Source organism: Mirounga angustirostris, unplaced genomic scaffold, assembly GCF_029215605.1.
Source record: "Mirounga angustirostris isolate CCGP_5_RB_7025 unplaced genomic scaffold, mMirAng1.0.hap1 SCAF_1, whole genome shotgun sequence".
NCBI lineage: Eukaryota > Metazoa > Chordata > Mammalia > Carnivora > Phocidae > Mirounga > Mirounga angustirostris.
In genome coordinates this window covers 1,935,552-1,987,467 of record NW_026991709.1, presented here as the reverse complement: position 1 = coordinate 1,987,467, position 51,916 = coordinate 1,935,552, and the positions used below count along the sequence as shown (strand labels likewise).

The 51,916-nt window shown below is 46.0% G+C and overlaps 5 protein-coding genes across 5 annotated transcripts; 4 read left to right on the top strand and 1 right to left on the bottom strand.

Annotated features, from left to right (window-relative positions):
* The first annotated feature begins 4,011 nt into the window (after window positions 1-4,011).
* Window positions 4,012-4,818, top strand: LOC123841079 (keratin-associated protein 10-12-like). The gene has a single exon (XM_045870760.1). It carries the CDS (start codon window positions 4,012-4,014, stop codon window positions 4,816-4,818), a length of 807 nt encoding a protein of 268 aa, XP_045726716.1.
* A 14,292-nt stretch (window positions 4,819-19,110) lies between these two features.
* On the top strand, window positions 19,111-29,350 carry LOC123842433 (keratin-associated protein 10-2-like). Its single transcript, XM_064577253.1, has 3 exons — window positions 19,111-19,803; window positions 19,882-20,298; window positions 29,261-29,350. Exons 1-3 carry the CDS (start codon window positions 19,111-19,113, stop codon window positions 29,348-29,350), a joined length of 1,200 nt encoding a protein of 399 aa, XP_064433323.1.
* A 197-nt stretch (window positions 29,351-29,547) lies between these two features.
* LOC123842751 (keratin-associated protein 10-8-like) lies at window positions 29,548-30,336 on the top strand. Its single transcript, XM_045871973.2, has one exon. It carries the CDS (start codon window positions 29,548-29,550, stop codon window positions 30,334-30,336), a length of 789 nt encoding a protein of 262 aa, XP_045727929.2.
* A 3,912-nt stretch (window positions 30,337-34,248) lies between these two features.
* Window positions 34,249-34,629, bottom strand: LOC135362405 (keratin-associated protein 12-1-like). The gene has a single exon (XM_064577241.1). The coding sequence runs from the start codon at window positions 34,627-34,629 to the stop codon at window positions 34,249-34,251; it is 381 nt and encodes a 126-aa protein (XP_064433311.1).
* Window positions 34,630-37,079: 2,450 nt separating this feature from the next.
* Window positions 37,080-37,400, top strand: LOC123842966 (keratin-associated protein 12-1-like). The gene has a single exon (XM_045872115.2). It carries the CDS (start codon window positions 37,080-37,082, stop codon window positions 37,398-37,400), a length of 321 nt encoding a protein of 106 aa, XP_045728071.2.
* Window positions 37,401-51,916: the final 14,516 nt, after the last annotated feature.

Sequence of the window (51,916 nt, the reverse complement as noted above, 5' to 3'; positions counted from 1 at the left end):
GTATCATATTCTACCCCCTCTGTTTTTTTGTAACTTAATATAGCATGGAGCTCCTTTCCTATGAATACATAAAGATTTCTCTTTCTTGGTTGCAGCTGCATAGAATCTCACATTGTCCTGTGCATTTGTTTGTATCTTTCCCATCTTTGTGCTTCCAAACTTCCTGTGCCCTTATATTTAGGATCTAGTTCTTAGAATTTGCATGTAGGTTTTCCATTTTTGTGCAGAATCACAATCTTTATTTGTAAATTGAAATATTTAATACTTTACATTTAATTTCATTATTGATAATTGGGTTTATATCTGAGATCTGATTGTATGTTTTCTATTTGTCACAAATGTTTTATGTTCCTTTTACAAACTATTTCCTGACTGCTTTGGGGTATTTTTGTTATTTATCTCCCCTCTCCCATTCATTTCTCGTTGTCTGTGGTTTCGTGACTGTCTCAGAGGTCAGCCCAGAGGCTACAGTGCGCCTTCCTGGGATGGTCAAGTCTGATGGGCACGGGTGCATGGGCCGCTTCTGGAGCAACCCTGAGACCCCAGCACACCTCAGCTCCTCACCCTGCTCGAGCTGCACTGTTCATCTCTAGTACAGTGTAGAGCCCACGGGAAACTGTAAATATACAACATATTATAACATTGTGAATGGAAATGTGGGCCAGTTTCCTGTTGTTTGTCCTGTTGTTTATCCTTGCAGGTTCTCCATTTTCCTGCACTTTTCCCCTCCAGCCATCCTACCTAAAAGCTTCCCGTGATAGTGACTTCAAAGTTCATCTTCTGGTGTGGAATCCACTCTGTGTCTGCTGGTCTGGAGATGTTTTGTAGCACCTTCACCTCCAAATGGCATTCTTGGGGAGCTCTGTTCCAGTTCTGCAGTCATTTCTTTTGGCCCCTTAAAGACGCCATCCCATTGCTCCATTCCCGTTGTCCATCCCCTGTCCGCCACACACCCACAACCAAAACATCCATCGGTCAATTCATAAATGCCAGTCCTGTGTTCTCTTCAGTCTAGAATTTCTACTGGTTTCTTTGTCTATGTTTCAGTTTTACAATAAAGATCTCCCTCATCACACCTATTTCCCTGAACACTTTCACCACAACTATCTTGAAAGTCTGTGTCTGATTAACTCCAACACTGTCATCTCAGGCTTGTTTCTATCATCTGTTTGTCTCTCAGCATGACTGTAATTCTTGATTGAATGTTTGATATTGTCTGTGAAAAATTCTAGCAGCTATGGATGAATTTCCCTCCTTCTGAAGAGTTTCAGCTCTCGCTCTGGCTGGCGGCCTGAGTGGGGCAGAGGACTCGTGCCAACATGAGGCTGCTCTACGTCTGGCTTCCCCACTCCTGGGACTGAGCTGTCCAGGGGTCCCACCTGAGAGCCACTCCTCCTTGGCCAGTCGTCGGGGTTATGAGTCCCCATGGCAATGAGGCTGCAGAAGCTCTGCTTGGGTTTTAATGGTTTTCCATTGGCTTTCTTAGTATCTTTCCTGCATAGCATAAAAATTGGGCAAATGCGTTGAGATTCTGCCTGCAGCTCTAGAGCTCTTCTCGGGGACTGCCATCTCCCTAGGGTCTTGTCCCCTTGGGTCCATGCTGCCTCTGCTGGCCTTTCTACAAGCTGGTTACTTCCCCTCACACCCCTCACCAAGATTCATCCACTGCACCTCATGAAAAGCCACTCGGAGATGCCAGATCGCCTCTCTGAAGTCGCCCCGTCTCCACATGTTGGCCCTCAATGCTCAGGCTCATCAGTAACCTTCAGAAGCTTTGCACAGACATTTTTGTATTTTATCCAGCTTTTCGAGCCATCCTCAGTCGGCATACATACGTCTTGGCAGAGGCTGCCGCATCATAGACGGCAAACATTGCCCTCGCCCTACCCTGCCACGCACTTCCAGCTTACAGACCAGTTCCTGTATCTCCGGAAGGGCCAGAAGCTGAGCACAGAGGGCCAGGCTCAGATCTACACCAGTTTTATAACCCAAGACATAAAGAAAGACAACTCAGCCATAGTTTAGTTGAATTCCTAGAACCCCTTTCTTCCCCAGCATGAACATCCTCATAGGTGAGAGGCCTGGGGTGAGAACCACTGCTGGAAATGGAATGTCCAGGAAGGGTGAGAATCAGAGCCCATGAACGCTGCAGGGGCAGCACACACTGCCTAGCGCCCCCAGAGCCCTCCCACTGGGGTGTGGCACCACTCCTCTGGGCCCAATGTTGCTGAACCTGTTCTTCACTGCCACCACGGGGCACCAGGTGCCTGCCTCCCCTGGCCAGCAGGCCTCCATGGGGCCATGACCCATGCACCCATGCATTCTCCAGCTTGCCACCGTTTCCAGCACGTGGGGGGATTGGCTCCAGAGTGAATGAATTCATGCTTAGAAGGTAAAAGGACCAGAAAGGATGGAATTTATTTAGCTCAGGGAAGCAAAACCACTTGGTGGCCACTTGGATATTATTTGCAGAAGAAAGAAAGGGGTTTGGATAACTTGGGATGACTTTTAGGTTTCTGGCTGGGCTGACCCAAGGAATGCAAGTTGGTACAGCCACTTTGGAAAACAGTGTGGAAGTTCCTCAAAAAATTAAAAATAGAGCTACCCTATGACCCAGCAATTGCACTCCTGGGTATTTACCCCAAAGACACAGATGTAGTGAAAAGAAGGGGCACCTGAACCCCAATGTTCATAGCAGCAATGTCCACAATAGCCAAACTGTGGAAGGAGCAAGATGTCCTTCAACAGATGAATGGATAAAGAAGATGTGGTCCATATGTACAATGGAATATTACTCAGCCATCAGAAAAGATGAATACCCAACTTTTACATCAACGTGGATGGGACTGGAGGAGATTATGCTAAGTGAAATAAGTCAAGCAGAGTAAGTCAATTATCATATGGTTTCACTTATTTGTGGAACATAAGGAATAGCATGGAGGACATTAAGAGAAGGAAGGGAAAAATGAAGGGAGGGAAATAGGATGGAGAGATGAACCATGAGAGATTATGGACTCTGAGAAACAAACAGGGTTTTAGAGGGGAGGGTGGTGGGGGGATGGGTTAGCCCGGTGATGGGTATTAAAGAGGGCACGTACTGCATGGAGCATTGGGTGTTACACGCAAACAACGAATCATGGATCACTATATCAAAACTAATGAGGTATTGTATGGTGACTAACATAACATAATAAAATAAAATTATATTTAAAAAAATCAAGAAAATCAACAGGAAACACAAAAGCAACCATTGTTTTTCCTATGGAGGCTTTTTGGGAGCTGCACTTCCTGTAGGGGAGAAAATAGGGCGCTCCAGTTTGTACTCAAGGTTTGCAGGGTTTGGGGTGTAGGAAGGCCGTGGACAGATGCAGAATCCATGGGCTTAGTGAGTGGTCAGGCAGAAGTGGCCCACATGGCCACCCAAGGACATGGAAAGTGTGGCCACCTGATTGTCCCACCTTCACCTGCTCGCCACCTGCACGTGCCCTCAGGAGAACTCGCCGCACCAGAGAGAGGACCAGGGAGTCACAACCAGAACATGTCTGGCTCCACACCCTCTCTTTCTCCGGCAGCTGCGCCACCCTGACAAGCAGAGGCCCCCTTGTGCACAAGACCCACCCAGGTGTCCACAAAGGGGCGGTTAGGATTCGAATAGATGGATTTCTTATGCAGCCAGTCCGGCCCCAGGACATGCTATTTACAGACTCATACCTTCTAGCTCAATGTATGTTCTGGACCAGAGGTAGCTTAGGATAAGTCAACAGACCCCAAAATATACTAGGAGTTTTATAGCTAAGCAAACGTCTCATGGACCCAAACATAGAGCTGGTGCTAATGAGTCCCCTGGGCTCCAAACACCAACAAGGAAGGGAGGGGAGCGGGGTCTGCTGCTGGAACAACACACACACCTGATATAAAAGCCAACAGACAGCTCAAGCACCTCACACTCACACTCACACTCACACACTCCCACTCACACGCGCACCCTCCTCCAGCCCCACCGCCCCCACCATGGCCGCGTCTACCCTGTCCGTCTGCTCCAACGATCTGAGCTACGGCAGCCGCGTCTGCCTGCCCGGGTCCTGGGACTCCTGCCCCGACTCCTCCTGGCAGGTGGACAATTGCCAAGAGAGCTGCTGCGAGCCCCCCTGCTGCACCCCCAGCTGTTGCCAGTCCAGCGGCTGCACCCCGGCCTCCTGCCTGACCCTCATCTGCACCCCCGTGAGCTGCGGGTCCAGCCCCTGCCAATCAGCCTGCACCAGCTCCTGCCGGCCCTCCTGCTGCAGCTCCTCCCCCTGCCAGGAGGCCTGCGGCGCGTCCGTCTGCTGCAAGCCCGTCGGCTGCACCCCTGTCTGCTGCAAGCCCGTCTGCTGCACCCCTGTCTGCTGCAAGCCCGTCTGCTGCACCCCTGTCTGCTGCCAGGCCTCCCCCTGCTTGGCCACCTCATGCTGCCAACAGTCTAGCTGCCAGCCCTCCTGCTGCAGCTCCTCCCCCTGCCAGGAAGGCTGCAGTGCGTCCATCTGTTGCACCCCTGTCTGCTGCAAGCCCGTCGGCTGCACCCCTGTCTGCTGTGAGACCTCCCCCTGCTCAGCCCCCTCCTGCTGCCGGCCCAGCCCCTGCTCCTCGTCCTGCTGCAGACCCTCCTCCTGCGTGTCCCTGCTCTGCTGGCCCGTGTGCAGCCCCGCCTGCTGCGTGCCCAGCTCCTTCTGCCAGCCCAGCTGCTGCCGCCAGGCCTCCTGTGTGTCCCTGCTCTGCCGACCCGTGGGCCCCCACCAAGCCTGCTGTGTGCCCACCTCGGCCCAGAAGTCCTGCTGCTGAGTGATCTTCTTAAGGGAACTCCAAAGCTCAAGAGCTCATTTGCACAGCCTGGATTTTTTATTAAGCACCAAAACAAGTGTCTAGTCCCCTTCCCTGGGCCCTGCGGTGGACACTGGTCACCCGTTCCCCACTGTGCATTTGTCCCACTGACTTTCCTCAAGTACTAACTTTTCCCAAGTCAACATGCCCTGCCTCCCCCCCGGGTTGGCAGTGACCCCAGCAAGGCCAGCTGGGCTCCCCCAAGCCTTTGAACCATATGTGCAGTGAAGGGAGAGAAGATCAGATATCTCCTCCAGAGCTGTGTCTCGTCATTGCCACTGGACCCGGTGTAGCCCTGGCCCCTGCACTGACACCTGAACTGGTTTCTCCATCACCCTTCACTCTGTGAGCTGTCAATCCCTCCAATAAATTCATATTTTGATTGGTTTAACCAGATTTCATGTCTGTGGTTTCCAACAAAGACCCCTCCCTGACACCCCCCACGTAAGGGCGGTCTGTGGTTATCCCCCAGCCACCACGTTCCTGCCCTTCAGTAGAGTCCAGGAGGTGCCTCCAGTGACATGTATGTCTGGCATGTGGACACACATTCAAGGACATACACGCTGAATAGTCTGATGGCAGCGCCTGGGGAAGAGCCACGCTTCAGACGTGACTTCCCTGAACCCGGACTGTCTCCAGCCCCCGCACTCCAGAAGGATGGACTCCACAGGCCCGTGTAGTTAAGAGCCAGCACGACAGGCCAGGGACAGCTGTCCTTAGTCCTGTTCACAAGGTGGGCCCTTGGGTGGTGTCTGGGAATGTGGATTTGGGGAGGGTTTCCACCCATATGATAGGAGGGCCTCACTGGGCATAAACTGTACAAATACTATGGCTTGTGCTAAATACCCACTCTTCCTGGGGATCTGGAATTTTCATACAAGCCAGGCAGAGGGTGCCCACATAACACGGCCCTGATAAAAACCCTAGGTACTGACCTCTGACAAGCTCCCTGGGGGTGACACATCCTACATGTTGTCACAGCTCCCGGCTTTGGGGTTAGGCATGGCCTGTGTGAATGGACAGAGCTCTGGAAATGTGTGCCCAGTATCCCCCGGCTTCTCCCCATGCACCTTTGCCTGGGGCTGATTTTGCTCTGTGTGCTGAGTCCTGGGAGGTCCCCTAGCAAATCACCAAATCCTGGGGACTCCTAGACCCATCAGCCTAGCAGAAATGTTTGAGTCTGATGACAGCAAGCATGTCCGGGAGGGTAGAAACAAGGTCTGCTCTGTGCTGCAGGTGAGAGTCTTCATGTTTCAGAGCAAGTTGGTACATCCAGAAAAGCTGAAAAGGTGCACATCCTACACCCCAGAGCGGCTCTCCTGGAGAAGACCTCACGTGTGTGCACAAAATTAATGTTTGGAGGGCAAGAATATTAGAGCTTAATGCAGAAGGTAAAATAGTGGAGATCCAAAAGGATACACAGGAGAATATCTTCACAACGTGTGGTAGGCAAAGATGTCAAAAACACTAAACATAAAAGGAAAGAGTCAGGGGCACCTGGGTGGCTCAGTCAGTTCAGTGTCCAACTCTTGGTTTTGACTCAGATCGTGATCTCATGGGTGGTGGGACTGAGCCCCATGTTGGGCTCCTTGCTCAGTGGGGAGTCTGCTTGAAGTTTCTATCCCTCTACCCCTCCCCCCACTCACACACTCTCACACTCTCTCTCTCTCTCAAACATAAATAAATAAGTCTTAAAAAAAAAAAAAAAGAAAGAGTCATTACACTGGACTTCATTAAAATTAGAAATTACTATTCATCAAAGGACACAATGAATATCACAACACATCCATTAGGATGCCTCAAGTTAGCAAGTCTAACTACCCTGAGTGCCAGCGAGGATGTGGAGAAACTGAAACATACACATTTGCTAGAGGGAATGTAAATGGGTATGGTCACTTTGGAACTGGTTTGGCAGTCTCTCAATCACACACCAATCATGTGGCCCAGACATCCCACTCCTGGCTTTTTACCCAAGAGAAGTAGCCACACAAGTCCACACAAAGAATTGTTCATGAATGTTCATACCAGCCGTATGTGCATCAACAGCTGAGCGGATAAACAAATTGTGTTATATACACACAATGGAATACTACTCAGCACAAAAAGAAGGCAACCATATACATATTTATATATCTCAATACACTCGGGGAAGACACCAAACCCTGAGAGTTCATACTATATAATTTAATTTATGTGAAACTGTAGAGAACACAAATCTGACCTAGATGGGAAGGAATTCGGTAGTTTCCTGGGGCCAGGGTCCAACGGGGTGGGATTAAGAACACATGGGAAATTTTCGGGATGATGGAGAAGTTCTGTATCTTGCTTGTGGCAGTGGTCACACAGGTACATATTTTCCCAAAACTAAGCAAATAGAAACTTTAGATAGGTACATGTTAGGGTGTGTAAATCATACTTTAATAAAGTTGACTTTTTAAAAAGGACACCATCAAGAGGATGAGAAAAACAAGTCCCTGACTTGGAAGAGTTGTGTGTAACACTCATACTAATGGAGTGCTGAAGAACTTGTATCAGTTCTTCCCAGTTCTGTGTTCAGAACATCACAATGAGAGCTGTGGTGTAACTATACCATAAGAACTGGCTCATGGAACAAATCAGAGCTTTTTTTGTTTTGTTTTATAAAGAGCCAGTTATTAAACATTTATCACACACCACTGTATATATACAACAATTAACTCACATTGGGATATATAATAAATTTTTATAAGTCAATGAGAAATACAAATAATCTTACTTTTAAAAAACCAAGCAAATGACTTGAACATGCACCTCAGAAGAAAAGATCCAGGGCGCCTGGGTGGCTCAGTTGGTTAAGCAACTGCCTTCGGCTCGGGTCATGATCCTGGAGTCCCTGGATCGAGTCCCGCATCAGGCTCCCTGCTCAGTGGGGAGTCTGCTTCTCCCTCTGACCCTCCCCCCTCTCATGCTCTCTCTCTCTATCTCATTCTCTCTCTCAAATAAATAAATAAAATCTTAAAAAAAAAAAAAGATATCCAAATATTCAGTGAGCAGCTTTAGTCATCAGGGAATGTAAATTAATGCAATGGTGTGGTATCACTACACCATTTCCAAAATGGGTAAAATTTTAAAAGACTGACAATACCTCATTTTATAAAGGACATAGAGTGACTACAAGTCATAAGATTGGCCAGTGGGAATGTAAATATCTTTAGAAAACCGTTGGACAAAACATAAGCTAAACTGCCCATGTGCCTATCATTCGATCCAGAAATTCCACTTGTGGGTGCACACTGAAGAAAGATTGGCAAATATGTCCACCCAAACAAAATGCACAAGAATTTTTATAGCAGCATCATTAATATTAGCCAAATTCTGAAAATAATCTAAATCTTTATTATTGGGAAAGAGAATGAATCAATAATGCATAGCAAGGTTTAATGTAGCAACTTGTAGCACAGCAAAAAAAAATGAATGAACTACTGAATCTGTGGCCACATGGGTCTTATCACAGACATTCTGTTGAGCAAAAGGAGCCATAAAATAAGGAGTAGATAGAACAGTCAAAAACAATCCATGGGGAAAGAAGGTGGAGTAGTGACTCCTTGGGGGAGGTGGGTTAACTGAGAAACAGCACAAGGGAACATTTGAAATTCTGGAAATATTCTATGTCTTCAACAAAATATTCTAAGGAATAACTCTTCTAATCCAGAAAATTATACCCAGCTAAATTATCAATCAAGAATAAGGGCAGAATAAGGTCATTTTTAGTTATGCTATGCTCAAAAATTTATCTCCCATGGACCCATTTTCAGAAAGCTACCAGAGGGTGTGCTCCACCCAAATAAAGACATAAACCCAGAAAGGAAAGGACACCACATTCAGGAAATAAGAAGCCCATGGTAGGAGAGAGATGGAGGAAAATCCAAAGACAATGGTGAGAGGACATCCCTGGATGACACCTATGTATGCACCTGTGCAGCCAAGGGAATAGACAGCAGACATCAGCCCACAAATAGAGGGAGCTCTTGGAGAGACATTTCCACCAAATAAAGGAAGCTGGTAGATGACCTGACATGTTCAACCCTCTTGAGTGGAGCTTGGGGATAAATTAGTCAGAGGATTTGGAGAAGATTTAATGACAGGTACACAGAGAAAGAAGCAAATAAACATAGGAAGCAATTGTTAACTCTAAAAAAGGAAAAACACAAGCAAAAACAAAACATGTACAAGTGAGGAAATTAAATCTGGCCCCACTACACAGAACTGGCTATGAACAACATGTCCTGGTTAAAATGATACAGGTTTGACAATGACTTAACCAAATATTGGGATATTACTGCCTTCTGAGGCTGGGAAGAGGAACTTTTCATGGGGACTGGGGGAAACAAGAGAAAGTGACTTCCTCCACAACAGAAAACCACATCATATCTAAAACTGAAAACTCAAGGGGGGGTGGGAGTGGGGAAGATGGCAGTGGAGTAGGAGGGCCCTAGGTTCACCTCATCCCATGAATATAATTAGATAATTCATCCTAAATACCCCAGAAATTGATCTGAAGACTGGCAGAACAAACTCCACAACTAATGAGAGAGAAGAAGCCACATCAAAGAAGGTAGAAGTGCAGAGATGTGGCTTGGGAGAGAAACAGATCATGGCCACTGCAGTGGGGAAGGAGCTGTGGTTATGGAGAGGGGCAACAGACAGACTAGCACACAGGGGAGCACCCAGGGAAAATGAATCCCCATGGCAATTGGCATGGAAAGCAAGAGGGTCAGAATTTCATGAGTTCTTACAACCAGCAGGGCTTAGAGCCTGGAGTTTTAAAGGTCAGTGTGCTTGGCTCTGGGAGAGCCTGGAGGACATTGGGGCTGCTCTTGGAGAAAATGCAAGGCAAACAACCCTCAGACATACAGCATGGAAACAGTGATCTGAAGAACACCTAAGGCACACAGTGGGGAGGTTATTTGCTCATCTAGGAGCACATCCCAGAGAAGCAGGATTTAATGGAGAGACCCCTCTGTGAATAAAGGAACTGGCAGGTGCCATTTCCCTCCCATATCCCTCAGTATAAGCACAGGGCCACCTGCAAAAACCAGCCCAGTGATGACACTGGTTACCTATCTTGCTTACACCAAACCCCACATCCCCTGTGATCCAGAAGAACCACCATTCCCAGTCATCCTCACCTAGGTTCCAGTGCAGTGGGCCCCCTCATCCAGAAGACCAGCCTAAATGTCTACTCACACTGCATCTCCCAATACAGGAGTCTCGTGGAGTCTCACTTCTGGTAGTGGTGGTGACAGGTCTCATTTCACAAGCAGACCAGAACACAGCTAATTAAAATATGCCACATTCAGGACAGGGACCAAACACTGACCACAACAGATAAAGAAAGCCTAGTGATGACTGGCCTGAAGGATAAAGTGGCCAGGACACAACAGCAGAGCATATGCAGCACACACAAGAGAGAGTCCCTGAAGCACCAAGCCCTGGGGAACAGGGGACACTATATGGCAGGGCACTACAGGACCTCTTCTTCATAAAGTCATTACCTTCAAAAACAAGAGACACAGCTAACTTTCCTAACACAGAGAAGGTACAGAAAGCTAGACAAAATGAGGAGACAGAGGACTTTGTCCCAAATGAAAGAACAGGACAAGGCCACAGCCAGAGATCTAAGTGAAACAGATATAATGGAAAAAATTTTAAGATTTATTTATTTATTTTTAGAAAGGGAGAGAGAGAGCATGAGTGGGGGAAGGAGCAGAGGGAGAGGGACAAGCAGACTCCATGCTGAGCCCAGAGTCTGACATGGGGCTTGATCCCATGACCCTGAGATCATGACATGAGCCAAAATCAAGAGCCAGACACTTAACTGACTGAGCCACACTGGCGCCCTGCCTGATGGAAAATTTAAAGCAATGATCGTAAGGATACTTACTGGACTTGAGAAAAGATTGGAGGACATCAGTGAGACAATTAACACAGAGATAAGGAGTAACAGCGAGATAAAGAGCTTGATAAACAAAATGAGAAACAGGCTTGATGGAATGAACAGCAGGCTGGAAGAAGTAGAAGAATGAATTAATGACCTAGAAGACAGAGTACTGGAAAGTAATGAAGCTGAACAAAAGAGAGAAAAAAGGATTATGGAACACAAAAATAGACCTAAGAAATCAGTGACTCCATAAAATGTAATAACATTTGTATTATAGAAGAAGAAGAGAGTGAAAAGGGGGCAGAGAATTTATTTGAAGATATAATAGCTGAGGGGTGCCTGGGTGGCTCAGTTGGTTAAACATCTGCCTTCAGCTCAAGTCATGATCCCAGGGTCCTAAGATTGAGTCCCGCATCAGGTTCCCTGCTCAGCGAGGACCCTGCTTCTCCTTCTCCCCTCTGCCTGCTCTTCTCACTTTCTCTCATAAATAAATAAATAAATAAATAAATAAATAAATAAATAAATAAATGAATCTTTTTTAAAAAAGATATAATAGCTGAAAACTTCTTTCATTAAGGAAGGAAACAGGAATTCAGATCCAAGGAGTACAGAGAACTCCCACCAAAATCAAGAAAAGCAGATCCACACTAAGAAATATTGTAATTAAAATGACAAACATAGTGATAAAGATAAATATATTAAAAGCAGCAAGACAAAAGAAGACAGTAAATTACAAGGGAAAACACATAAGGCTAGTGGGGGACTTTTCAGCAGAAACTTTACAAGCCAGAAGGGAGGGGCATGATGTATTCGAAATGCTGAATGGGAAAAATCTGCAGCCAAGAATACTCTGTCCAGCAAGGCTATCATTCAGAATAGGAGCAAAGATAGTTTCCTAGGCAAACAAAACCTAAGCCAGCCCTTCAAGAAATATTAAAGTGGACTCTTTGAGTGGGAAGGAAAGACCAAAGAGACAGAATGAAGGCAGGAAGCACAAAAGCAGTAAAAATGAATATTTCTATAAAAAATCAGTCAAGGGGGCGCCTGGATGGCTCAGTTGTTAAGCCTCTACCTTCGGCTCAGGTCAGGATCCCAGGATCCTGGGATCAAGCCCCGCATCAGGCTCTCTGCTCGGCAGGAAGCCTGCGTCTCCCTTCCCCACTCTTCCTGTTTGTGTTCCTGCTCTCGCTGTCTCTCTGTCAAATAAATAAATAATCTTATAAATAAATAAATAATCAGCCAAAGAATGTACAAAATAAAAGGATGTAAAATATAACAACATATACCTAAAATGTGGTGATGACAGGAGTAAAGAATGGGTTCAAACTTGTGACCATCAATTTAATATAGACTGTTATTTGCAGAAGAGGATATATACAACCTAAACCATATATCAAAACCACTAACAAATATGCAAAGAATAAAGGGAAAGAAATCCAAGTATATCACTAAAGAAAACCAGCAAACCATGAGAGAGAAAGACAAAGAAAGGATCAGAGAAAATATTCAGAAACAACCACAAAACATTAAAAAGTCACTAAGTATGTATCTGTCAATAATTACTCTGAATGTAAATGGACTAAACACTCCAATCAAAAGACACATGATGTCAGAATGTATTAAAAAAAAAAAAAAGACCCATCCATATGCTGCCTACAAGAGACTCATTTTAGATGTAAAGATACCTGCAGACTGAAAGTGAGGAGATGGAGAAACATCTATCATGTAAATGGATGTCAAAAGAAAGCCAGTGTAGCCATACTTAGACAAACTAGATTTGAAGCCAAAGACTGTAATAAGAGATGAAGAAGGGCACTACATCATAATAAAGGGGACAATCCAACAAGAAGATCAGGAGATCTAACAACAGTAAATATTTATGCCCCTAACTTGGGAGCACCCAAATATATACAACAGTTAATAACAAACATAAAGGAACTCATTGATAATAATACAATAGTAGTAAGGGACTTTAACACACCACTAATAGCAATGGACAGATCATCTAAGCAGAAAATCAAGAAGGAAACAATGGCTTTGAATGACATGCTGCGCCAGATGGACCTCATAGATATATTCAGAACGTTTCATCCTAAAGCAGCAGAATACACATTCTTCTCGAGTGCACATGGAACATTCTCCAGAATAGATCACATACTGGGACACAAATCAGCCTTCAACAAGTACAAAAAGAGTGAGATAACCACATCAAAAACTAATGATGTATTGTTTGGTGACTAACATAACATAATAAAATTTAAAAAAGAAAAGAAAAGAAAAAGAGTGAGATACCATGCATATTCTCAACCACAACACTGTGAAATTTGAAGTCAAACACAAGAAAAAATTTGGAAAGACACAAATACATGGAGGTTAAAGAACACCCTACTAAAGAATGAATGGGTTAACCAGGAAATTAAAGAAGAAATAAGAAAATACATGGAAGCAAATGAAAATGAAAACATGACAGTCCAAAATCTTTGGGCTGCAGCAAAGGTGGTCTTAAGAGAAAAGTATATTGCAATACAGGCTTACTTCAAGAAGCAAAAAAAATCTCAAATACACAACCTAACCTTACACCCAAAGGAGCTAGAAAAGGAACAACAAATGAATCTTAAAGCTGGCAGAGGGAGGGAAATAATAAAGATTAGAGCAGAAATAAACGATACAGAAACTAAAAAAACAGAGAACAGATCAATGCAACCAGGAGCTGTTTCTTTGAAAAAAAAAATCAATAAAATTAATAAATCCCTAGGCAGACACATCAAAAAAAAAAAGAGAGAGAGAGAGAGAAAGATAGAAAGGAACCCAAAAAATAAAAGCACAAATGAGAGAGGAGAAATAATAACAAACCCCACAGGCATACAAACAATTATAAGAGAATATCATGAAAAACTATATGCCGACAAAGTAACACCCTAGAAGAAATGGATAAATTCCTAGAAACATACAAACTACCAAAACTGAAATAGGAAGAAATAGAAAACCTGAACAGACCCATAACCAGCAAAGAAATTGAATCAATAATTTAAAAACCCCCAACAAACAAAAGTCCAGGACCAGATGGCTTCCCAGGGGAATTCTCCCAGACATTTGAAGAGTTAATAGCCATTCTTCTCAAACTATTTCAAAAGATAGAAAAGGAAGGAAAACTTCCAAATTCATTCTATGAGCCCAGCATTACCCTGATACCAAAACCAGATAAAGACACTGATAAAAAATAGAACTACAGGCCAATATCCCTGATGAACACGGATGTAAACATTCTCAATAAGATACTAGCAAACTGAATCCAACACTATGTTAGCCCAGTGATGGGTATTAAGGAGGGGATGAATTGCATGGAGCACTGGGTGTTATATGCAAACTATGAATCATGGAACACTACATCAAAAACTAATGATGTCCTGTATGGTGACTAACATAACATAATAAAAAATTTTTTAAAAATCACTCATCACGATCGAGTGGGATTTATTCAATATAAAGGATGGTTCAATATTTGCAAATCAATCAACATGATACAGCACATCAATAAGAGAAAGGATAAGAACCATGTGATCATTTCAAAAGACACGGAAAAAGCATTTGACAAAGTACAACATCCATTCATGATAAAATCCTCAATAAAGTAGGGATAGAGGGAACATACCTCAACATAATAAAGGCCATATAAGAAAATCCACAGTGAACATCATCTTCAACAGGGGAAAATACAACAGGGATGTCCACTCTCAACACTGTTATTCAATATAGTGCTAAAGTCCTAGCCTCAGTAATCAGGCAACAAAAAGAAATAAAAAGCATCCAAATCAGCAAGAAAGAAGTCAAACTTTCACTATTTGTAGACAACAGATACTCTATATAGAAAACCCAAAAGATGCCACCAAAAAACTGCTAAAACTGATTCACGAATTTGGTAAAGTGGCAGGATACAAAATCAATGTACAGAAATCTGTTGTATTTCTACACATCAGTAATGAAACAGTAGAAAGAGAAATTAAGGAATCAATCACACTTACAACTGCATCAAAAATAATAAGATACTGGGGTACCTGGGTGGCTCTGTCAGTTAAGCATCCAACTCTTGATTTTGGCTCAGATCATGATCTCAGGGTGGTGAGATCAAGCCGTGAGTCAGCATCCCCACTCAGCAGGGAGTCTGCTTAAGATTCCCTCTCTGTCTCTTCTATCCTTCCCCACTGCTCATGAGCTCTCTCTCTCACTCTCTTTCTCAAATAAATAAATAAATCTTAAAAAAAAAAATAAGACTGTCTCTTTTGCTGTGCAGAAGATTTTTATCTTAAGTCCCAAAAGTTCATTTTCATTTTTGTTTCCCTTGCCTTTGGGGACATGTCTTGAAAGAAGTTGCTGCAGCCAATGTCGAAGAGGTTACTGCCTATGTTCTCCTCTAGGATTTTGATGGATTCCTGTCTCACATTGAGGTCTTTCATCCATTTTGTGTATATCCATTTTGTGTATGGTGTAAGAGAATGGTCAAATTTCATTCTTCTGTATATAGCTGTCCAATTTTCAGCACTATTTATTGAAGAGATTGTCTTTTTTCCATTGCATATTTTTTCCTGCATTGTGAAAGATTATTTGACCATAGAGTTGAGGGTCCAAATCTGGGCTCTCTATTCTGTTCCATTGGTCCATGTGTCTGTTTTTGTGCCAGTATGATAAAAAGTCAATAAAACAAAGAGGCAACCCACGGAATGGGAGAAAATTTTTGCAAATCACACTACAGATAAAGGGCTGGTATCCAAGATCTATAAAGAACTTCTCAAACTCAACACCCAAAAAACAAATAATCAAGTCAATAAATGGGCAAAAGACATGAACAGACACTTCTCAAAAGAAGACATACAAATGGCTAAGAGACACATGAAAAAATTTTCATCATCATTAGCCATCAGGGAAATTCAAATCAAGACCACATTGAGAAACCACCTTACACCAGTTAGAATGGCAAAAATTGACAAGGCAAGAAACAACAAATGTTGGAGAGGTTGTGGAGAAAGGGGAACCCTCTTACACTGTTGGCAGGAATGCAAGTTGGTACAGCCACTTTGGAAAACAGTGTGGAGGTTCCTCAAAAAATTAAAAATAGAGTTAACCTATGACCCAGCAATTGCACTCCTGGGTATTTACACCAAAGACACAAATGTAGTGAAAAGAAGGGCCATATGCACCCCAATGTTCATAGCAGTAATGTCCACAATAACCAAACTGTGGAAAGAGCTGAGATGCCTTTCAACAGACGAATGGATAAAGAAGATGTGGTTCATATATACAATGGAATATTACTCAGCCATCAGAAAAGATGAATACCCATCTTTTACATCAACATGGATGGGACTGGAGGAGATAATGCTAAGTGAAATAAGTCAAGCAGAGAAAAACAATTATCATATGGTTTCACTTATTTGTGGAACATAAGGAATAGCATGGAGGACATTAGGAAAAGGAAGGGAAAAATGAAGGGGGGGAGAATCAGAGGGGGAGATGAACCATGAGAGACTATGGACTCTGAGAAACAAACTGAGGGTTTTAGTGGGGAGGGTGGTGGGGGGATGGGTTAGCCCGGTGATGGGTATTAAGGAGGGCATGTATTGCCTGGAGCACTGAGTGTTATACACAAACAATGAATCATGGAACACTACATCAAAAGAAAGAAAGAAGAAAGAAAGAAAGAAAGAAAGAAAGAAAGAAAGAAAGAAAGAAAGAAAGAAAGAAAGAAAGAAAGAAAGAAAGAAAGAAAGAAAGAAAGAAAGAAAGAAAGAAAGAAAGAAAGAAAGAAAGAAAGAAAGAAAGAAGGAAAGAAAGAAAGAGAAAGAAAGAAAGGAAGGAAGGAAGGAAGGAAGGAAGGAAGGAAGGAAGAAAGAAAGAAAGAAAAAGAAAGAAAGAAAGAAAGAAAGAAAGAAAGAAAGAAAGAAAGAAAGAAAGAAAGAAAGAAAGAAAGAAAGAAAGAAAAAGAAAGGAAAAAAAATAATAAGATACTTGGGAATAAACCTAGCCAAAGAGTTGAAAGACCTGTATTCTGAAAACTATAAAATGCTGAGGAAAGAAATTAAAGATGACACAAAGAAATGGAAAAACATTCCATGGTCATGGACTGGAAAAACAAATGTCATTAAAATGTCTGTACTCCCCAAAGCAATCTACACATTCAAAGCAATGCCTATCAAAGTACCACCAGCTTTTTTCACAGAGCTAGAACAAACAATCCTAACATTTGTATGGAACCACAAAAGACCTTGAATAGACAAAGCAATCTTGAAAAAGAAAAGCAAAGCTGGTGGCATCACAATTCCAGACTTCAAGCTCTATTACAAAGCTGTCGTCATCAAGACAGTATGGTACTGGCACAAAAACAGACACATAGGTCAATGGAACAGAAGAGAGAGCCCAGAAATGGAACCTCACCTATATGGTCAACTAAACTTTGGCAAAGCAGGAAAGAATATCCAAGAGAAAAAAGACAGTCTCTTCAACAAATGGTGTTGGGAAAATTGGACAGCCACATGCAGAAGAATGAAACTGGACCATTTCCTTACACCTTACACAAAAATAAATTCAAAATGGATGAAAGAACTAAATGTGAGACAGGAAACCATCAAAATTCTAGAGAACATAGGCAGTAATTTCTCTGACATCTGCCAAACCAACATGTTTCTAGATATGTTTATGCAGCAAGGAAAAGCAAATATAAACTATTGGGACTTCATCAAAATAAAAAGCTTCTGCACAGTAATGGAAACAACCAACAAAACTAAAAGGCAACCTACAGAATGGGAGAAGATATTTGCAAATGACATATCTGATAAAGGGTTAGTATCCAAAATATATGAAGAACTTGTAAAACTCAACACCCAAAAAACAAATAATTCAACTGAAAAATGGGCAGAAGACAAGAACAGACGTTTCTCCAAAGAAGAGATCCAGATGGCCAACAGACACATGTGAAGATGCTCAACATCACTCAGCATCAGGGAAATATAAATCAAAACCACAATGAGATACCACTTCACATCTCTCAGAATGACTGAAAAAAAAAACACACACACAAGAATAAAAAAACAGGTGTTGGCGAGGTTGCAGAGAAATGGGAACCCTTGTGCACTGTTGGTGGGAATGCAAACTGATGCAGCCACTCTGGAAAATTGTATGGAGTTTCCTCAAGAAGTTAAAAATAGAGCTACCCTACAACCCAGCAATTGTACTACCGAGTATTTACCCAAAGAATACAAAAATACTAATTCAAGGGATACATGCATCCTGATGTTTATAACAGCATTATCTACAGTAACTAAACTATGGAAACATCCCAAATGTCCATGGACTGATGAACGGATAAAGAAGATGCGGTGTATATATACAATGGAACATTCTCAGCTATAAAAAAGAATGAAATCTTGCCATTTGCAATGACATGGATGGAGCTAAAGGGTATTATGCTAAGTGAAATAAGTCAGAGAAAGACAAATATCATATAATCTCCCTCATATGTGGAATTTAAGAAACAAAACAAATGAGCAAAGGTGGAAAAAGAAAAGACAAACCGAGAAACAGACTCTTAACTCCAGAGAACACACTGAGGGTCACCAGAGGGAAAGTGTGTGGGGGGATGGGAGAAATAGGTGATGGGGATTAGAGAGGGCACTTGTCGTGATGAGCACTGGGTGATTAAAATAAAAACTTTAAAAAATTAAAAATTAAAAAAAAGAAATAATAAAACTGAAAACTCAGGAAAGAACAGAATACACACACCATTTGGTAATTGCGAGATAAAGAGGGGAATAACAACAGTGTCTGGGATGGACTGTGGGAGTCCCCCTCCAGGGTCTGCAGGTGCAGCAGGGGAGGGGGCAGTCCCCCGAGCCAACACACCCTTGTTCAGTGAGGAGTGTCTGGGCCATGTGTAGAGCAGACCAGAATTCACACCAAAGACACACAAGCAAAAATGGAAAGAGGAGCCCAGGTTTTAGACACATCCGACCATGAGCCAATCAACCAACAGGAGCTCTGCATCCTGGTGTTTGCTTTCCGGACACAAGCAACCAGGCATCACCAGACCCATCAGAGTCTTGTTACAAACATCTTACAGCAAATAAACTAATAAGGGTTGTCGGGAAACACACTCTGAGCAATAACAAGGAAAAGGAAGGCTGGTCAAGACTCAGGTGAGGCTCAGTACCCCAAGGGCAGATATAAAAGCCCGGATGCCCAGAGCACCTCACTCACGCACCTGTCACACACATCCCCGTCCAGCTCACCTCCCAGCATAAAACCCCAGCATGGCTGACACCTGCTGCTCCCGGACTTAGGTCATGGCCGAGTCCACCCTGTCCGTCTGCTCCAGCGACCTGAGCTGTGGCAGCCGCGTCTGCTCACCTACCGCTTGCACCAGATCCTCCTGGCAGGTGGACGACTGCCCAGAGAGCTGCTGCGCCCCCCCCTGCTGCGCCCCCAGCTGTTCCCAGTCCAGCGGCTGCACCCCGGCCTCCTGCCTGACCCTCATCTGCACCCCCGTGAGCTGCGGGTCCAGCCCCTGCCAATCAGCCTGCACCAGCTCCTGCCGGCCCTCCTGCTGCAGCTCCTCCCCCTGCCAGGAGGCCTGTGGCGCGTCCGTCTGCTGCACCCCTGTCTGCTGCCAGGCCTCCCCCTGCTCGGCCACCTCATGCTGCCAACAGCCTAGCTGCCAGCCCTCCTGCTGCAGCTCCTCCCCCTGCCAGGAGGCCTGCGGCACGTCCGTCTGCTGCAAGCCCGTCTGCTGCACCCCTGTCTGCTGCCAGGCCTCCCCCTGCTCGGCCACCTCATGCTGCCAACAGCCTAGCTGCCAGCCCTCCTGCTGCAGCTCCTCCCCCTGCCAGGAGGCCTGCGGCACGTCCGTCTGCTGCAAGCCCGTCTGCTGCACCCCTGTCTGCTGCCAGGCCTCCCCCTGCTCAGCCACCTCATGCTGCCAACAGCCTAGCTGCCAGCCCTCCTGCTACAGCTCCTCCCCCTGCCAGGAAGCCTGCAGCGCATCCATCTGCCACACCCCTGTCTGCTACAAGCCCCTCTGCTTCACCCCTGTTTGCTGCACCCCTGTCTGCTGCAAGCCCGTCGGCTGCACCCCTGTCTGCTGCAAACCCGTCTGCTGCACCCCTGTCTGCTGCAAACCCGTCTGCTGCACCCCTGTCCGCTGCAAACCCGTCTGCTGCACCCCTGTTCGCTGCAAGCCTGTCTGCTGCACCCCTGTCTGCTGCAAACCCGTCTGCTGCACCCCTGTCCGCTGCAAACCCGTCTGCTGCACCCCTGTCCGCTGCAAGCCCGTCTGCTGCACCCCTGTCCGCTGCAAACCCGTCTGCTGCACCCCTGTCCGCTGCAAACCCGTCTGCTGCACCCCTGTCCGCTGCAAGCCCGTCTGCTGCACCCCTGTCCGCTGCAAACCCGTCTGCTGCACCCGTCTGCTGCAAACCCGTCTGCTGCACCCCTGTCTGCTGCAAGCCCGTCTGCTGCACCCCTGTCTGCTGCAAGCCCGTCTGCTGCACCCCTGTCTGCTGCAAACCCGTCTGCTGCACCCCTGTCTGCTGCAAGCCCGTCTGCTGCACCCCTGTCTGCTGCAAGCCCGTCTGCTGCACCCCTGTCTGCTGCAAACCCGTCTGCTGCACCCCTGCCTGCTGCAGTGGGGGAGGCACTGCTCCAAGCTCCTGAAGAACACAACTAGGTTTGAAACCAAATATGAAGGGTGGGTGGCAGGACCCCAGGATCTCGTCCTGGGCTGGACTCAGGGCCATCATCTGGTAGGTCTGGACTCCGCCTGGGAGCATGAGGGACTCGGAGTCCTGGTGTGGGGCCTTCCCTGTGAACTGAGAACCCCGTCCGGCCTCCATTGCTGTGGACAGTGGCCTGGTCCGGTGCCAGGATGCCAGTGGCATGGTGTGAGGACACTTGTGGACAAGGGGGGGACGTCCAGCAAGATCACCCGCCAGCATGGCCGGTACTGTCCTGCCCAGGCCCCCACCCCCACCCTAGGAACACTCGTCCTGAGTGGTTTGCACAAGTGACCTGTAATTCTCCAGGCCTTTCCCCAGTCTCTTAGGCCATGCCACTGGTGAAGACCCTTCTGGTTTCGGTCCACACCACCCAGGGCCCTGTGCTCTGCCCATCCAGCCATGTAGACCCCTTCGGGGGTGTTGATAAACTCCCACGCCCCGCTTTGGTGATGGCGCCTGCAGTGTGTTTCATGCTCGGGCCCTCTGCGCTCTGTTGTCACCTCCCTCTAGAGTCTCACTTCCACAGCGTTCATGATGCTGAACGCCCTGAGCCATATACTATTCGTGTGATTTATTCACGATAAACACCACCGGCCTCACCCAGCCCTAGCCATTCTCGTGGGCCTGCACAAGTACAAGCATCCAGGGGACGGGGGCTTAATCTCTCAGCTGCTCTCTGAGGTCCGAGCTCCTCATCCCCTCTTTATGAGGAGGAAACTGAGGGATGAAGTGTTGGGAAAACACAGTAGCGAGACACCCATGTGGCTTGTTGCCAGGACACCATTAAAGCCGCCCAGGAAAGGGGCTTCTGACCAGCCCCGTCCTCCACCCTGACCCCACCCAGCCCCAGGCCACCACCTGCCACACGGGCTGCTCGACAGGCTGACAGCCAGCCTGTCCCTGGTCCACCTGCTGCCCTCCCCCGGGCTCTGGGAGGGACCAGACCCCTGTCCGGACCCCCGCATGGCTCTGTTGTGCCAGCTCTTCTGCTCCCAGCCCTCCCCCTGCAGCCCAGTAGGCTACATGCGCATGAGCTTCCCCTCGGGGTCCTGCCCGGCTCACTTAGACCATCACCGAAAGTACCCCTGCTTCATGCTGAGCCAGGACCTCCCCAAGCCCACCCTGAACTCAGGAAGAGGCCACCAAGCCCAGCCCTTCCCTTTCACAGCCAGTGAATCGGTCATCATGAAACTCCTTCCAGGGATGACCCAGCCACATCTGCATCCCCCACAGAAAATGGCCCCAAAGCACCCCCAGGATGCACTGAAAGGTGGAGATCATGGACCCTGCTGGGTCTGACATGCAACCGGCAACTCCCTCAGCCCCACACTGCCCCAGGGTCAGTCAGAGGCTCTGTCCCTCCGCAACTCCCTGTCCACAGAATAACCCCACCAAATACGTGGGGTTATTAAGTGTCTCTCACCCTTCCCCTCTGTTTCCTGTGGGAAACACAGCTGGTCTGGGAACAGGGGGCTCAGGGGAGAAATGTGACCACTAGCCAGCACCCAAGGGTCTCTGCCACTCCTCTCTGGGGCTTATACTGCCACCTTTGGGGAACGGGGAGCTCCGCCTGCCAGCCATGTCTACCTCAGGTCATCACTCTGCTGTCTGGCCACCATCACAGGTCTGAAGCTTTGCTCCAGGAAAATCCTATGGGCTGAGAACAAAGACTCCAACCCACAATGAGTAGAAGCAGCTCCTCCCCATGCACAGGTGTGGGTTGGCCCAGAGGTCAGCACAGGCCACAGTCTTGCTGGGGACAGGGGAGCCTGGCAGTTGGCTTGTCCAGTGCCCGGACGGTCTTCTTGGGACAGGTGGGCATCCTAGACTCATGCCTACATTCACAGACACCAGAATGCCCTGTGTTCCAGCACTGGGCTATCTGCTGGGATGCAGAGGGCGAAGAACAGGACACAGCCTCTGGAGCTCCTGTCTGCTAGGCTGGGTTGGCAGAGAGCAGCTGGGAAAGGAAGACTGGGGACAGCAATAGTGGAGAAGGGCCAGAACAGTGTGAGAACATGTCCAGACCAGAAGGTGGGAGGAAATGTGAACACACATGTCCAGATATAGCCAGATGCAGCTTCCCACACACATGAGCAAATCTGAGAATGAACACCTGGAACTGCAGAGCAATGGGTCAGATGGTGGAGGTGTAGAAATCACATTGCCCACAAGATGGTCTGGGTCCTCTTTTTTTTATTATTTAAATTCAATTAGCTCATTATTAGTTTCAGATGTAGTGTCCAATGACTCATCAGTTGTGTAATAATCCAGTCAAGAAATAGGCAGAAGACATGAACAGACATTTCTCCAAAGAAGACATACAAATGGCCAACAGACACACATCACTTATCATCAGGGTCTGGGTCCTCTTAATAACAGCATAGATTCACAGCATGGGGGCTTATATTTTTCTATCTTTGCCAACTTGATAAGGAATAATACCTTATCATTGCCTCTTTTACCTAGACACATAGCATCCCAAAGGGTGGATACACCATTTTTGATTTGTGCAAAAACAGGGGAACAGGCACTAAAGTCTCTCTAGTTTTGATTGTTACAAACAACACCATCATGAGCATCCTCCCTGCTTACCTGTGTGCACTACTGTAAGTTTTCACTGTGCCTAAATTCCTAGAAGTGGGACTTGCCAGTCAGAGTGTTTGCTGATTTTAAATTCTGAGCGATATCAACAAATGCCCTCAAAAGGACTTTTCAAAATTGTGCCTACTAAGAGTGATGTTGGAGAACATCAGGAATGGGGAACTCTAAGGGCCCACCTCCTCACCCTCACAGAAACACTGAAGACACTGGCAAAGCTGCCGGAATCAATTTCATCTGAACTGTGGAAAATGGCCAAAGGTTTACAACGACCAAGGGAAATCTTCATTAACACAAAAGCCACTGCACCTTGGTGGACTGGGTCCCAGTGAGGGCCCTGGTTCTGGAGGGAGAGAGTGGGCCGCATTCTCTGAGAGGTGTGGTTGTATCTGCAGTGGCCCTGGAGGGGCCCACACCAAGGGCTTGGCTTTATTTCTCATAACTTGTAACTCTTTCAAGGCAGAGAGCAGCTACACAGAGAGTGTTTGTCAAATGAGCCCATTGTTGCCTGGGAAAAGGGTATGGCAAACAGAAGATACACCAAAATGCTGACGACAGAAAGCTGGGGAATGAAATGCTTGGAGGAATAAGGCTTTAGGGCTTCCACAGGTGGCTGGCAGTCCAGAAGACCCCACACATGCCCACAAGGGGCTCATGCTCAGAAAGGAACTGAGAAGGCCCTGACCACTCACCACTGGCTACATGTCCAGCTCTGACCGGCAGGAAGTGAAAGCAAAGGCAGAGCTGTGAACTGCCTGGCCCAAGGTTGTGGGCATGGTCCCAACACACAAGCAGAGCCCATCCACAAAGACTGGGGAAAAAATATTGTTTGGCTCCAGGTGTTTAAGGAACTCTCTGTCAAATCACTATCTGACCACTAGCTAATAGAACAGTGACCACACCTGACAAAGAGTGCAGTCATTACAAAATAATTTAGGTAAATGAAAGTTAAAAGAGGTCATTGCTAGTGGTTAGACCTGCCCTACAATAAATAATAATTCAGGCTGAAATAAAAGGACACTAAACAGAAACACAATGATAGGTCACAACAATCAGCAGCAACAAACTATAAGGAGGGAGAGAATCTGATATTCAGAATTATCACATTATAATATTCAAAATGTCCAATTTTCAACAAAAACTATGAAGTATGCAAAGAAGGAAGAAAGGATGGCTCATTCACACGGAAAAAAGCAATTAGCAGGAAATGCCCCTGAGGAAGCCCAGGGATTAAACTTTCTAGACAAAACCTTTAAATAAACTCTCTTAATACCCTCTGAGAGTCAAAGAAAACCATGGACAAAGAACTAATAGAAACCAAGAGCATAATATTCACCAAATTGAGAATATCAATAAAGAGACAGAAGTATAAAAAAGGAACCAAATAAAAATTCTAGGGTTATTGAACCAATTGCAATAATTGAAATGATAACCTCACTAGAGGAGCTCAATAGCACATGTGAGCAGGCAGAAGAAAGAATTAGTAAATATGAAGACAGGACAGTTGAAATACTCCAGTCTGAGGAGCAGATGAGAAAAAGGAATAAGGATAAATGAACAGAGATAACAAGACCTGTGGGACACCATCAAGACACCAAAATGCACTTGACAGGAATCTCCAAAAGAGGGGAGAGAGAAAGGGGCAGAAAAAATATTTGAAGAAATAATGGCCAAAAACTTCAAAAAAAAAAATATGATTCTATACAGCCAAGAAGTTCAATGAACTCCAAGTAGAATAATCCAGAGACATCCACATTAAGCTACATGATAACCAAACTATCCAAAGACAAAGAGAGAATCTTAAAAGCAGCAAGAGGGAAGATTAACGCCAATTCCTCATCAGAAATGTGAGGGCAGGAGGCAGTGGGATGGAGTGTTTATTTTTTTAATTTTTTTAAAGATTTTATTTATTTATTTGACAGAGAGAGAGAGTGAGAGCAGGAACACAAGCAGGGGGAGTGGGAGAGGGAGAAGCAGGCTTCCTGTGGAGCAGGGAGCCCGATGCAGGGCTCAATCCCAAGACCCTGGGATCATGACCTGAGCCGAAGGCAGACGTTTAACGACTGAGCCACCCAGGGACCCCGGGATGGAGTGTTTAAAGTGCTGGGAAAGACTGCCAACTAAGAAGTCCATGCCCAACAAATGTAGGAAGGGAAGATTAAGACACTTCAAGGTAAATGAAAGTTAAAAGAGTTCATTGCTGGGGCGCCTGGGTGGCTCAGTCGTTAAGCATCTGCCTTCGGCTCAGGTCGTGATCCCGGGGTCCTGGGATCGAGCCCCGCATCGGGCTCCCTGCTCGGCGGGAAGCCTGCTTCTCCCTCTCCATTCCCCTTGCTTGTGTTCCTGCTCTCACTTTCTCTCTCTGTGTGCCAAATAAATAAATAAATAAATAAATAAATAAATAAATCTTAAAAAAAAAAACAGAGTTCATTGCTAGTGGATAGACCTGCCGTATAAGAAATGATAATTCGGGCTGAAATAAAAGGGCACTAATCAGTAATTTGGAGCCATAGCTAGAGATAAAGAACTCCAGTAAGGGTGTTAGTTTGGGTAGTTTGTGTGTTTATAAGGATTTGTGCATTACATCTAACTGTGGTGTCCAGTTAGTACTCTCACATAACCTTTTTCACTTATACAAGGTCAGTAGTGATGTCCCCATTTTTATTTAATTTGAGTCTTCTCTCTTTTTGTCTTAGTCTAGCTAAAGGTCGTCCACTCTGTTGCTCTTTTCAAAGAACCAACTTTTGGTTTCATTGATTCTCTCTGTAATAGTTCTAGTCTCTATTTAATTAATCTGTGCTTTGTTTCCTTCCTCTGCCAGCTTTGGGTTTTGTCTGCTCTTCTTTTTCTAGTTCCTTAAGATGTAAAGCTAGGTTATGGACTAGCTTCTTCTTTTTAAATTAAGTGTTGACAGCTATTAATCTGCCTCTGAGCACTGTTTTTGCTGCATCCCATAAGTACTAGTTCATTGTGTTGGCATCTGCTTTCATCCCAAAGTATTTTCTAACTTTTCTTGTGATTTCTTTTTTGACCCATTGGTTGTTTCAGTGTGTGTTGTTGAATTTCCATTTATTTGTGAATTTTCCCATTTTCCTTCTGTTACTGGTTTTCTTTCCACTGTGGTCAGAGAACTTTGTATAATTTCAATATTTTAAAATTTACTGAGATTTGTTTTATGGCCTAACATATGGTCTAATCTGGAAAATATTCCATGGGCACTTGAGAAGAACATGCATTCTGCTGTTGTTGAGTTGAGTACTTTGTATACATGTTGGGTTTAGTTGGTTTATAGTGTTTTGCAAGGCTTCTGTTTCATTACTGGTCTTTGATCTAGTTGTTCTATTATGTCATTTTTTATTAGAGGAAATTACTTATTGAAGTCTCCAATTATTATTGTAGAATAGAAACTATTTCTTCAATTCTGTAATTTTTACTTCAAGTATTTTGGGAGTCTGTTATTAGGTGCGTATATGTTTATAATTGTCATATCTTCTTGATATGTTGACCCTTTTATCAATATTTAATGTCCTTTTTTGTCTCCTACTCTAAGTCCATTTTGTCTGATTTTCTTATAGCCATCCAGCTCTCTTTTGGTTATTATTTGCATGAAATATCTTTTTCCATCCCTTCACTTTCAATCTATTTGTATCTTTTAATCTCAAGTGAGCCAACTGACTCAAGAAGAAATAGGCAAACTGAATAGACATAAAACAAGTAATGAGATCACAGTGTAATCCAAAACCTCCCCCAAAAGTAAAGCCCAGGACCAGATGGTTTCATGCTGAGTTCTGCTAAACATTTATAGAACACTTAACACTAAACTTTCTCAAATTCTTCCAAAAAACAAGATGAGAGAACACTTTCTAAATCATTCTATGAGGTCTGCATTATCCTTATATCAAAGTCAGACAAAGACAACAACAACAAAAAACTACAGACCAAAATTTTTTATAGATTAATATTTTTAAACCTTCCACAAAATACAATCAAACAAAATCCAGCAGCATGTTAAGAGAATTATACACCATAACCAAGTGGGTTTATCCCAAGAATACAAGAGTAATTCAACATATGAAAACCAATCAGAGTAATGCACCACATTAATAGAATGAAGGGGGGGGGACAGTTTCATCTCAACTGATGCATAATAAGCATCTGACAAAAGCCAACACCCTCTCATAATAAAACCCTCAACAAACTATGAGAAGAGAAATTCCTTAACATAATAGGAGGTAGATGAAAACCCACAGGGAACATCAGCCCACATGGTGAAAGACTGAAAGCCTTCCCCTAAGCTAGGAACAGGCAAGGATGCTCGCTTTCACCACTTCTATTCAACACTAGAAGTGCTAGTCAGAGCAATTTGGCAAGAAAAACAAATAAAAAACATCCAAATTAGAAGGGAGACATAGAACTTACTACAAAACTACAGTGATCAAAACAGTGGTCCTGGCATAATGACAGACATATAGGTCAATGGAATAAAATTGAAAGTGTAGGGTGCCTGGGTGGCTCAGTTGGTTAAGCGACTGCCTTCAGCTCAAGTCATGAGCCTGGAGTCCTGGGATCGAGTCCCACATCGGGCTCCCTGCTCAGCAGGGAGTCTGCTTCTCCCTCTGACCCTACCCCCTCTTGTGCTCTCCCTCTCACTCTCTCTCTCAAATAAATAAATAAAATTGAAAGTGTAGAAATAAACCCATACATATCTGGCCAATTGATTTTCAACAAGGGTACCAAGATCATTTTGTGGGGAAAGTATAGTCTCTTCAACATATGGTGCTGGGACAGCTGGACATCCACGTGCAAAAGAATAAAGTTGAACCCTACCTCATACCATATACAAAAATTAACTCAAACACCAATCAAACACCTAAATATAAGTGCTAACACTATAAAACTCTTGAAAGGAAACATACGGGTAAATCTGCATGACCTTAGATTTGGCAACAATTTTCTTGGTTATGACACCAAACAAAAGAAAACAGGTAAGTTGGACTTCATCAAAAGTTAAAGTTTTGTGCATTGAAGGATGTTATCAAGAGACTGAAAGGCAACCCACAGAGTGAGAGAAAATATTTGCAAAGCATAATTCTGATAAAGGTTTAGTATCCAGAATACATAAAGAACTCCTATAACTCAATAACAAAACTACAGATAACCCAATTAAAAATGGGCAAAGCGCTTTGATAGACATTTCTCCAAAGAAAATATTCAAATGGCCAACAAACACTTGAAAGGAAGCCCAGTATCATTAGTCATCAGGGAAATGTAAATCAAAACCACAATGAAATGCCACTTCATACCCACTAGGGTGGCTACAATTTTTTTTAAAAAAGAAGAGAACAGAAGCAGTGGTGGGGGGCATGTGGAGAAACTGGAACATCGTACCCTGCCGTTGGAAGTGTAATGTGGTGCGGTGGCTGGAGAGCAGTCTGGAGCTCCTCAAAAGTGACACATAGAGTTACCATCTGACCCAGCAATGCCACTGTTAGGAATACACCTGGAAGAACTGAAAAGAGGCGTTCAAAAAAAACTTGTACAAAAATGTTCATAGCGGGACTATTCACGACAGCCAAAAGGTGGAAACGACCCAAATGTCCACTGACTGAGGAACAGAGAAATAAAATGTGGTGAACCCATTGGCTGGAACATTACTCAGCCAGGAACAGGAGTGACGCACAGGCAGGCGCTACAACTTCATGCTCAGTGAACGGAGTCAGACACAAGAGGCCATGTATTGTGTGATTCCTTACATGTGACCTACAGAGTGCAGACCTCACTGGGACATTCTGGCTCCTTCTTGGAGAAAGGACATCCAGTCCTGTCCATGGAAATCCTTCTCTTTGTCACTGGCTTTGGCTGACACTGGGACCACAGAGGTTCACAAGCCTGCCCAGGAAGGATCAGCCCCACATTGCCTGTGCCCTAAAATGTGCACCTCTGTCCTCTTTTCTCCCAATCACAGGCCAGGCCAGCTGCTCCAAGTGAGGTCCTGCACACCCAGGCTGGGTCAACACGGAGCTGTCCCATAAGTCCAGGGCCATCACCCAGAGCCCCAGCACATGACCTGCCAGGTGGAGGCCACAGAGGCAGCCACAGGGAGCCTACCCCTTCCCTACAGGTGTCCCGGAGGAACCAGGCTCACACCAGGGACAACCAGCCCTGCCCGGAACAGTCCAAGCTTTATAAGCTGAGCAAGATCATGTCATGACAACAGAACAGGCCCTAATGATGGTCCTCACAGCCCCAAACCCCAAAACAACAGAGGCGTGGTGAGCCTTCGCCTGGGACAACACAAACATCCGGGGCGGTATAAAAGCCACCAGCTCCAGCACCTCATACACTCACACTCACACACACACTCTCACACTCACACGCACACCCTCCTCCAGCCCCACCGCCCCCGCCATGGCCGCGTCCACCCTGTCCGTCTGCTCCAACGATCTGAGCTACGGCAGCCGCGTCTGCCTGCCCGGCTCCTGGGACTCCTGCCCCGACTCCTCCTGGCAGGTGGACGACTGCCCAGAGAGCTGCTGCGAGCCCCCTTTTTGTGCCCCACCCTGCTGCACCCCCAGCTGTTGCCAGTCCAGCGGCTGCACCCCGGCCTCCTGCCTGACCCTCATCTGCACCCCCGTGAGCTGCGGGTCCAGCCCCTGCCAATCAGCCTGCACCAGCTCCTGCCGGCCCTCCTGCTGCAGCTCCTCCCCCTGCCAGGAGGCCTGCGGCGCGTCCGTCTGCTGCAAGCCCGTCTGCTGCACCCCTGCCTGCTGCAAGCCGCTCTGCTGCACCCCTGTCTGCTGCAAGCCCGTCTGCTGCACCCCTGTCTGCTGCAAGCCCATCTGCTGCACCCCTGCCTGCTGCAAGCCCGTCTGCTGCACCCCTGCCTGCTGCAAACCCGTCTGCTGCACCCCTGCCTGCTACAAGCCTCTCTGCTGCACCCCTGTCTGCTGCAAGCCCGTCTGCTGCACCCCTGCCTGCTACAAGCCTCTCTGCTGCACCCCTGTCTGCTGCAAGCCCGTCTGCTGCACCCCTGTCTGCTGCGAGGCCTCCCCCTGCTCAGCCCCCTCCTGCTGCCAGCCCAGCCCCTGCTCCTCGTCCTGCTGCAGACCCTCCTCCTGTGTGTCCCTGCTCTGCCGGCCCGTGGGCCCCCACCAGGCCTGCTGCGTGCCCACCTCGGCCCAGAAGTCCTGCTGCTGAACCAGCTTGAACCTCTGCGTCTGGTGCTGCCACCTTTGTTCCTGGGCACAAATGTCCTCTCTCAGGAGCCCTGACACCCCTCTGTGGGCACCAGGACCACCCCTCGGCCCCTTGGTGGACACACAGCTGCTGCCTACTGGGGATTCGAACATGCTGCCACCCCTTTCTGCCAAGAGATGGCCCACAAGTCCCTCAACAGAGGTGGACTGCGGCACCCCAAGAACCCTCTTCTGTAGGATCGGTTGCTTGTGTTCCACATGACAAAGGACAATTGCTATAATCAATAAAATGTTTGTGTCATGACCTAGAGACCGGGGTTTGTTTTCTCCTCCTCGGAGCCCAGAGACCACTGCAGACTGGAGCTCTGCCTGGTGGAAGCAAACAATAAAGACATATTCTCAAATTCCAAGTTCAAAGCACCTGAGAGATGTCTGAATGTGGATCCTCACACTCCACGTCCCTTTCCAGCCCCGCAGCCCCACCCTCCCCACAGTGAAGAGCCCTCCAAGCCTGGGCCCGGGGAGTGAGAGTGGTTGCACAAAGCTTAGAGCTCCAGCCCACACCTGGGCCCCTGCCCGTGCAGGTTAAAGGTGAGCTGGGGAGCAGCACAACCCTAACTGGTGGGAACTGGAGGGTCCAGTACCTAGCACCGTGCTGACTCCCTTGGAGAGAGGTGTCCACACAGAGGAATGCCTGCATGCTGGGCTGGGCACAAGGGCTGATGATCTGAAGCACCAGCAAATCCCTATAGGACCCAAGAGGGGTGCAGGGGTCAGTTCAGACATCATTCATTCTACTCAAGATCTCAAGGCCTGATTGAGGAGACAGGGAGCAAAAAGATGCCTTGTTGACAAATCCTCAGGACTGTGGAAGAGGATGAGCCTGCAGTCTCAGTGGACCTCTAGCACTAGAGGGTCAAGTGGCCACCAGTCAGACCAGCCAGGTCAGCATCAGGCTCCCTACTGATCCCTTGTGCCAGGAACAGACGGAAGAGGCCCACAGGAGCAGAATAGCAGAGGTCTGGCAGGTGGAGGGAGGAATAGAAGGTATCTCCTCACAGAGGCTGGCTTCACCCCTACCCCGAGTTAGCTCTACTCAGGGAAGAGGAGACCGAGTAAAAACCCTAAGGGGGCCTTTAGAGAGAAAGGGGCTGGGTAGTAAACCCGCCTTGACTCTTAAATCCCTCAGTTGGCCTGAATTTATCCAAAATCTGTGCCCATTACTTGTTCTTTCAAATTTAAAAAAAACACGGCCATCTGCATAGATACTGAGACCTCAGTGGATTCTTCACGGCACAGAGTTAAAGACCTGGAGGAAGGTTCCACCTCATCCGTAACCCAAAAGAGTGAAGTGCAGGGATGTTGACTCACGTGGAAACCAGCAAACCACAGTTTGGCAAATAGTGCATGGGAAGGACTGCAGGATGCACCCCTGCTCTGGCCCCGTGGCACGAGAACATCCAGGACCTTCTCACGGCTCCTGCGGGAAAGTCGTTCACAGCTGCAGAAGACACGGCCGGTCATCCTGTGGCCAGGCTGCTTCTGGTCAGCGTGGCTAACGGTCAGCTAGACTGCTCACAGACGGGGCATCTACACAGTCAGCCAGATTTCTCACAGATGGGCCATCTACATGGTCAGCGGGAGTGCTCAGAGATGGGGTGTCTATACGATCAGGCACACTGCTCACAGTCGGGTGTCTACACAGTCAGCCAGGCTGCTCACAGTCGGGTGTCTACACAGTCAGCTGGACTGCTCCAGGCTGGGGCGTCTACGCAGTCAACCAGACTGCTCACAGTCGGGTGTCTACGCAGTCAGCCAGCTGCTCACAGACAGGGTGTCTACACAGTCAGCCGGACTGCTCACAGTCAGGTATCTACACAGTCAGCCAGGCTGCTCACAGACAAGGCGTCTACGCAGTCAGCCGGCCACCATTGCCCAGCGGTGCAGATGGTGAAGTCAGAGGTGACAGGGTCTTTACTTGGGAAGCTTCTTTAACGCGGGCTCATAGTTTGGCGACAAGGCTAAATTGTCGATGTTGGTGAGCCCTTCTGTGGGATCCCCAGACCCGCACGCCCCGTCACCCAACGTGCCTGAGGCTGGGATGGTCCCCGCCCTCAGAGGCATCACTGGGGAGACGGGGCAGGCCCCCCGCTGTCCGGTGGTTGGAGCCGTGGCCGCGGGGGCGCCTGGAGGGAGGGTGTCTGCAAGGCCAGGGCGTGACGCGCAGGCGCTGGACACCCCTGGTGGTGAGACCGGCGGCCGGCGGTGGCCTGTGCGTGGGACCAAGGGTGGGGAGGAGCCGCGCACGGGAGGTGCTCTGGGAGTCCCTGCTGAATCCCCATCCTTATAACCCCGACCTCACGATCATGGATGTTTCCAGATGCGTGGATACGTGGTCCTGCCGCAGGAAGGACCCCCTTGATGGCGCTCCTCTTAGACTCCTGGTTCTCACGCAGCTCCCCCCGCGCCCTGGTGGGCCTCGGCTCCCTTGTGCTGATGACCGTCCCTCTCTGCGTGCCTCCCGCCCGTCTCCGGGGCGGCCCCAGCGCCCTTGCTCTTGGGTGGCCCGTGGTCACACCACAGGGGCTAAGCCCACGCTGTCGGGCAGGTCTGGTTTCCGGGCCAGTTTCCCGGCCCGGAACAGTGCAGGCTCCCCGCGGGAGCACCCAGGAGGGCGGCCGTCCGGGGCTGTGCGACCGAGGCTGGGTCCGTGCCGTGGCCCGGACACAGACGGCACCCCCGGTGGCTGCGGCAGCTCCAGCAGACTCTGCCGGCCCGGAGGCCAGAGTCTGGAGCGGCCTCAGGGGCTAAAACCAAGGTGTGGCCGGGCCGGGTCCTCCCCCAGCGCCCGCGCAACCTGCTCGCTGTCCCGCCCAGCCGCTAGCGGACCACCTGCCCCGTGGGGCATCTACAAGGTCAGTTGGACTGCTCATAGACGGGGCGTCTACACGGTCAGCGGCTACCGTTGCCCGGGAGAGAGCCAGTCGGAGGGGACGGTGCTCCAAGCCCACAGCACGGTGCCCCGCTTCCCACGGCCTCGTCTTCCGCGGCAGCCCTTCCTCTCCCTCCTCCCCAAGCCCTGGGATGACGCGAGCCCACCCGGCCAATCCAGGACGGCTCCCATTGCAAGACCCTCAGTCCACCCCGTCTGGGACGCCGCCTCGCCTGTAGGGCTGTATCCACCAGTTGTGGGGATGAGGACGTGGACATCTCCAGGGCCACGAAGTTACCCACAAAGCCCTGTCCCCCCGAATGGGAGGAGGAGGAGGTATACTCTTCTAGGGAGCGTACACTTTTAATTTTTAGACCAGGTTGGCTCCGCATATTAATTGCTGAGCAGGAGACCTTTTTACCTAAAAGGGGTCAGATCAGAAAGTTAGGGATTCGCCCTCAGTCCCACCCAGCAGAGTAAGAAATAACCTCACTGGTTCAAGGGACAAAGTGGGACAAAGGAAGCCCTGGGGGCCCGTCAGGCTGAGCTAGGAGCGCCCACTCGCCCAAGAGGCCACCTTTGAGTGCTCAGTGCCCTGTGCACGGCCATCTGGTAACCTGTGGCTTCTCCGCAGAGGGAGCTTTCCTGGATTTTGGGAGCTCCCCCTGGAGGAAGCAGTTTAGGGAAAGGCGCTAAGGGACACCGCACACACTCGGGTGGACTTCGAATGCATTCTGGGATTTATTAGACCTTTGTGTTGGTGGCTGCGAGCCTGGGCACTCCGCACCAGCCAGGTGGGTGCTGGGTGAATGGTCCAGGCCAGGGCCAGGGACACTGGGGGCGACTCTCCGCCTGGTTAGCTGTAAGATGGTCAGCCGGGTCCAGAAGGTCTGAAGTGGATGATGTCTGGGCCGCCTGGTAGGAGTTCGGAGAGCAGCCACTTCTGACCGCACAGAGGAGGGGTCCTAGGAGGCCATGGGCTCAGCTGCAATTAGGGGTGCCGCAGGGGACAGGCCTGCAGACCAGGGTGGGGCAGGAGGGCTGCCAGCCCCCAGAGGACTGGCAGGAGGGGGCCACATACACAATGGGCTTGTAGCTCACGGGAAGGCACACAACTGGCTTGCAGCTCACGGGCAGGCACACAGCAGGCTTGTAGCTCATGGGCACGCAGCAGGACGTCTGGCAGGAGCTGGGCACACAGCAGGTCACCTGGCAGGGACTGGGCACGTAGCAGGACGTCTGGCAGGAGCTGGGGGTACAGCAGGACGTCTGGCAGCTCACGGGCACGCAGCAGGATGTCTGGCAGGAGCTGGGGGTGCAGCTGGCCGGCTGGCAGCCCGTGGAGCAGCTGGTGAAGTACATGGCGGTGTGGGGCTGGAGTGGAGTCAGGGTGGAGGACAGGGCTGGTCTGGAGGTTCCTTCCCCAGGCAGCCTTTATACCCGGGCTGTGGCATCCTGGCAACAAGCCACACAGGTGCCTTCCTCCTGGTTGCCTGATTGTTTGCCTCCTCCTCCTCCTCCTCCTCTGTGCGTCTCTTCCTGGAGTTTCTGGGGGAAGTGACTCGGTTCAGGAAACTCTGCAACAGCTGGAGGCTCAGTGTGACCCAGCAGGCCTGTGATTTCTGGACTCAGAGCCCAGGTTGGATGGTGAAGGACCATCAGCGGGGGATAGGAGACCCCACATCAGGATGTTCAAGGTCCTCCCCCAGCTTACATACCCTGTCCTCTGTCCACATAAGCACCATCCTGCTTGCCAGACCAGGGGTCCTCCGTTTTGATTTGGAAACTCCGTGATCCAGAAGGTCTTCCCAATGGACCAGAGCCAAGCAGCTGGGCTCCTCACTGGGGACAGCCGTGGCCATGTCATCCACCATGTCATCCAGTCCCAGCTTTGTGCCCGGCACCGTGCTAAGCCTTTTACCTGGATCAGCTCATCACTGACTAGTCACCAATCCTTGCCGCCATCCAAGGGGTAGGTGATACCCCTCTTACATGGAGGCGCAGTTAGATTCCATGATGTTTGTGTGCTCGCACCACTGGGGTGAAGAAGCAGGAATTGAAGCTGCTCAGTTTCACTCTGGAGTCTGTGGTCTTTACCATTGTGCCAAATTATGTTGGGGCTTTAGGGGTTTTCTGAGATTCTTGGATCCGTTAAGTTAGAATTTATTTAAATATTATTTATTTATTTTTTTTTTTAGATTTTATTTATTTATTTGAAAGAGAGAGAGAATGAGAGACAGAGAGCATGAGAGGGAGGAGGGTCAGAGGGAGAAGCAGACTCCCTGCCAAGCAGGGAGCCTGATGCGGGACTCGATCCCGGGACTCCAGGATCATGACCTGAGCCGAAGGCAGTCGCTTAACCAACTGAGCCACCCAGGCGCCCTGGTAAGTTAGAATTTAAAAAAAAAAATCAAATTTGGGGTGTTGCCTGGATGACTCAATCAGTTGAGCATCTGACTCTTGATCTCAGCTCAGGTCTTGATCTCAGGGTCGTGAGTTCAAGCCCCACATTGGGTTCCATGCTGGACATGGAGCCTACTTGAAAAAAAATGGGGGAATTTTGTCCCTTATTTATACTTCAATATTATTCTCTTCTCCTCCTTGGGTTAAAATTGCTTATTGTTAGACTTGCTGATATTGTCCATAGACCCTCTTCATGATTCTTAATTCTGTTCTCTTTTTCAGATTGGGTAATTCCTACTGATGTGTCTTCATATTGACAGTCTTTCTTATTCTGTCGGCCCTGGACTGTGATGCCTGGACTCAAGCTGTGTGGTCTGCACTTGTCCACCTGCACCTGCGGCCCAGCGCCCACACTGCAGGATTTCCCACTGTTCCAGGAACATGCCCATTTCTGCAGCAGTGTCCTCATGCCCCCATGGCTGCTTCTGCTTGGAACACCACCCCTGTCCCATCCATGTCACCCACATGCCAGCTCAGCATCGCCTCCACACAGAGGTCCCCAAACCACTCGCCAGCACCCCTATTCCTCTCTACCTGCTGAACCTGTTTTCCTTTCTGGGACTCAGCCCGCTCTGGAATCATTTCATGCATTAACTTTCATGCTCTCGTTTATTCATTGCCCCACAAGGCTCACGAGGCTAGGATGTCTCTGTAGCCAGCACACAATATATATTTGTTGCATGAACAAATCAATTATTGTATAGATTACTAGAAGGCAGAAGTTGGTCACCTTTCTATAAGGGAAAATAGTAAATATTTCAGGCTTTGCAGGGTCATGGTTTCTCTCATAATCACTCTGCATTATAGTGCAAGCCCTAGACAATACGTAAGCAAATGAGCATAGTTGTTTCCAATAAAACTTTATTTACAAAACAAGAAGCAAGCCAGGTTTGTCCCACAGACTTCCCTGCTTCCCAGTTTACAGATCGCTAGTTTAATGCTTTCCTATACAAAATAAAAGCTCAAAATGCATCACTGCCTCAAAGTCACCAATGAAGGGCATGAGACGAAAAGGAATAAAGGACGCGGTCCTGAGTGGAGCATGATGTTATGTGCACATTACTGGCCTGGAGAAATAGCACGAACCCCACGCACAGGCAAACCAGAAGATCCTGTTTACAGAAGAAGAAATTGGCCTCTAAGCTAAATGTGTTACAGTGGAGCATAACACAGGAGAGTGCGTCCCACAGATGTTGGGGGAAACATGGTGGAAACAACTATGAGGAAGTCAACAAGTTGTGCTTCTGTGTTGCCCGGACGCCTAGAGCCCGGGTATAAAGGCTGCCCGGGGAAGGAGCCTCCAGACATCACCGCCCTCCTCCCTGACTCCACTCCAGCCCCACGCCACCATGAGCTTCACCAGCTGCTCCACGGGCTGCCAGGCGTCCTGCTGCACCCCCAGCTCCTGCCAGGCGTCCTGCTACGTGCCCGTGAGCTGCCAGCCCGCTGTGTCCATGCCCGTGAGCTGCCAGCCCGCCGTGTCCATGCCTGTGAGCTGCAAGCCCGCCGTGTATGTGGTCCCCTCCTGCCAGTCCTCTGTTTGCCTGCCCGTGAGCTACAAGCCCCTCGTGTTCATGGCCCCCTCCTGCCAGTCCTCCGGGGGCTGCCAGCCCTCCCACCCCACCCTGCTCTGCAGACCCATCTCTTGTAGCACCCCGTCCTGCTTCTGACCATGAGCCTCCCACCCAGCTGCTCCCAGGGCACAGGGGGCCACACCTGCTCCCCTCCTGGAACAAGTCTTCAGTGGCCTCCAGGTTCTGCACAGGGCAGATGAAGAACATGCCCAACGGACCCTCTGAAGCCTGTGGCAAGGATGTAGCAGGATGATCTGGAACCCTCTGTAACCCTGCGTGTCCCCTCTGGGAGGCCCTGGTTTCCAGGGTCCTCTGCCTCCAGCAGGGAACCAACCCTGTGTGAGCCAAATAAACCATGCTTTCCTGATACAGCTTGTCCTTCTGGTTTATCTTCATGTATTTTTAAGTTCTTTTCTTGAAGACATATGCAGCCATAAACAGAGCAGCCCCTCCTCAAAGAGCCCTCTCTCCAACAGCTCAGCTGGAGGTGGGGGGTCCTTGGAGGGTGCAGGGGGAAGGTTCCCTCTCCACATCCACCACCTGAGACTCACGTTGTAGATGGGGAAGGGCGGAGGAAAAACTACCCACACTGAATAGGGGATGGGAATCGGAGCTCTATGACTGGGAGGGCAGGGAAAGCTCACACAAACCCACCCCAACTACAAAATGGAGTCTGGTCATCACCAGGGAGAGCAGCAGGAAGTGAGAAAGCCTCACCCTCCAAGACCCAGGCACATAGGCCCTGCTCAAGACTGACCCAGGGCCAGGGCACCTGGGTGGCTCAGTAGGTGAAGCGTCTGCCTTCAGCTCAGGTCATGATCTCAGGGTCCTGGGATCAAGCTCTACATAAGGCTCCTTGTTCAACGGGGAGTCTGCTTCTCCCTCTCCCTCTGCTGCTCCCCCTGCTTGTGCTCTCTCGCTTGCATGTGCTCTCTCTCTCTCAAATAAATAAATAAAATATATTTAAAAAATAAAAAATAAAAAAATAAGACTGACCCAGGGCCAGGACAACAGAGTCTTCCTGTTCCCACCTCAGCCTGACTGGTACACCTGCAGGAGCAGTGGCAATCCCTGGGGGGAGGCAGGCATGTATAGAGGTCCCCTCCATGTGCCAGGCACACAGGGACAGTTGAAAACTTAGGGCAGAGCAAGAATGTTGTGCCTCCAGTGCTTGCCCTAAGCACATGACACTGGAAGCCCACCAAAAAGGAATCCAAAGTCTTAGGTACCTTGAAGGTCATCACAATAACAACAACCCAAAACAAGGTCAACATCTGAGCAGGTTGATCCAAACTTCCCCCCACCACACTGATGACCTGACAGAAGAGACTCACCCATTTCCAGGAGGAAACACTGTTTATGTCCATTTCAATTAATACATGATATCTGATATTCAATCAAAAATTAGAAGACATACAAAAAAAGCAAGGGAAAAAAATCTATCCATTGTCAGGGGACAAAACAATCAACAAAACTGAACTCAAAAATGACCCAGATATTGGAGCTATCAGACAGAAACATTAAAATAACTATGATGAGCAAAATAAGTCAGAGAAAGACAAATACTGTATGATCTCACTTATATGTGGAATCTAAAAAACAAAACAAAGGAAACAAAACAAAATAAAACAAGGTCATAAATGTAGAAAACAAGACTGGTGGTTTCCAGAGGTAGAGGGTGGGAGAGTGAATGAGTGAGGGATATCAAAAGATACAAACTTCCATTCACAAAATAAGTCCTTGGGATGTAATGTACAGTCTAGTGACTGTAAAATAAAACACGTTATTATATTTAAAGAAATAAAGAGAGAAATATAAATAGGAGAATTGAGTCTCTATTAAAATAGAAGAAAGAAACAGACTTGAGGGAAACAAAGATAACTTCTAGAAATTAAAAAAAGTCAAGTAATGGAAATTAGAAACAGTGGACAACTTAAATAAAATATTAGACACAACTGAAGAGAGAATTAGAAAAATCAGAAGGCAGGTCCAAAGAAAGTATCCAGAATGCAGCAAAAAGAGTCAAAGAAGTGGCAAATATGTAAGAGATATAAATATTTATGGAGGACATGTGGTAAATGTATAGCTAAAAGCATGAGAATGACAAATATTAAATTTAGGGCAATAGTTACCTGTGGGATGGAGTGAAGCATTGAATCATGGGGGGCAAAAAAAGGTTTTTAATTAATTAATTAATTAATTAACTGTGATTAATATGTACATTGGGTTCTTAGACCCAATTTTCATATATGTGTGGGGAATGCTTCCCCATACCTCCAACAAACAGTGCTCTGTGATACCACTTGGTGTCTTAAAATTCCACTCAGTTCTGACATTATCTACTTGGAGACAGCATCAGATCCCACAGGTTAATGGCTCAGTCCTAGAAGACTGACCCCATACCATTTCAGATCTAGCTGCAAGCTTGGCTTGTCACCTGTGTTTCTGACCAACCAGCTCTAGAGCAGAGGTCTTAAGGTTCAATTGATTTGTTAGAGTGGCTCACAGAACTCAGAGAAACTTTTACTTACTAGATTACCAGTTTATTATAAAAGGATACAGCTCAGAAACAGCCAGATGGAAGAGATGCAGAGGGCAAGACATGCATGCGGAGAGAGTAGAGAGCTTCCATGACTCTCCAGGCTCACAATATCACAATATATAAAAGGATAGAGTATAAAACACAGACTACATATATGAACAGATGGGGAATTTCATCAGAGAGATGGAAATTATAAGAAAGAGCCAAACAGATACTATAAAATTAAAAATACAGTGTCAGAGATGAATTCCTACCATTAGCTCATGAGTATACATCACACAGCCAAGTGTGGAATCATTAAATTTGAAAATAAGTAAATAGAAATTTCCCATATTAAAACACAAAGAGGGGCACCTGGCTGGCTCAGTCAGTGGAGCATGCAACTCTTGATCTCAGGGTTGTAAGTTCTGGCCCCACGTTGGGTGTAAAGATTAAAAACAATAATAAAATCTTTAAACACACACAAAGAGAAAGTGGGAGGAAAAAAAAGAACAAAACATCAAAGAGCTCTAGGACAATACCAAAAGAGAAGAAAAAATCTTGAAGGCATCCACATGAAAAAGACATGTTCCATACAGAACAAAGATAAGAATTTCTTCAGAGTCTAATTAGAAAGCATACAATTCAAAAAACAACAGAATGGCATCTTTAAAATACTAAAAGAAAAATCTATCAAATCTACCAATGTTTTAAGAAAGCATCTTTAAAAATCAAAGTGAAATAAACACTTGCTCAGATAAACAAAAACTGAGAGAGATTAACCAACCACAGACACGCACTACCAGAAACATTAAGAAAATTTCTTCAAGCCAGTGATTGGGAGAGCAGAGAGAAACCTGATGTATGCAAGGGAAAAAATGGCTCTAGAAATTATTCTAGAGAGAAGCTCAATATAAAAAGCTTTACAAGATAATCAACTGTCTAGAGCAGACACCATCAAAATGCACTGGGGGTTCTTCACACGTGTAGAGGTAAAGGAGACAGCAGCCCCTCAGATGATGTGACGTGGAAGTACACTGCTACAGAGTCCCAACACCACAGAGGGACGGCATAATAGCATTTGGAGGTAGATCGTGTTCTACTAAAGGTGTAAATTATAAACTCTTCACCAATCCACTTCGAAAAGATGTGTAACTGATGAGGCCAAAAGTAGAGGTGAAACGGGATAATTAAAAATGCTAAACCTGAAAAGAAGAGAAAGAGAAAAAAAGAACTGATGGCACAAATATAACACAACCAGCAAATGGTATTTTACATTTAAGTACATCAACAACTTCCATTAAATGCCAAAGTTCCAAACATCGAAATCAAAAGACAGAGATTTTTAAATTGGATAAAAAAGCAAGATCCAACTATCTGCTATCTACCAGAAATCCCACATTAAATAGAAAAACATAGATAGGTTAAGAGTAAACAGGTGGAAAAATATACCCTACAAACTCTAATCAAATAAAGTTGGAATGGCTATGTTAATATTTAAAAATGTATATTTCAGAGCAAGGTATAATTCCAAGGATAAAGAAGGACAGTACATAATAATAAAAGGGTTGGTTCTCCAAGAAAACTTAAGAATCCTAAATGTGTAAGCACCTAACAACAAAGTTTCAAAACACCTGAAACAAAAAACTGAAAGAACTGCAGGGAGAAATGGACAAATCCACATGTTTTGTTATCATGAGACTTCAGCTTCTCAGCAATTGAGCATGTAGACATAAAATCATTAAGGATATAAAGGGCCCAACAATACTGCCAACCAAGGTGACCTAGTGAATATTTATTAAACACCCCACTCAGCAATAGTAAAATACACATTCTTTTCAAGTGCATATAGAATATATATAAAAAAGACCATGTTCTACACCATAAAATAAACTTCAACAAATTTGAAGGCATTGAAATAATACAATATGTTCTCTGACTACACTGAAATTAAATTAGACATTAATAACAAAAGCATAGATGGAAATAACCCCATGGATTATTTAGAAGTGGGTTGGGAATTACCCAACCCACTTCTAAATAATCCATGGTTCAACAAAAGAAGTGCCAAGAGAAATTAGGAAATATTTTGAACAAAGAAGACAATATGTCAAAATAGGTGGGACACAGCTGAAGTAGCATTTACGGGGACAATTATATCATTAAATGCTTATATTCACAAGGAAGAAAATTCTGAAATCGATTAAGTTTTCACCTTAAACTAGAAAAGAAGAGCAAATTAAACCCAAAATGGGTGAATAAAAAGAAATAATTGAAAATACAAGCAAAAAACAATGAAATAGAAAATAGAAAACAATATAAAAAACACAATGAAACCAAAAGCTGCTTCTTTGGGAAGAGCAACAAAATTCACCAACTCTAGGGGTTTCTGGGCGTCTCAGTCAGTTGAGCGTCAGACTTGTGATTTCAGCTCAGGTCATGATCTCATGGGTCGTGGGATTGAGCCACATATCGGACTCTGGGCTCGGCCTGGAGTCTGCTTGAGATTCTCTGCCTCTCCCTGTCCCTCCCCCCACTCACATGCTCTCTCTCTTTAAAATAAATAAATAATAACATCTTTTTAAAAAAATTTGTAAACTCAGGGTGCCTGGGTGGCTCAGTTGTTTGGCATCTGCCTTTGGCTTAGGTCATGATCTCAGGGTCCTGGGATTGAGCCCCACATTGGGCTCCCTGCTCAGCAGGGAGCCTGCTTCTCCCTCACCCTCTGCCTGCCACTCCCCCTGTTTGTGCTCTCTCTATATATATCTCTATCTGTCAAATAATAAATAATTTAAAAAAAAACTGATAAACTCTAGCCCAATCAGTAAAATAAAAAAGAAAGAAAAGACACAAAATACCAATATTAGAAATGAGAGAATTGTTATAGATCTTACAGCCACTAAAAAGATTATAAGGGAATAACACAACTTTGTACCAATAAATTTGATGACTCGGACGAAATGGTCAAATTCCTTAAAAGACTTAACTACAAAAGCTCATTCAAGAAGAAATAGAGAACCCAAATAGTCCTATAGCTGTCAAAGAAACTGAATTTGCAGTTTAAAAACTTAGAACAAAGAAAATTCCAAGACCAAATTCTTCATTGCAAATTCTACCAAATATTTAAGAAAGAAATACTGTCAATTCCATGGACTCTTCCAGAAAATAGAAGGAGAGTACTCTTTCCAATTCATTTTATAAGGCCAGCATAATCTTGATATCAGAATTAGAAAAAACCATTACAAGAAAACTATAAACCAATATCTCTCATGAACCAAGATGCAAAAATATTCTCAATATCCTCCATATCAACAATCCTCAAATAGCAAAATATTAACAAATCAAATCTGGAAATATAAAAGAAATAAAAAGATTATGGTCATGTGAGATTTATCCCAGAAATACAAGGTTGGTTCAGTGTTCAAAACCAATTCGTGTAACTGATCATATCAACAGACATATCATCTCAATAGATTCAGAAAAGGATTTGACAAAATTTAAAATCCACTCAAGATCTCTCAGGAATCTAGGAATTAAGAGGAATTTCTTTTAAAGGGCAACTACCAAAAATCTACATTAATATCAAGCTTAATGATGAAAGATGGCATGCTTTCTCTTTAAAATCAGGAACAAAGTGAGGATTTCTAATTTCACTTATTCTATTCATTCTCATACTGGAGTTCCTAAACAGTGTAATAAAAGAATGAAAATAAGTAAAAGGCATATAGACTGGAAAGGAAGAAATAACACAGTCTCTGTTAACATGTTGCATTACTGTCTATCTAGAAAATCCCAAAATTCTGTAATAAAGCTATTAGAACTAGTAAGTGGATTTAGGAAAGACAAAGAATAAAGGTCAATATACAAAAGTAAATTTTATGTCTAAATACTAGCAATGATTAATTGGAAACTGACATTTTTAAATAATACCATTTACAATATCATCAAAATATCAAAAAATCATAAGGATAAATCTTGGTAGAGAGGAATGTACAAAATTGTATGTTGAAAACTATAAAACATTGGTGAGAGAAATCAAAGAAGACCTAAATAAATATACCATGTTCATGGATTGCCAGATATGTCAATTTTCTCCAAACCAATCTATAGTTTCAACACAATCTCAATCAAAATCTCAACATGAATTTTTGTAGATATTGATAAGCTTATTCTAATATCTATATGGAAAGTCAAAGAAACTAGAATTGCCTAAACAACTTGTTTAAAGAAGGAGGGGAAAACAAACTTTAGCTGATTTCAAGACTTACCCTAAAGCTACATTGATCAAGGCAAGATGGTGTCAGCAGGACAGACCCTTAGCATGCAGTCCAGCTATTCCACTCCTAGACATTTACTCAAGAGAAACAAAAACATATGTCTACAAAAGAAACCTGTACATGAATGTTATAGTGGTTCATTCATAATAGCCAGAAACTTGAGGCAAACCAAATGTCTACCATTGATCAGTGGGTGTCCAATACTACTCAGCAAATACGAGGGATAAACTACTGATGAATGCAATACCATGAATGAGCTTCAAATGGATTATTCAAAGTGAAAGAAAGCAAACTTGAAAGGCTTCATGCTACTGGTTTCATTTCTATGGCATTCTAGAAGAAGCACAACTAAAGGGACCAGATCAGTGGTTTCCAGATGCTGGGAGGGTCATGAGGACATTTGGGGTGGCTGTGAAGTCCTGTACCATAATTGTGGTGCAGATGTGATATATATAAACTGTGCACATTTATAGATGTTCTTTACAAGTACACCTAAGAAGACTAAATTTTATTATATGTAAATTGAACCTCTCTCTCTGTCAAATAAATAAATAAAATCTTAAAAAAAAAAAGAAAGCTGGGGTAGCAATCCTTATATCAGACAAATTCGATTTTTTAAAATTTTATTTTATTATGTTATGTTAGTCACCATACAATACATCATTAGTTTTTGATGTGGTGATCCATGATTCATTGTTTTCATATAACACCCAATGCTCCATGCAGTACGTGCTCTCCTTAATACCCATCACCGGGCTAACCCATCCCCCCACCACCCTCCCCTCTAAAACATTCAGTTTGTTTCTCAGAGTCCATAGTCTCTCATGGTTCATCTTTCCCTCCGATTCCCCCCCCCTTCATTTTTCCCTTCCTTCTCCTAATGTCTTCCATGCTATTCCTTATGTTCCACAAATAAGTGAAACCATATGATAATTGACTTTCTCTGCTTGACTTATTTCACTTAGCATAATCTCCTCCAGTCTCATCCATGTTGATGTAAAAGTTGGGTATTCATCCTTTCTGATGGCTGAGTAATATTCCATTGTATATATGGACCACATATATTTTTTTTTATCTATTCTTTATCTATTCATCTGTTGAAGGGCATCTTGGCTCTTTCCACAGTTTAGCTATTGCGGACATTGCTGCTATGAACACTGGGGTGCATATGGCCCTTCTTTTCACTACATCTGTGTTTTTGGGGTAAATACCCAGGAGTGTAATTGCTGGGTCATAGGGTAGCTCTATATTTAATTTTTTGAAGAACTTCCACACTGTTTTCCAAAGTGGCTGTACCAACTTGCATTCCCACCGACAGTGTAAGAGGGTTCCCCTTTCTCTCACAACCTCTCTAACATTTGTTGTTTCTTGCCTTGTGTTAGATAGACCCTTTAATTATGATATAGTGTCCTTCCTCATCTCTTATTATTCTAGATGAGGAAGGACACTATATCATAATTAAAGGGTCTATCCAACAAGATCTAACAATTGTAAATATTTATGCCCCTAACATGAGAGCAGCCAATTATATAAACCAATTAATAACAAAATTAAAGAAACACATTGATAAGAATACAATAATAGTAGGGGACTTTAACACCCCACTCACTGCAATGGACAGATCATCTGAGTAGAAGATCAACAAGGAAACAAGGGCTTTGAATGACACACTGATGGACCAGATGGACTTCACAGATATATTCAGGGCATTCTATCATAAAGCAACAGAATACACATTCTTCTCTAGTGCACATGGAACATTCTAGAGAATAGATCACATATGGGATCACAAATCAGGTCTCAACCAGTACCAAAAGATTGAGATCATCCCCTGCATATTTTCAGACCACAATGCTTTGAAACTTGAACTCAATCACAAGAGGAAATTTGGAAGGAACTCAAATATATGGAGGTTAAAGAGCATCCCACCAAAGAATTAATGGGTCAGCCAGGAAATTAAGAGTTTAAGAAATTCATGGAAACAAATGGAAGTGAAAACACAACTGTTCAAAATCTTTGGGATGCAGCAAAAGCAGTCCTAAGAGGGAAGTATATAGCAATACAGGCCTTTCTCAAAAAACAAGAAAAGTCTCAAATACACAACCTAACCTTACACCTAAAGAAGCTGGAGAAAGAACAGAAAATAAAGTTAAACACAGCAGGAGAAGAGAATTAATAAATATTAGAGCAGAAATCAATGAAATAAAAACCAAAAGAACAGTAGAACAGATCAACAAAACTAGGAGCTGGTTCTTTGAAAGAATTAATAAGATTGATAAACCCTGGCCAGACTCAAAGAGAAAAGAAAAAGGACCCAAATAAATAAAATCATGAATGAAAGTGGAGAGATCACAACTAACACTGAAGAAATACAAACAATTTTAAGAACATATTATGAGCAACTATATCCCAGCAAATTAGACAATCTGGAAGAAATGGATGCATTCCTAGAAACATATGAACTACCAAAACTGAACCAGGAAGAAACAGAAAACCTGAACAGACCCATAACCAGCAAGGAAATTGAAGCAGTAATCAAAAATTTCCGAACAAATAAGAGCCCAGGGCTGGATGGCCTCCCAGGGGAATTCTACCAAACATTTAAAGAAAAATTAATACCTATTCTTCTGAAGCTGTTTCAAAAAATATAGAAATGGAAGGAAAACTTCCAAACTCTTTCTATGAGGCCAGCATTACCTTGATCCCAAAGCCAGACAAAGACTCCACCAAAAAGGAGAATTACAGACCAATATTCCTGATGAACATGGATGCAAAAATTCTCACCAAGATACTAGCCAATAGGATCCAACAGTACATTAAAAGGACTATTCCCCACGACCAAGTGGGATTTATTCCTGGGCTGCAAGGGTGGTTCAATATCTGCAAATCAATCAATGTGATACACTACATTAATAAAAGAAAGGACAAGAGCCATATGATCCTCTCAAAAGATTCAGAAAAAGCATTTGACAAAATACAGCATTCTTTCTTGATTAAAACTCTCCACAGTGTAGGGATAGAGGGTACATACCTCAATATCATAAAAGCCATCTATGAAAAACCCACAGCGAATATCATTCTGAATGGGGAAAAACTGAGAGCTTTCCCCCTGAGGTCAGGAACACGGCAGGGATGTCCACTATCACCACTGCTATTCAACATAGTATTAGAAGTCCTAGCCACAGCATTCAGACAACAAAAAGAAATCAAAGGCATCCAGTTCAGCAAAGAAGAAGTCAAACTCTCACTCTTCTCAGATGACATGATACTTTATGTGGAAAACCCAAAAGACTCCACCCCAAAATTGCTAGAACTCATACAGGAATTCAGTAAAGTGACAAGATATAAAATCAATGCACAGAAATCAGTGGCATTCCTATACACCAACAACAAGACAGAAGAAAGAGAAATTAAGGAGTCGATTCCATTTACAATTGCACCCAACACCATAAGATACCTAGGAATAAATCTAACCAAAGAGGCAAAGAATCTGTACTCAGAAAACTATAAAATACTCATGAAAGAAATTGAGGAAGACACAAAGAAATGGAAAAACGTTCCATGCTCATGGATTGGAAGAACAAATATTGTTAAAATGTCTATGCTACCTAGGGCAGTCTACACATTCAATGCAACCCCTATCAAAATACCATGAACTTTTTTCACAAAACTGGAACAAATAATCCTAACATTTGTACAGAACCAGAAAAGACCCCAAATAGCCAAAGGAATGTTGAAAAAGAAAACCAAAGTTGGTGGCATCACTATTCCGGACTTCAAGCTCTATTACAAAGCTGTAATCAAAACAGTATGTATACTGGCACAAAAACAGACCCATAGATCAATGGAACAGAATAGAAAATCCAGAAATGGACCCTCAACTCTATGGTCAACTAATCTTCAACAAAGCAGGAAAGAATGTCCAATGTTAAAAAGACAGTCTCTTCAACAAATGGTGCTGGGAAATTTGGACAGCCACATGCAGAAGAATGAAACTGGACCATTTTCTTGCACCATACACAAAAATAGACTCAAAATGGATGAAAGACCTCAGTGTGAGATAGGAATCCATCAAAATCCTTGAGGAGCACACAGGCAGCAACCTCTTCGACCTCAGCCGCAGCAACTTCTTCCTAGAAATGTTGACAAAAGCAAGGGAAGCAAGGGCAAAAATGAACTATTGGGACTTCATCAAGATAAAAAGCTTCTGCACAGCAAAGGAAACAATCAACAAAACCAAAAGACAACCAACAGAATGGGAGAAGATATTTGCAAATGACATATCAAATAAAGGGCTAGTATCCAAAATCTATAAAGAACTTAGCAAATTCAACACCCAAAGAACAAATAATCCAATCAAGAAATGGGCGGAAGACACAAACAGACATTTCTGCAAAGAAGACATACAAATGGCCAACACATGAAAAAATGTTCAATGTCACTTGACATCAGGGAAATACAAAACCACAATGAGATACCTCCTCACACCAGTCAGAATGGCTAAAATTAACAAGTCAGGAAAGACAGATGTTGACAAAGATGCAGAGAAAGGGGAACCCTCCTACACTGTTGGTGGGAACTCAAGCTGATGCAGCCACTCTGGAAAACAGTATGGAGGTTCCTCACAAAGTTAAAAATAGAGCTACCCTAAGACCCAGCAATTGCACTACTGGGTGTTTACCCCAAAGATACACATGTAGGGATCCGAAGGGGCACTGGCACCCCAATGTTTATAGCAGCAATGTCCACAATAGCCAAACTATGGAAAGAGCCCAAATGTCCATCAACAGATAAATGGATAAAGAAGATGTGGTTCATATACACAATGGAATATTACACAGTCATCAGAAAGGATGAAATCTTGCCATTTGCAATGACATGGATGAAACTAGAGGGTATTATGCTAAGTGAAACAAGTCAATCAGAGAAAGACAATTATCCTTATGATTTCACTCATATGTGGAATTTAAGAAACAAAACAGAGGATCATAGGGGAAGGGAGGGAAAAACAAAACAAGACGAAATCAGAGAAGGAGATAAACCATGAGAGACTCTTAATCATAGGAAACAAACTGAGGGTTGCTGGAGGGGAGGGGGGTGGGGGGATGGGGTAACTGGGTGACGGGCATGAAGGAGGGCACGTGATATAATGAGCACTGGGTGTTGTATGCAACTGATGAATCACTGACCTCTACCTCTGAAACTAATAATACACTGTATGTTAATTAATTGAATTTAAATAAAATTTTTTTTCAAAAAAGATGGGATAGCTGGTGCCACGGTAGCTGGTGTGTGAGGTGGGGACAGCCACTCTGCACAGTGGTTTGTACATTCAGGGTAGGTGAAGACCGCATACACACAGGAGCACTTCTGGAGAGAGCAACACTGGCCACGTGCACCAGAAAAGTTAGAAGAATAGAAATGGCAGCATTTGAGGCAGTAGCTAAAAATCGAGTGCAACCTAATGTCCATGAAGGAGAATAAACAGATTGCAGTATATTTGTGCAGTGGAATACTAGACAGCCATGAACAGGAATGGCAAGGGCTACAGGTATCATCAGGGATGAATTGCTCCAACATAATGTCGAGGGGGAGAAAAGCATGTTACAAAAGTATGCACAGTTTATGATGCCATTTAAGTGTTAAAAACATGCAGGAATATACTGCATTTTTTCAGAACACGGGTGAAGACATGCACTGGGGTGATCAATCCCAATCTCAAGTGGGGTTCCTGCAGAGGGCACTGGGGAGGGCTTTTCTAACCCAGTAAAACTCCTTTCCCTTCTCTGGACTCTGCCAGCAGCCTTTGTCTTGCCACACACCTCTCACACGGCAACATAGCTGAAGGTTCCCCGCACGGGCGTCCTGTGTCCCACCTACACTGTGAGCTTCATGGGAACTCCCACTGGCCAGTTTCACAAGGGAGCCCGGTAAGCCAGCACAGGGCTGGGTGTGTGCCCATGTGTGCCCGTGTGCGTGCTCGTGGGTGTGCATGCTCCTGTGTGTGCACATGTGCATGCCCGCGTGTGCATGCCCATGTTGGCTATGGCACAGGACCAGGTGGAGGTGGGTGAGACAGAAGATGGGGGCAGACAGAAGGCACCCAGGGGAGAGGTTCTGGGGAGGGATGCTGAGGGGCCCCTCCTGGGTTTCTCCTGGTTCACGGTCCTCCGATGCCCGGGACAGGCAACCCTGGGGCAGGTTTGAGTCAAATCAGTGGTGCTGTCCACACCACACCTGCTTGGGAGGTCGAGCACCGAACTGACTGGAGGCAGAGGACCAGGCTCCTCTTCCGCAGCGGGAGGGGTTGCAGAGCCTGTGGTAGGTGTCGCAGCCCACGCAGTGCAGCCCACACATCAGATCCAGACTCCTGGGTGGTAGGAACGTCCAGGGAGACAGCAGTTCTGCTCTGTACTGCTGTCCCCGCGCTGTCCCCAGCCCAGCCTCGAGCCCCTGTGTACCACCTGCACCTGCGGTGCCCCTAGCTGCTGCCCTCCCCCAGGCCAGGGGAGCCTCTGCTGTGCCCCCCGCATGCGCGCCCTGCATGGCAGCGCTGTGTCTCCTGCCGGATGGCCCATGGCACCCGTCCCCGTGCTGCCCAGTGGCCTGCAGCCCGGCCCCCTCCTGCTACATGCCCATGAGGTGCCAGGTTGGTGGGTCTCAAATGCACCCACCTCTCTGACCCAGAAAATTCATTCCAAAACCAACCCCCAGAAACAAGGCATGGAGCTATGGTGTCTTCGGAGACAAGGTGAGGGAGAAGCCGAGTTTCCTGTATCTCCGCGCAGCCAGGGAATTCCAGCTGGTGCCCGTTCCCAGAGCCTCAATGGAAGGATCACAGGTGCCAAAGGAGGGGAAGGGACAGTCCACGGCCAGGCCCTCCCACCCCCAGTCCCCGCGGCCCCCACACCTGCCCAAGTATAGGAGCAGGTTTAACCTGAAACAGCCCCCAAATAGAGCAGCAGGGAAGGGTCAAGAGGATGCACGACACAGGACATGCGAGGAATCCTAGCAAGAGCCCACGGGGTGGAAAAAGTTCTGGCCAGTGCGTGCAGGATGACCTCCTACCGTCATTTAGAGCCCTGCATGAGGAAACTTGATTTTCTGGGACACAGAGGGGTGGCCCTGCTCTCTCTCTTAAAAGGCAGCAAACAAAGAGCACACAAATCTTTACCCCGAGAAGCCAGGGGTAAAGTACTGATGGTGTTCTAGGTAGTAGGTTTGTGGAGGTTTATTAAAATAATCAATAACTGGGCGCCTGGGTGGCTCAGTTGGTTAAGCGACTGCCTTCGGCTCAGGTCATGATCCTGGAGTCCCTGGATCGAGTCCCGCATCGGGCTCCCTGCTCGGCAGGGAGCCTGCTTCTGCCTCTGACCCTCCCCCCTCATGCTCTCTCTCTCTCTCATTCTCTCTCTCTCTCTCAAATAAATAAATAAAATCTTTAAAAATAATAAAATAAATTAAAATAAAATAATCAATAACTGATCATCAGTCAATTAAAAATGGGCCACACGTGGACTGGCAACAGAAGTGAGTCGAGCTGGGGGCCAGAACTGATTGGGTTCTGCAGATCTAAGCTATAAAAGAGCTAACGGCTGGACTCAACTTTCTGGGACCCAGGACCCGGGACACAGGACATCTTCTGACGCGAAGGGGAAAGCCTGTCCTGATGCCGAGGCAGGAACCGACAGCCAAGGGGAAGCAAGAGCAGCTAGGACCAGAAGAGGGCGAGCCATGGCCCCCAGCCACGTGCGCCGCCCCTCCCTTCGCAGGGGCTCCCACTGGGAGAAGGGCTGAGCCTTCCCCCTTCGTAG

What these genes read in the sequence shown, in the direction of transcription:
- LOC123841079 (XM_045870760.1), top strand. Translation starts at nt 4,012, where the DNA reads ATGGCCGCGTCTACCCTGTCCGTCTGCTCCAACGATCTGAGCTACGGC.
- LOC123842433 (XM_064577253.1), top strand. Translation starts at nt 19,111, where the DNA reads ATGGCCGAGTCCACCCTGTCCGTCTGCTCCAGCGACCTGAGCTGTGGC. An exon ending in CCTGCCAGGAAGCCTGCAGC is followed by an intron (nt 19,804 to 19,881) that starts GCATCCATCTGC and finishes GTCTGCTGCAAG; the next exon opens with CCCGTCGGCTGCACCCCTGT. An exon ending in TGCACCCCTGTCTGCTGCAA is followed by an intron (nt 20,299 to 29,260) that starts GCCCGTCTGCTG and finishes CCTTCCCTACAG; the next exon opens with GTGTCCCGGAGGAACCAGGC.
- LOC123842751 (XM_045871973.2), top strand. Translation starts at nt 29,548, where the DNA reads ATGGCCGCGTCCACCCTGTCCGTCTGCTCCAACGATCTGAGCTACGGC.
- LOC135362405 (XM_064577241.1), bottom strand. Translation starts at nt 34,629, where the DNA reads ATGTACTTCACCAGCTGCTCCACGGGCTGCCAGCCGGCCAGCTGCACC.
- LOC123842966 (XM_045872115.2), top strand. Translation starts at nt 37,080, where the DNA reads ATGAGCTTCACCAGCTGCTCCACGGGCTGCCAGGCGTCCTGCTGCACC.